The sequence below is a fragment of the Psittacula echo genome, assembly GCF_963264785.1.
Source record: "Psittacula echo genome assembly, chromosome: 1".
Lineage (NCBI taxonomy): Eukaryota > Metazoa > Chordata > Aves > Psittaciformes > Psittacidae > Psittacula > Psittacula echo.
In genome coordinates, this window is record NC_137735.1 from 118,777,151 (window position 1) to 118,849,239 (window position 72,089).

The 72,089-nt window shown below is 39.7% G+C and overlaps 1 protein-coding gene across 1 annotated transcript; it reads left to right on the top strand.

Moving 5' to 3' along the window:
- Positions 1-26,519: 26,519 nt before the first annotated feature.
- On the top strand, positions 26,520-52,742 carry KITLG (KIT ligand; the record flags this gene model as incomplete). Its single annotated transcript, XM_080610092.1, has 9 exons — positions 26,520-26,621; positions 27,651-27,764; positions 36,126-36,188; positions 40,970-41,149; positions 43,032-43,194; positions 44,080-44,175; positions 50,763-50,872; positions 51,369-51,445; positions 52,703-52,742. 9 exons carry the CDS (start codon positions 26,520-26,522, stop codon positions 52,740-52,742), a joined length of 945 nt encoding a protein of 314 aa, XP_080466218.1.
- Positions 52,743-72,089: the final 19,347 nt, after the last annotated feature.

Consider the following 72,089-nt stretch of genomic DNA (forward strand, 5'->3'; position numbering starts at 1 on the left):
GCTCTTCTTCCCACTTAATGCATGCTCGGGAATGCATGCCTGTGTTAACCTGACAGCTGTCTTATCTGAAGAGGTCTCAAGTTCTGTTGCTTCTGCTGGGATGGATTTGCCAGCAGGTCTCAACGCAGCAGAAATCAATCGTCATTTTTCCACACCCAGTACTAATATATTATTTACATAGGACGCAAATTGTAGCAGCATATTTGAAAACCTGCAGGATCACCTCTATGCAAGCATTAGGAGGCACTGCTCAACAACTTTTCTATGGCTGGAGCAGGTAAAGGGAGTTTCCAGGCTACAGGTGAAATGCTCGTACCAGCGCCCGGCTTGTATTCCGACTTTCCGATTATGGAAAGGCAGCGCTGAAATGGAAATCGCAAATCCGGAGTTGCCTCCTGGGTGTGCGCGCCGCTGCCAGAGCTACGTGCTGCGCTGAAAATACCGGGCAGAGCCTGGGAGCCCCGCCAGCGCACCGAGCCCGCTGCATCCTCGCCGCGGGACGAGGCGGCGCCCCGGCGGAGGGAGGGGCCCCCACGGGAACCCCCCCTTCTCAACGGCGTGGGTGGGGAACCCAACCCAAGGGCTTGGCTCCCCGCCGGCAGCCTAATTGTCCTCGAGTGCCGCGGCGGCTACCAGCGCCCCCCGCGGAGGAGGCTGGAGACCCCCGCCCCGCTCAGCCCCACTCGGCCGGGGTCGCCTCTCCAGGTCACTGCCGACCCCCCGGGCACCGGGCGGGAGAAGCCTTCTGCTCTCAACTCGCCTTGCCAGGGCCGGGGTGCCGAGCTCCCCCCTTCCCGCACCTCCTGCATCCCCGCCTGCCGCTCCCCCTCTAGCCCAGCGGCGGACTCGCTTCCCTCCGTGCGGGGAAAGGGCAGGCCCGGCTTGTTCCTGCCTCCAACTTCCCCTAAGTTAACTTGGGTTTCCCCCTCTCTGCGGAGTCTGCCTGGGCTCTCGCTCCTCCAGGAGGGCGGGAGGGAGGGGAAAGGCGTGTCTTGCCTGTGCTGCCGCCGCCGCTGCTGGAGGCAGATCGGAGATATAAAAGACCTGGCCAAGCGCCGGGGGTGCCTCCAGTCAGTGCGGACGCTCACGCCGCAGAGAGTGGGGCGCAGAGGCGCGCGGAGAGCGGCCGTGGAGGGCAGCAGGGCAGGCGGAGGCAGCGTGGGGCTCGCCGTGGGCAACCCCAATGCGTGGACTATCCGCTGCTGCGTTATGCTGGAGCTACAGTTCCGCTGAAGGGAATTTGCGCACGGCCGGCTGGGCTGGACTGCAGCGCTGCTGTTCCTTATGAAGAAGGCACAAGTAAGTGAGGCCGGGGGGCAAGGGGAGGCCCGGGGGGCAACGGCCGGACCGACCTGCAGGGCACGGCTGGACCGCAGGTCCCCGGCGGACGAAGGACCCCCGCGGACTGGGGCGCTGCTGGAGAGGAGAGCGGTGCGCGGGTCGGAGCAGCCGCCGGGCGAGGAGTGCGCACCCGTGTCCGTGGGGGTGTGCGCGGGGAGCCGGGAGGTGGAGTGGCGCCGGGGATCGCGATCGCTGCCCTCGGTGAGCGGTTTGGGAGAGCAGGGTGGGAGGAGAAGAAAAGATACCGCCCGTCTTGCCATCGTCGCCCGTGGAAAAGTTGCAGCAAGCGGCCTGATCGGCGGCTGAGCCGTGGGAGATCTGAGAAGGCACTTGGAAAAATTGCCTTAATACATCAGTGGCCTGTGTTACACTGACAAGCTGAGTGGGAAAACGGGCAATAATCGGAGGCGGCGGTGCCGCAGCTCCTGCCGTGCGCGAGGTTCCATCCGAGCCGCTCCGTCTTGCGGAGCCGAGCCGGTGTGGCGACCAGCTCCTCATCCCGTCCCGCGCCCTCCGCACCCGCTGCCAAGAGCCGCTCTGCACCGTGGCGGGCGTCCCTGCCGCTATTTCTCCAAGTTTGTAGAAATGCAGAACAGTGGTTGAGCTGTGCATTGTTTTCTTGGAAGGATGGATGGGGACAGACGTGAGTGGAAAAGTCACCTTGTAACAATACACAGCTCAGGGAAACTCCATGAAGTTGAAGGCTTGACTTTGCGAGGTGCCGCCACCCTCCATCCTGGCTGACCTCGGGACCTGATGCCAGACGGAGCTCTGAGAGTGAGCAGTGCAGCGGGTGCTGTGCTGGGGGTTTTGCCTTCATCTCCACTTCTTGGTTAGCAACGAGATGCTATCTGCTTTTGTCTATTTCTTGGCAGTTGCTGGGTCCCCCACATGCCTGCAGCCTGTATAGGCACTCCAGCATACAGTCATTGGAAAAATCACGAAATATATATATAATTTTTTTTTTAAATGGAGAAGACCTTACTGAAGTCTTTGGGGCAGTTAAACAGTTTTTCAAGATGTGACAGGAATTAGAAATATTTGCTTTCTGAAATATCCAAATCTCAGCTGGCCCAAGCACTGGAGAATGTACCATGGTTAAGAAGTTATAACTTGGAGACTTAATTTTTTGTGATGCTGAGGTACACTTAAACAATCAGCTCCGAATTCTAACAGCATATATCCATTGTCGTTACTTATTCCCTTTAAATGACTAAAGATGCCTTACACCGCAGAGCTGTTGTTTCAGACCTTATATACAAACTTGGTCAAATACGCTGAGTACATTATTAGATTGGAATGGTCTCTTAAAGTGTAAGAGACATATTTATGTGTGCTTAGGTATATGCGTTCATTTAATACTGGAGTGGATAGCAATAAAGTTACAGGATGTTATCCTAGCCCACGGAAGCATATACATAGGGCTCACTCCCCAGAGAAGAAAAACTGTTCAGCAAACAGATGAGGATATACGAGTGCAAGCAGTCAAGCGTTTTATTTCACATGTTCTGTAAACTTCTAAAGCCAACAGAGTACTTCTGCAAATTCAGAACAAAGCAGGAGCAATCTCTCTTTCCCTGTAAACTGGGAAAGACAGGCAGTCTTGGTGTTCAGGACCATATGGCTTGACTCAGGGGCTCAGGAGCTGTAGCCTGTGGAACAGCTTCTTGTCATGGTGGTGAAGCATCTGTCAGCCTTCAAGCAGTTATGCTTCCTGCTTTCTGAAGGCAGTGACAAGACTCCTAGCTCTTCCTATAGCTCTTCCTAGCGCTTCCTATATTTTAAGGATTAGCAAACAAATGTGATACCAGACAGTTAATCATTCCGAGGGGATCAGAGCAGGAGATACTTCAAGAAGGACTTTCCACTAAAGCCACAAAGACCCTTGTGCAAAGAGGGAGCAAGTGAAGTGGATACGTGAAGGAGGGCACTCAGCACATTAAAAGCACATTTTAACTGATATGCTCTCCTGTGGCTACTTTTGCCATTGTCTAGACTGGTAACTGGCATAGTGAAATGGATTTGGAAGCCAGGAAAGAAGTTTCAATTTGTTGTAATAAAATATTCTGCAATAGTACAGAAACTGAGAACCGCTTAGTAGTACCTGGATAGTACTTAAAATAAATCGGATTTTGATGTTTGTGGTAATGTTACATAGGGATAATATATAACTAGTGCAGCTGAAGGAGTAGCTGAGTCATACGTCAGTGCAACAAAAGTGCTGAAAGACAAGCCATGCTGAACGCCAGACTCCAGGTTGGTCAGTTTATTTAAATCAGCCTTAACCTGAGAAACCACAGTAACTGCAGAAGCATGTTTCCCAGCAGTGTCAGCCCCAGAAGGATGGTTTCTGAAACTAAACCGTTTGATAAATATATACTCCCTTGTTTTGGACGTACCAACACCTCCTGGATTTTTTATATTTTTTTAAGTAATAATGCCTTTAAAAATCTGATTAAGCATTTGGGATCCAGTCGTACAAATCCTTCTTCAATGGGACTATTTCCATGAATTAATCTTATTGAAGGATTACTTGTATGAGAGGATTTGCAGGCTTATATACTTAGTAATTAAAACTATTATCAGAAGTAAGTTTATGCTCATTTTCATGCATGCTAGTATTTTAAAAGTAAAATATCACTGATATTTTTATTTTGAATAAAACAGGATGAGTGGTGCTAGTGTGATACAATCTTGCAAAAACATGGCAGATTTATGATTTGCTTGTTCTTTGTATGATTTGAAGGCAGTCTAAATAGGATTAAGTTACTAAGAAATATGCTGCAAGGAGGAGTCACCCATGGGGCTAGCTCAGAAGGCTGCTAATGATAAGGTATCACAAATACTTAGTTCAGCAGTGGATTAGATGCACAACCTCTTAGAAACCTCAGTATTAGAAGTGTCTTAGATCTCAGCTTGGCTTTTTACCTCTGAACATATGCATTATTAATGGTAGTTAAATGACCTTCTTAGGTTGTCCTATCCGTGATATGTTTTTGTCACTGAAGTGGGAGACTGTAGAAATAATTATGGAATAGTACCTGGAAAAAGAATTAGTACACAAGTTGCCTGCTCCAGTTCTCATATCGGCAGGCTAAATCAGAAAAGCAAAGCAGGTATCTGATACCTTTGTGCGAGCTTGCAGAGTCATTGTTATAGGGGAGATAGTGAGCTCTAATCTCCCATCTTTCTTGCTCATTTCACAAAAAAAATGAAACTAGCTGCTGTAAGACATTTGGAGCTCACAGTAGGTATCGATCTGCTACTCATCAGAGAGAAAAAGAGAGCTTGCTGGAGGCAAAAGGATGTGCTGTTCACATTGAGCAGTGGACTAAGGTCTCTTTTCTTCTTTCCCCTGGTTTTGACCCTGCTTAGGGGAGGGAAGGCCAGTTTGCGAGTACAGCAGCTGGAAAGAACATCCTGGAATAAAGTGTCATATGGAGAATAAGCAGAAGGTGACCTGGAAGAATTAAGGGTGGGGGAGTGTTTTGTAAGGCTTGTTTATGATCTTTTTATTCTTATTCTGTTTTCTTGGTATGCTTGTATTGTGCTCCTGTAAGTCTTTATTTCCTGAATATGAACTATACAGCACTTGGCTTTGTAGTTTAAACTGAGGCAGCTAACCCAGTCTGCTCTGACCCAGTTCTGCCATCACACTGAAATCTAGTTTCTCCCTTTGTGCACTGCATGTCAGTTGTTCAGGTGCAGTTCTGCAGGCTGGCAGTGCCATTCTCCAAGTTTTGTGATGTGACTTAATGGTATGCTGGCTCATGTTATCGCCATATTGTACGAAAGTTAAGAGTTGGCAAGATGCAGCCCTTGGCTTCGGGTGGGCAATGCTCAGTATGCAGTATGTAAACACAACACCCATTTATTTGAAGCAAGGCAGGGAAAATCTCCCTACGCAATTCCATTTGAGCGGTGTGGGAGCTGACAGATGAAAACGAAAGCATTTGCTTGCTCCCTGGTCTTTGGTATGCCAAACCTGAGGTTAGCCAGCCTTTTGACTGGATTTGCAGTGTCCAAATCCACTTGGGTGTGTTTGTTGTTGTTCTTTTTCCCTGTGCGCTTGTGGAAAAGGGAAATGGACGAATGCAAGGTGAGTGGAGAGAGGTAGCACTCCTCTTTATTCTTGTGGGTTGGCCCATGTTTGCGTTGCGTACTGAGTCATATGTAAACCTGCAAAAAAGGTGTTTGTAAATATTACTGATGCAGAAACAACTGACAGTGGGGAGCACATAAAATAGCAGTTTTGTTGCTGGATGGTTTTAGTTATTGGCAAATGTAAATAGTATCAGACATTTATTAGCATGAGAATGAAAATGTGTTACAATTAAACATAGCAAAAATAGTGGTTTTATTTGATTAAAGGTGGTACTATGCATATATCTGAAGTCTATGAAAGTAGATACACTAATGGACACGTTATTTCTACTGTATGTCTAAATAAAAGCCAATTTAGGAGTTCAGATTAATGAACACTTGGGATCATAGTAATGTAGGCAGTAAATTATTGTGTAATTTCCTATTGTTATCTGATAGCCACTGGGTGAATGATTGGTTGGTGTTTCTTGTTTTAAATGTTTTAAATTATACAAGGTAGATGGATATGATAACCATTTTAAATCCAATTAGAAATTTTCTACTTTATACATATTTTTGTGTTTTCATGTCTGCATGGAGCACACCTAAATAAGAGTGCATGGTGAAAATAGCATCAGATCGAAGAGGTATCTGCAGGTATTGCCTCAGGGAGGCCCTTGGGGGGACTCTGCTTTGCAGCCATGCCATGCTTTGGAACACACTGTTCTGCAGAAAGTGGGTAAGTCAGTCAGTCCTGAGCTTCTAGCCATTCACCAGCACTTGAAGTGACAGTAGAAGTGAGACCAGCTGATGCAGGCTTAGGGGTTTGAGCGCAGGTTTCCACCTGGCAAGGCCATTAGCTGACCACTAGTTGACAGTGGTCAGTGCTCCCAGAAGGATTTCTCAAGCAAGTCTGCCTTTCAGATACCTTCTAGCCCCAAACCTTCACTGCTGTGAAGGAGCACTTGTAAGCATGCAGGAACTGTAGTATTTGGTTATTATTCTTTTTCTTCATTTTCGCTGCAAAATGTACTGGATAGAAAAGATCAGGTTCAGGAATGATCCTCAAGATATTATTAGCCTCAAGAGCTACCTCTTCTCCCATTTGGTGCCTGTATAGCTGCCATTCAAATGGTATTTCTTAATGTCTCAGTGAAGAGTTACTAGGAGTCAGGCTAGGTATCTCACTTGTGCACCTTCACTGGCTTCTCTCCAGTTTTGGGCAGCAGAGCTGGGAAGCCAGAGAGGGGTGTGTGCTGGTAGCCTTGGACTTGGAGCAGAGGTGGGCTGCACCCTTCCACTCAGACTGATGTTCAGCAAAGCCTTGTTTAGACTGGGCTGTCGCAAAAGGATGAGTGTATGGTCTACAAACATTACCTCTGGGTTAGTGAACAACCTTGTTTCAATCCAGAGAAAAAGGCTAACCCAAAAGAATTCACCTTAGCATACTCACTGGAGTGAGAAAGGCCCAGTTCACATCTTTTATTGGGTAGAAACTTAGGTCTCCAGGAAGGGCCTATCTGTCTTATCTGTCTTGTTGATACTGTTGAAGGTTTATTTGTTTAATCTTGAGAGTGGCTGACACATGAACTAGGAAGGGGGGTGGGGGGTGGGATTGTATTTCAGGCCACAAATCCAAACTCACAGATTGCAAATAATGCCAGCCTCTGAACCTGCATTCAGAAAGATTTAGGTATCTGCAAATCAATCTGAAAACATCGGTCTCCTGGTCCTATCTGTGTAGTTTGGCCAGCCCCACATGACTGAGCCTGGCTTCAATGCAATCATGTTAACAGTCTCAGTGACAATAAACCCTCATCCAGTGTCTTACTCAGCTGGTCTTCTGCCTTTCATTTGTTCTTCTGTCATCAGTGCCATGGACATCAGTTCAGTGACAGTTAAGGCCAAGGATAACTTTAGTCCAGTTAGCTCAACCGTTCCTTCTTTAGGTGTACCATAAGAAGTTTTTAGAAGCACCCTACATACAGCTTTGGAGAGATGTTAAGTATATGTAATCTATTTATCGTATGATAGGGCCTACATTCTACATTTGCTTTGGCTGGCATCTCTCTACTTGATATAGGCAGGATCACTTGTGCTGATAGCCTTCTGGTATCTTTCCTCCCAGGTGCATTGCATGATTTTAATTTTTACCTTGCCAACTACAGGAGTTGGGAAGGAATCCAAATGTCTCACCCCATTGAACCAGTGCCCACATACATACAGGGGAGCACACACCATGCAAAAACAGCTGTACATATGTAGTATTCTCTAAGTGGATGTGGGCATATGTTTGTGCAGAAACTTGCATGCAGTGAAGTTTCTAAGTGTGGTTTGCAAGCCATGGCACAGCTGAGTTACCAGAATGTCCAGTTTCAGCCTAGAATAACACATGCACAGAAATATGTGTCAGTGGTGTGTATTTCCTTTACAGTAGCAACATAATCTGTGTGTGAATTCACACCGTGCTTTATTGTGAAAGAAGTAAGGCAGAGGATAGCACAATAGAACCTTCTTGGAAATAAAGGCTTATCTGAGTCCTCTACAGGATAATCTTAAACCATTCTTGTCAAGTGGATCTATAGATTTTTCTTTGTGCATTTTTGTTCTTTATGTGTAACTCAGAATTCAGTGACAGGTAGAGTTAATTTCTCCTTAATAGGGCTGAATTATGTTTTTGAAATTAGTTTTATGATGCTATGTGATACATATATGCATTTTATACTAATTTGGAAGTATGAGGTAAAAATGCAAATTTTTCCTTGCTACCTTGTGCTTGCTTGGTAACAGCAAAGTAATCTATGTCTTCCATTTATGTTTGCCGTATGATACGTCATTGCTAGATGGATTTTTCGGTCTGTCTAGTAACACGTGACCTCTAATTACTTTTAGAAGAAAATTATTTGGGCAATATAAGTCAGACTAAAACTAAATTGTGCACATCCTGACAATCTGTTTCTGTTTAGAATGGAAAATGAACTTTGTGCAAATCACGCAGCTCTCTGTAAGAGTTGCTCCTGGACAGAAGAATGAACTTATGTCTGAGCACATACTGAAAATGCGGAGTAATACACTGATGCGCAAAGTTCATTATGTTAAAGTGTGATTGTTTTGAACAGTGTCTGTTAATGTGGAGATTTTGAAGTGTGTAAGAAAGTTTCTTTCTCCATTTCATGTTGATCCAAAAAAGTCCTGTTTATGCAGATTTCATAATTGTGTACAAAATGGGAGTAGGATACCAAGGTGCTGACTTTTGTGGTCTATCTGAAGTAATGGACTGAAGTAAGGCAGTAAAGAGTCAGGCATGATGCATTTAAATTAATAATATGCTGCATATATGCAAAACAATTCACTAAATGGAAAGTCAAGTGCTTAGAAATTTAGGGAAGTTGAAATTTAAACATGCTAATGGTTTATTGTAAAGATTCGTAAGTTCCAGCCCTCTTAATTTCCAGCCTCCATTTGCTCATTATTAAGCGAACTCAGCAAAATTTGTCTTTTGCATTAAATGGCAAGCAGACAACATTATGCATTATGTCTTTAAACTGATACAGATCTAAATGTCAGCTCTTCCTGAGATTTGTTTTTCTTTTACTGCTTTGAAGCATGCAGGAATAGGAACATTAGTCAGCCAAATGAATTTAGGAAGCTTGTATAACTGCTTGGCACCCTCTTTCATTCAGATTAAAAAAGATGTTCCTGAATAAACAGAGCTTTTTGGTGGTTATTTTAAAAAGGAGGAAAAAAGAAGTATCTTCAGTGTTTGTAATTGGTGTCTTTTTCAAATTACTGTGATTCTGCAGTGTGTGGACTGCATTTCCATTCTAATAACAAAACCTATCAGTACTGTATTTGACATGAGTTTAAATGGTTCTGATGGATATTGCCTTATTTTCAGGGAAATAAGAACGGTATTTATAAATTGTGAGTTTAAATGCTGTCACTGAAGCTGCTTTGATCTGTATTATAATCTCTGGCAAAGAATGTACCCTAGATTTGCCATGCAGTCTCCAAATCCACATCCTTTAAAAATTCTGTCTATAACTATAGTCTATTCCAAACTATTTAGATAAATTTATTCAGTACTTGTTCCTTTAATAGCATAATGCTGGGCAGTGAAAGCCCTTTTACTGAGGCTACTAAAATCAGTGAAAATCTTGCTATTTTTAAAAATTGAACTCCATTCTCAAGACTGGCGGTGTTCATAAACCCCCATCAGTTTTCTTCTGCCACAATTACAGACGGTCATCGTTCAAGTTTCTCCCTTCTCTCCCCTTTCAGGTACAAAATGGCCCTCATTTCTGTGTGCATCTTTCCTGGCTGTGTTTAAGTCAGCATCCTCACCTCTGATAATAAAACTTCAGCACTTTTAGCATCCTAAATGCTGAGGGTGTCTCTGTCACCATCCTGTTTCCTTCCACACAGTCTAAGCTTCATCTCCGGTAAACGTTTTCTAGATTATTTGTAGTAGTCTGTCCAGTGGGCATTTTTATTTCCCATTTTCTGTTTGAGACTCACTTCAAATATTAATCCTTTGAATAACCTGGTTTTAGTGTGCTTTATCTTATACGTAGAAACTAACCATCTCATGATTAGAATGAATCTACAGTTCTGTGGAATACGTTATTTATATGATGACACTCATTATTACAGTTTCAAAGTGCATTCTGGAGTATTTGTCTGCTCTTTCTATAGGCAAAATACCCTTTCTTCCATAGCATCATTAATTTTCTTAATATATTAGGAAAATCATTGCGCTTTTTTTCCCTTTTTTTATTTTTTAAGGGTCAGATACTTATTGAGACTAAATTAAACCCTTTTAGAATTAATTGTTATTGCTTTTTCCTGTATCTCTCAGCTTTTTTTTTAACCTAAGGTGGAAGTACCTGATTAGGTGTTTTCAATTACCCTTTAAAAACCTCTGGCCTGAAATGTTTTATAGATCAACTGGAGTGAATTTCCTGTCTTTCTTCTCTTTCTCCTCAGCACATTTAAGAAAACCTCTTCTCACACACAGGTTTTAGTGATCAAGTAGACATTTGCCATTAATAGTCAGATTGCCTACGATACTTGTGGTTATTTCCCACTGTAACAGAATGTTGTTGACACAAATGGTTTGAGACATATGTGAAGTTAATCTGATTTTAGCCTACTGGTTTATTCCTATTGAAACAAGTTCCTCTTGCTTTGCATCCAAGAACATTACTTCAGTTACTGTTGAATTTGTACCTGTTTAAAGTGCTGATTGTCAAACTGTGATGTGCTTTTTGGCTTTATTGTGATAGATTCTTCTCAACATGCACACTCCATTACTTATTTCAGAGTAAATGGCACAATTCCTACAAAACTGGGAAGAATTTCTCTCCTATACAAGTATTACTTAAGTAAACTTGCTAAGAAACTGCATCACTTATGAAAATACCAAACTAGTCTTACTGGAATTTTAGAGGGTAGGCATTGAAAAGTATACGCTCTGAGGAGATGTGCACTAATCTTCTTAATGATGGGTTATATTTTCTGTGAGATTCATTTCAGAAGCCAAACAAGTTTTATGATAGGCCAGGCAACTTAGTGTGTCTTCTTTAAGTGCAGTTCTAGAAAACTTTTGAGAACTAGGTGTAAAAATAATTGAAGAAATAAATACTATATACTAATTGAATGCATGTTTATCAGTACATCTGAAACAAGGATGCTGTTGAACATGTACCAGAATAGTTTCACTACAGACAACAGAAGTTCTTTAATTCACATGAGTACTTTTGACCAAATGTAAATCTCTACAGGATATAAACACAATTTGCAGCTGTATTTTTTATAAGTAACCCCTGTGAAAATCATCACTTTGAGGAAAAAAGGATTTGGAGACTAAAAGCAAAGTGGAGGAATGAGTCATTAATTTGTAACATGGCAAAAACCTAAGAGGTAATGTTCTCTGGTTGTCAGCAACCTCATATAGTTCAATCTGGTAAGAGGGTTCACAGACTGATGACAACATATGCAAGCTACATAAGTTACTCAGGTTAATTGAAACTAAAGGAGATTCTGAGGAACTTCGTAAAGGTTTAGAGAAGATGGGAGAACAGATGGCATGATGGCAAGTGGAGTTCGTTGTGTTGAAGAGCAAGGGGGATGCATTTTGGAAGGAATGTTTTGAACTAGTTGTATCTACATTAATAATGGAAGTTTTAATTAGTTATATAACTACTTACAAGCTGGTTTTTAATGTTCTTGTAGCAATACTTGCTCAAGAAAAATGGATGAAAAATCTCTGTATTCTACTTGCAGTAGAACAAATCAACCAATCATAGGAGCAGAAAGACAGATGTAAGAGGGGAATGCTTTTACGATGGGGATAATCAGCCATCTTGAAATAAAAGTCCTGACTACCCTATTGGAAAAAAGAATGTAAGAGAAAAAGTGGTCCTAAAATAGGCAAAAGCATTGTATGGAAACAGTGTGCATATGAAGGAGGATTGACAGCTGAGGGCAAGAATTACTGAGTGATGGGCAAGAAGTTACTGAGTGATAGGCAAGAATTAGTCTGGAGAGCAATTACTGGACATTACTGATATTTCTTGGTACAAAAGTGAAGAAATATTTAACACAATTGAAAGTCAGAAGGTGCTAAAACAGGCAGCACTACCTTCGCATACAGTTACCAGTCTGGAAAAGGTTTTTGACACTAGAAATAATATGACTTCAGTTGCAGCTTGATATATGTTAGAGTGGGTCCGAGAGGTCATTTCCATGGAAAACAGTAGTCCTAGTCTTCTTGTCCTTGCACATATCTTCTCCTCCACTCATTCCTTAGGGATTAGTTTTCTGTCTCTGAGCTGAATTAGCTAGTCACTGTGAATTTACTGACTTGCTGAGGGGTCGGGTGAATGTCAGAAGGAAGGAAACTACAGAGAAGGAGATGCTGAGAGCCCTCTCTCAGCAGCAGGGAGCTGTTAGATTGCAGACCATCTCATTAACCTTGACTGAAGGAAAAAGGATTATACACTTAAGTAGGTAAAAAGCCATCATTACTTTAGTGTACACTCTGAGCACAAAAGGTTGCCTATCTTCTACTTCATGCAATTAGGACGAAATCTTCCCCTAGACAATACATTCTGTAAGTGTGAATGAATAGGTTTCTTCACTTTTCTGTGGTCACCAGACTGATCATGTGATGATCTGACACTTCTTATTTTCCAAATCTTCATTGCCTTAATTGCACAAGTCAGATTTGGCCTAATTATAAACTTAGTTTCATATACAATCATCTGCCAAAATTACCATCTGTAACAATTCAGCTTTTACTTTTGAGAAAGGGAGAACACTTTGAAATGTATTGTAGCTGAGCTCCAATTACATGTGAAAGTAATGACAGCTGAGACATTTATGAAAGATCTTTCTTTGAAGATGTATGAATGGTTAGAACTCATAAAATTTTATGCAATGTTGACACATTACGTGGCTCTAGCCATAGAAAGACAGCATGGACCATGCCTAAAAGATATTCCTATACAGGACTTCAGTATCAACAGGAAAAGGCATTTAAAAATATGACTTCCCCTTGGAGGGGTGCATTGGAATTCAAAATATACTTGAGTTTCTGATACAGTAATGCAATCACTGGCTTTTTATGTTACAGGAAGCATTTTGATCCAGCCCATCCCATTTTTGCTGTCTTCATTATCCTGGAACAACCTTATACATTGCTTCAAATTCCCAAAATGGCCATTCTGGCAATTTGTGTTCTTTAAAAAAGAAATAATGCATACATCTCAGGAAAATAATTTCAGAAAGAGCTTTTAAAATTAACAATGGCATGAGGTGTTTTAGTAAATCTTGAGAAAGGAATTGATGTTCATTTTCTACGTTCATTGATGTGAGATTAGAATGGTAATAATCACTAAGGTATTTTTGACATATGGAAATGTGTTCATTTCAGAACAAAAACTTGAAAAAAAATATAGTTGATTTTTCCATGCTAATATACCAATTTGAGACAGGTATAATGTATTTGTAATTCCAGCTTGCAAAGGTAAATGGCTTATTGCCCGCCCAGTGCTTATGTTGTCTTGCAAGCATCCTTAAATGATTTGAAGATTAGTTGCTAATTTGATACTTCATTTACCTGGTTTGTCTGCAGTCCCACAAGCTGTAACTTCAAGGCATTTGAGATTAAACTCATCCATTAGCCTATCACTTTGGACAACTATTATTTTCACAAAAAAATATAGATCCTTTATTAATGTACTTATATTCTAATAACAGTGTGAATGTAAGACTGTGTTATTCTTTCACAGATCATTACCTTAAAGCTAAATTGTTCACTCTGGTTTTGAGCATGTATAGGAAAGCATATGATTCAAATTATGTAGGAAATAAAATAATGTCTAAGGGCTTAGAGCATTTTTGGAAGTAAAATTATTTACTGGTAGCTTTCATAAATAAATATGAGAGAACTGAGTTGAAATCAGGATCTGGAAAAAGTTGTGGGTTTTATTCCAGTCAGAAAATGGATTTAAATCTGGTTTTGCTTTACTCTGTGTTATTTGGAAACAGCTGAGATGAACTTGCATGATTTTCACACGTTTCTTTGTGCGCCACTAAAATGTACAGTTCAGCTTATCAGGTATAGTGAGAAGAAATACAAAATCAAGATCTACTGAAATCTTGAAAATTAATAGGTTTACGTAGGTTTAGGGAGAACATAAACCTAATAATATTGTTTCTGATGGGCTTATTGAAACTTCATTATATTATTGACAAATGTGCAGTCATAACCTCCAAGTGTTTAAATGGTAAGGTTTAAACTTATACATTCCCAGGGAAATATCCCAACAGACCTTTTGGTTAGCTAACTGCTGTATCAAGAAATGCTATGTAAATGAACGAAGAACAATAGGAATTTTATTGTGACAAATAAGTGCAATATGCTGAAAGTCCTTAGGGTTTTTCCTGCATCTTCTGATAAAGGAAGATGAAAACTTACCACCAAAGCCAGCAGATGCAGATTTGATTTTACACTTTTGTTGGGTTTTTTTAGTATGCTGGCTTTTAAATGTCTTGCCTGTAGGTACTTTTGATCATTTCCCCTAAAAAATTGTCTTCTAGAAACCTCCTGGAGTTTTTGTGAAAATTGACTACAGATTATTGTTAAAATGTCTGCAGTGGCTGTTATGAGACCAGAAGCTGACTTCATTGCCTAACAACACGTGTTTTGTTGGAAACAGAATGTGATGTGGAAAGAGTGATATATTTGTTTTAAAACTCAAACAGTTTCTAACAAACGAGGTGCTGTTACATTAATTTTTCCCCTGAATATTTACTTACGGCACATGCTAGGTCTTCTGTTGACTTAGTATAGTGTTTTGTATACAAGATGCTTGTGAAACACTGCATTAAATCTGTAAATCCACATTTCTAAATCATGAATACTATACAGGCACATCATTAATAGACATTATGTCCGATGTAGTAAATTTCTCAATGAAATGACAAACAGTGAGAAGGAGCAGAAACTCAAGCTTCACTATGGAAGACCATGACCTGGCTCTCTTCCTGCAGCCAAGTTGTGTAGTGGCACTTTTACATCCTACAGTAGAGCAGTGTGTGAAGAATACTTTATTACGTGACTCAAGGTAATGTAGATTTAGATTAGTGCCAGAGGCTTGGCTAAATACCTCATTGGTTTGGTTTTTTTCAATCTCTCTCCTGGTTTTGGCTGGGATAGAGTTAATTTTCTTCTTATAGCTGGTATAGTGTTTTTGATTTAGTATCAGAATAATTTTGATAACACTGACGTTTAGTTGTTGCTAAGTAGTATTTGTACCAAGTGAAGGACTTTTCAGCTCCTCATGCACTGCCAGTGGGAAGATTGGAGGGGCACAAGAATTCAATAGGGACCACAGCCAGGACAGCTGACCCCAGCTGACCAAAGGGATATTCCACACCATATGATGTCACACTCAATATATACACTTGGGGGAAAGCTGGCCAGGGGATGCTGCTGCTTGAGAACTGGCTGGGCGTCAGTTAGCAAGTGGTGAGCAATTGCATTGTGCATCACTTGTTCTGTATATTCTAATTCTTTTATTGTCATTATTATCATTATCTTCCTTTTCTGTCCCATTAAACTGTCTTTATGTGAACTCAGTAGTTCTCTCACTTTTACCTTTCTGATTCTCTTCTCCATGTCACGGAGGGCAGTGAGTGAGTGAGCAGCTGTGTGGGGCTTCCTTACTAGCTGGGGTTACACCACAAAACTTTTCAAAATGCAGAATCACATTCCTCACCAACATTTTACAAGAGAAAAGTACATTTTACATCACAATTTGAAATGTTATCAACTAAGGTTTTGGGCATCAAAGTGAAAACTTCTCAATTCTGGTGCACTGAAGTTTCTTGTTCCCAGCCTTTCAAGTTGATGCAGGTGCTACTGTCTGGAGTATATCCAGAGAAGCCAGCTTTTGTGTGAGTAAATTCGAAATACCTTTTATGTCAGCTGTTACTTATAAATGGGAGAAACTACTTTGACTAATGAAGAATGATCCCTTTTAAAAGTTGCATGACTTAGTGTTGATTTTAAGTTTTTTTGCTCCTCTTCATTTCAGAAGCAACCACCTGGCTGTATACATCATCCATTGTAATGGCTCCAACAATGCTCAATAAGAGGTAGAGTAATCCTCTGTTTGCATTTGCTGGAGAGCAGAGCCTGTGTGAAACTAAAGTACTATAGAGAGTAAATAAATAGGATTTGTACTCTCAGAGGAGGTAAGAGAAAGCGAATGCTTTGCTTATTTCCCATGAGGTTTTGGGGTTTTTGTTGCTTTTGTGTCATGAAGCACTGGAAGTCAGATGGACTTTTTAATTAGGCATAGCAAAGACTCAAATAGTAGTGTTGGTCTCCATAAATACGTGAAAAGAACGAACCACAAAGATGGGAGTACAACTACACATGCAAAGGAGCAGTGTTACCATGAGAACACATTGATATAAATTGCTGTCAGTACACTTAAACTGGACAGTACAAGGCGGCTTTTAACCATCAGAACAGGGAAGATCTGAAACAGTTTCTCAAGGTTCATCTCCAATACTGTGTTTAATTTTAGGCCGCTCACTACAAGACATGAAATGTGTGCAAAGAAGACAAACGAAGCTGATGAAAGATCTGGAGAACAAGTCTTATGAGGAGTGGCTGAGGGAACTGGGGTTGTTCAGCCTGGAGAAAAGAGGAGTCGGGATGTTCTCGTTGCTGTCTAGAACTACCCAAAAGGAGGCTGTAGTTAAGATCAGTGTAGGTCTCTTCTCCCAAGTAGTAAATGGCCTCAAATTGTGCCAGAGGAGGTTTAGATTTGATATTAGGATAAATTTGTTCACCAAAAGTGTTGTCAAGCATTGGAAGAGGCTGCCCAGGGAAGTGGTTGAGTGATCATCCCTGGAGGTATTTAAAAGACAGGTAGATGTGGCACTTACAGACATGGTTTAGCAATGGATTTGGCAGTACTAGGTTTACGGTTGGACTTGATGATCTTGAAGGCCTTTTCCAATGTAAACAATTCTATGACTGTGATATCACTCCCTCCACTCCCACTTACTCCCTCCTCTCCTGCTTTACTCCTCCACTCTTTGTTTTCATCCGGTTCCATTACAAATCTAAGTTGTTTGTGGCATCAAAGGAGTGGAATGTAAAAGAACTCTTATCTGGAGCCTACCTATCCCAGGAGTTGCCACAATGACTTTGAAAACTGATATCTGCTGTGGAATGAGGCAGATAATGTCAGTCAAGAGATTCAAGAGATTTATGCTTCAGGAAAATCATTTGTTTGGGTTTTTTTATTGCCTGTTGAGGAGGACTGGCTAAACCCATCCCTGTATGTTGGAATTCAGGTTACCAATATAATTTGCCTTATTAGTAGATGATGCCAGAGCTTTTCTGGGTGGACTGCAGATTACCACATTTGCTTGATGTTCGTTATGAGATCTTCACAATGGCAGAGGGACTGAGGAAAGCTGATGGAGCTCAATCCCATGATCTTTATCATGGTGCCCACCACATTGCTTATGCAACCTCTGTTTCTCACCTTGTCCTGAGTGCTCTTGTAGACTGATCATCAATGTAGCTGTAAAAAGTCAGGAAGTTAATAGTCTCACTAAACTCACGATATATTAGTACATACTGATGTGAATTAATACTGTCCTTCAGCATTGTCAGAGCTTGTACTGGTGCTGATGTATCCAAGAGATCCAAATAGTGTTCTTTAATCACATGTAAGCTTGTAATTGTAAGGATTACAATTAAGTTAGGTGGATGAAACACACTTAATCTTGACTATACTGGCATCTAGTTTTAGTCTGTGTTCGGCAATTATACTTCTGTAAATGAGGTGTCTCATATCAAGCCAGTCAGCAAAATTAGGTCTGAATTTATGTCTCTATGAAGATACACTGCCTATCAGGGATGTTATCAAAGACATTCAGAGTTCAGAAATGGAACAGGGTCTTTATAAGGACATGTCTTTGGTTTAAGACTAAGTTGACCAGTCTGTGATTTATATTTCAAAAATCATCCTCTGTGCTTATACAAGAAAGTATAAAAGGATTGGAAAAAAAAAAATGAAAGAAAAACAAAAAAATGCCTAAAACCTTTTAATTTTGTATCAGAATATTTTTTCCTGATGTTCTCTTTCCACAGGCTCAAGCATGAACTGAAAAATCTTCAGATTTATAATACAGTTTAATTTCTAGAAAAGTTCATGTACGTGAAAGAGTAAGAGTACACTTAATCTGTTTTACTTCATACTAAAGTGAAATACTAGAGAAGACAGAGACATTTTCATCATGTACGTGAATTTCATTGTATCCCAGGTATCAAAACAACTGATATTTTCACTGTTCGTGGTTTATTTTTTAAATTTCATCATTGTAACAGTTCTCCAAGCCCAAATTCCATGTACTTTTTAGCAGATGGTTAGAATTAAAAATCCACTACAGAATTTCTGTAGCAACTCTTATTCCATTTCCTTTACTGGTGTTTGAAGGTCTAAGATTAAAAAGGGTGACTATGCATACATTTCCATTATAATTCAAAAGAATATTCAACATAGTGGATTTTTTTTAGCACAGACTTGGCAAACAAGGAAGACACCTGAAATAGATCTTTAAAAGCAATCTTTAATTAAATATTTTATGTAAGAAAATGTCTTTTCCCTGAGGAAATCAGATCATCCACCTCCATACAGTGTGAGAATCTTGTCCTCCCTGCCAAGATAATCTTATATCTTACTTTGCCTTCCCATTTCAATTACTTAAAATTACTTTGGATTTATGCTAGAAAACTCTTCTGCAATTTCCCAGGAGGGAGGGGGAAAAAAATAAAAATGTTTGGAGTTTGTGGGAGGTTTTGTTGAGTCAACTGAAGTTTGGTGTTCTGCTTGTTTCTATTTTGATTGTGTAGGGATTCTGGATCTCAGTGCCTCTCTTAACGAAACAAGTAATATTGGTCTTCATCACTTTAAAGTGGGATAGAAAAATATCATAGAATGGCTAGGGTTAGAAAGTACCTTAAAATCATCTGGTTCCAACCCCTCTGACATGGGAAGGGTCTCCTCACACTAGACCAGGTTGCTCAAAGCCCTGTCCAGCCTATCCTTGAACACTGCCAGGGGTGAAACATTCACAACTTCTTAGGGCAACCCATTCCAGTGCCTCACCAGCTTTATAGTAAAGGACTTCCTTCTTATATCTAACCTGAGCTCCCCATGTTTAAGTTTAAAGCTATTGCCCCTTGTCCTATCACTGGAGTCCCTAATAAAGAGTCCCTCTCCAGCACCCTTGTAGGCCTCATTCAGATACTGTAAGGCTGCTATGAGGTTTCCATGCAGCCTTCACTTCTCCAGGCTGAACAGACCCAATTTTCTCAGCCTGTCTCCATATGGGAGGTGATCCACTCCCCTGATCATCCTCGTGGCCCTCCTCTGGACTTGTTCCTACAGTTCCACGTCCTTTTTATGCTGAGGACACCAGAACTGCACACAATACTCCAAGTGAGGTCTCATGAGAGCAGAGTAGAGGGGCAGGATCACCTCCTTCGACCTGCTGGTCACGCTTCTTTTGATGCAGCCCAGGATACAGTTGGCTTTCTGGACCGTGAGCACACACTGAAGCTGGCTCATGTTCATTTTCTCATCGACCAACACGCGCAAGTCCTTCTCCACAGGGCTGCTCTGAATCTGTTCTCTGCCCAACCTGTAGCTGTGCCTGGGATTGCTCCGACCCAGGGGTAGGACCTGCACTTGTCATGGTTAAACTTCATAAGGTTGGCATCAGCCCACCTCACAAGCGTGTCAAGGTCCCTCTGGATGGCATTCCTTCCCTCCGGCGTATCAACCGAACCACACAGCTTGGTGTCATCGGCAAACTTGCTGAGGGTGCACTCAATCCCACTGTCCATGTCACCGACAAAGATGTTGAACAAGACCGGTCCCAACACCAATCCCTGATGGACACCACTTGTTACCGGTCTCCAGCTGGACATTGAGCCATTGACCACAGCTCTCTCCATGCAGCCATCCAGCCAGTTCTTTATCCACCAGGTGATCATCCATCAAATTTATGCCTGTCCAGTTTAGAGACAAGGATGTTAATGGGACGGTTTCAAACGTTTTGCACAAGTCCAGGTAGAGAATGTCAGTTGCTCTGCCCCATGCATCAGTTCTGCAAATAATTAAATACTCAGTACCGTATGAATACCATATGAGTACCATAAGAAATTTTAGTACCAATCCTGGATGATCAGAATGGAACTTAAAAGGAGGGGGAAGGTGAAAATATCTTTTGCCAGTGTATATGTCCTAAAAAGACTGTGCTAAATGCAGGATCTCTGAAGGTCCTCATAATCTTTGATTATGACTTGACAGGAAGATTTCTTTCAAAATATCTGATATTTTTATTTCTTCCAATTGAAACATTTCGTCTATAAAATCCCTGGTTCTTTGCAGAACTAGAATTCCACCTGATGGATGGATGGTTATCAGTAAGTATTTATTTGGACACCATTGACACAAGCTCCATAGGCAACATCCATATATAATTACTTGTCTCTTGGCAACTTCACTTCCCGGTGTCTGGGAACTAAACAAACTGGGTGTTATCCAAGAAATTGATAAATTGCCCTGGATTCATATTTAGGATGCATGGAAACTGCCTGAATCCCTAATTGTCAAGTGAGATTAAAGAATGGTCATAATGTATTGTGGATCAAGTAACATTTTCAAAGAGCAAAGGCCAACATTACCACATTGTCATAGCAAATATTTTACTTTAGTAGTCTTAGAGGAGTGGAAAATAAATACAATGATTTACAAATTAAAACCACTGTTTTGTGCTTTACTGAATGTAATTACAACATACCTGGATTACCTTGATTTGCAAGGCAAACTCTGTATCAATTTGCACTTCTTGTTGTTTATCGTGTTCATCTTGGCTCCAGCTGAAACACAGAAACCGAACACAGCAGGAGTTTGGTTGCACCTTACTAAGTGCTATAGTAGCACATTGGTTGGAGCAGCCTGCTGCTTCTGCATCTGTCAAGGAGAGCTGGAGGGAGTAGAGGATGGTAGCAACTGGCCTGAGGTAGCATGAAATGAAATTGTCATACAGTTTAATAAGCTTTCTATTTTTCCCAGGATCTGGATGGTGGGAAAGAATAGTGTGATTCCTCATTTTCTTAGCACAGTAAGACTGTGTATCTTTAATTTGTCTGTCTCAGGGAAAAGATGTGTGTAACTTGGCAGAACCGGAGAACAGTTTCTCCTTCCAGCTGAAGAAAAAGTAGTTGTGCATTAACCTTTAACAGGTTTGTTATCCTTTTTTTTTTTAATCCATTAACCTGAACAAAGTTATTTCTGATTCACTAAGAGTGTGCCTTAGAACGGAACATGTTTTGTAAACATTTGGATACTGGGCTTTTTCTTTGCAACATACTGCTTGCGGAGTCTAGCAAGTACCACTTTACTTTAGCGTTCTGACATGAAACGAACAATTACCTGAAAAATCTTGTTCTTGTCAGTCGTCATTAGTCATTCCAGAGGTCCCCGATGGGAAAGCAAGCTGAGTGTGTAAAGGTTAGGAGGAAGAGATTCTTATGGTTGGGAACAACATGGAAAGGCAAGTACAGAACTGTCACAAAAAGATGAAGCAGCTCTGAAAGCAGGTTGCCCATTGAACTCATTTGAATGTAGGGAGCAATGGCAACTTTCCTTGCTTATGTTTGCAACAATATCTCATTAACTTTCTTTTCCCTTAGCCCAAGAATTACCTTCATGTTATGTATTTTAGATGTTAGATGCAGAACTGTGTAGAATATTCCACATTTTGTAAGTGAATATGTCAAATATTTCATGTCTAAAGTACTCCAAAACTTACTCTGAAGAAGAGTGACCAGTATTCCTGTAGTCTGTTTAAATCAGAATGCAAATAAATCACTCTTATACTCCCTGATAAATTTTGTTTACTGTTATCATCATTCTCCCTACTACACATCATTGTTAAAAAAAAAAAAAAAAAAAAAAAAAGAATAGTATCAGTCACTCGAAAGGTATGCATCTGCTTTTTGTAATCATAACAAAGCTTATAGGGTGTGATCCAGAGACTTTTAGGTGTCTCAACCTGGCAGGGTGACTCACTGAGCTGGAGTTAGGCTCCATTTTATTCAATGGACTGCCAAAAGGTTGTTCAAGAAAACTCACACGTTGACTGGGGAGCTTCACAGAAGTTAGGGTGCCCAGATGGAGGAGCATGTGTGAGATGAGGAAACACATAAACGTTCTGATGCCTGTGCGGTGAACAGGCTTTTTTTTTCTATGTAATGGCTTGCCAGTGTAAAATGCATAAATGTTCTGAAAAATAAGGGTCAGGAATACCAGTGTACCCCGGTTTTGCTCTTTCTGTCCAGGAAGCCATCGTTGGTGGGAAAGTACCTCTGGTGATAACAGAAGTGGGTGGTACAAGGTAGATAACAGAGGAATAGATCCCTGTGAGTTGGAATTAGAGTTGGAATTGGTTAGATGAAATTTAACCCACTTGTTAGTGAGCACCCTAGCTGATAGGCTATTATGTTCAGTGGGATTAGTGGCAGTCTTTTGAAGGACATTGATGAACGTACACTGGACTTACTGCTTCACCTACAAGCTATTCAAAGGTTCACACAGTGGTTCCTCCAACTATACTGAAGTTATCTCCCAGGGACCTGAGAGCATGTAGGGACCTTTCCAATTCCATATACGCTTGCAAAAATACTTTACTGGCTTCCAGAACTAAGAGGTCATGGGTGGGTGACAGTTTTTTCCACACTAAACTCTTCTGTTGGACTTGATCAATATTTAGCATTTCAGCAGTATTTAAGCTTTTAGAGTACTAAAGTTAGCGCTGTCATTTGTATAGGTGAAGATGTTGCTGAATACCATAAAAATGGGAATTAGATTACGTTCTGTATAAATGCTCTTCTTTCATTTTAAAATTTTTCCACACTGACAGTAAATTTCTTAAGTGGTAAAAGACAATTCTCACATTATTTTAATAACAAAATAAATTGATAGACATGTGAAAGAATTATTGTGCTTTTATTCTTCTTTATGGTTAAAAAAATAAAGGCAATAAATATCTTTTATTGCTATTCTCATTTTCTTTGAACCTTCTTTCAAAAGGCTTTTTAAGGCGTAAGTATGAACATTAAGTTAGCTATCCACGACTGACCAACCAGCGTCGTTTATGGCAGAAGTTCACAAGCTGCGCCTCCGCAAAGCAGCATGCAGACACTGCCTGAGGAGCCATCACTAAAAGATGTTCCTACCCCAGCATTAGCAGAAGTGAAAACTAAACTTTGGAAGCCTGGTGTAGAGTGAAATATTGTTCCACATTGTCAGCTACTGCAGCTGTGGCTTGGCTGTGGTTAACTGGATGATTTGCTCAAAAAACTGGGGTGAAAAATTCTTTGGCTGACATGATCTGAATGCAAGAAATTTTATAATGAAGAACCCATTCATCTGTGTAGTTACTACCTCCCTGTGCTTAATGGTTTTTTGTGTATTTTATTATTTGCCCCCCTCCCTTTTTTTTTCTTTTGTATTATTTCTTCCTACTTATGATTAGAACTTTTATCAGTAACTAGATATATGGAAATGCCCAGAGTTTCTAGTGTTTGGTTTATTTAGCAATGTGGTATTCCCCTGGCTGCTTTCATTTAAGGAATTAGCTGAACATTAACCAGCATGATTGAATATCTTTGATAACATACTGTGAAAAAGAAACTAAAGCACTTATTCATAAGCCTTTGCCACTACTCCAGATCATAAGTGAAGAACATAGAAAAACGCACTAGATCACTAGCTAAGCCTCTAAAATGCTGTTAACTGAAATTATAGATTGTGACTTATAAGCAATAGTAAAAATAATTTGCAGAATGATCAAAAATTGTATACTTGAAATCTTTAATTTGAATTATCCTTTCCAGTCTAATCATTATTTTTTTCTATTTCACAAAAGCAACTTTCAAATTCAGTACTTAAGAGATTTCAGAATGTAAAAACAACCGAATAATTTTTGAGCTCAAGATGGGAAGAGGCCCCTTGGTGTACAGGTCTGCCTCCTGTCTGCTATATATCTTAAGTTTACTGTGTGATTAAATCCTGTGGCCAGCTTTGAAAATCCCTTTTAGCTTAAAAGTAATTATATATGAAAATAAGTGATGAGTGCTGTGTGGGTAGCATTTATGCTTAGTAAAGTATAAAACTGGAATCTGTATTTACAAAGCTGTTGTTTAAGGTTTGCTTTTGTTCTGTCCGTGATTTAATTCAGTCCATTCAAGTTTTGCTCAAACAGCAGGTTTGGTCATTAGTAAATAACACAAAAATTGCTTAGCTCTTTGATCTATACAGTCCTGACATACAATGTGCCTGTAGGCATGTGTAATATAAATATTTTGTAAGTGCAAATAATTAAAAGATTTTGGATAATAAGCATGTTGAAAGTAGCAGTATTTTGCAGATATTCAGTTCCTGTTGGATGACATACAGAACAAATAAGCAAAAAGAACCTCAAATAATCTCAAAATTTACAAAGCATTTGTTTTTAATAGCAGTTATAAAAATTACTGTGCTTTTAAATCACCATCTACATAGAGGAAAAAAGTGTATTCTTACTGATTTGCATAATTATAAAATGGGTAGTGATTTCAAGCTTCATGATTTTAAGCTTCATGGGTTTTCTTTAGATCCAGAACTGTGAAGATTGACAAGATGTGTCTTAGTTCTGGTTTTATTTGGAGTGTGGTGCTGTGTTTATTCATATTATTCAGTTGATCTGGGAAAAAAAAAAAAAAAAATTGTTTCCAGTTCTGTTAGTTTTTTGATTATTAGACTGTTAGGTTGAATATCATTCTATGACAGTGGCACAAGTCAGTGAACAAACCCATATTCCTTTACTATTCAATATTGAGGAACCCAACAAAGAAATTGGGGATTTCTGTCATGGACTCCATCTCCAAAGAATACATCAGGGAAACATCCTGTTAGTGAGTGTAACTGCTAGTGTACTGTGTAATGGTGAAGGTAGAACTCTCTTTTTTCAGTTCTTGAAAGCATTATAGTTAGTCCATTTTGGAGCTGGTTGTCATTAACTTCTTGCCTTTTTTTTATAACAATTTCATTTAAAAAATTGCAGTGAGGAAGTAGTCTTGTTAACTTGAGGTCCCCGTTAGTTTCCTCTGTGATTCTGGAGCTTATGTGAGGCAAGGGAGATGAGTCTCTGACCACCTAAAGCTAGTTCTTTGAGCTCAAGTCTGAGCACTTATGCACTGCAAGGAGCTCTCAAAGATCCTTTCAGAGGCTAGTAGCATCTTCATTGTGTCTCTCCAGAGCTTGAATTGTTCATATAACTGCAGAGATTTGTATAGCATAAGACACAGAGGTTTTGTAAGAAAAACTAGGTACCTAACTTCAATTTAAGTATTTATTCTCAATTCTTCACAATGATTTGTACAGATATTAAAAGTATTTCTAAATGCTACTTATGTTGACACAAGAGGCATTCTAAGAAGACATCCTGCATATTAAATGTCTACCTTGCTTGGAATATTTTCAGTTTCTTTGCATGAAAGAAGTCTATCCATCTGCATGATCCTGTGGTGTCTGAGGGTACAGTTCAAGGAAAGCTGAGCACAGGCTCCTCTGAAATAAGCAGTCCTGGCTTGTCCCATCTGTAACGGAGTGTTTCTGCTGTCTTGGTTACCTGGATCAGAAAACTAGGCTGATCAAAAAGCCTGAAAAAATGGCACAAGGAAAAAAAAAAGGAAGTTGCCTGCCTGCAGCAGCTGGTTAAGCGATCTCACCAGTGCCAGTGCAAGAGGTAGCAGGGGACGCTGGATTGTTTCTTCCAGCAACAGCCCACACTGGTTCTACCTAAATCATAGAATCATAGACTGGTTTGGATTGGAAAGGACCTTAAAGATCAACCCCCCCCTACCACAGGCAGGGCCACTTTCCACTAGACCAGGTTGCTCCAAGCCCTGTCCAACCTGACCTTGAACACTGCCAGGGATGGAGCAGACACAGCTTCTCTGGGAAACCTGTGCCAGTGCCTCATGAGCCCAGTAGTGACGAATTTCTTCCTAATATCCAACCTAAATCCACCTTTTCTCAGTTTAAAGCCATTAGCCCTTGTCCTGTAACTACATGTCCTTGTAAAAAGTCCCTCTCTGTGGGTGACATGAGTCAGAAAGCCATATTTTAAGAAAGCAAATGACCAGTTTTACTTGAGATACAAGATAAATCTGGGTCTTAAAAGCTACAAGAGGTTTACTTGTCATGTAACAGCTCTAGGTAAAGTGCCTGGCATTGTTCCATCATGTTTATGTAACTCGTGAGTAATCTTTATCAGACTTCCTTAGCCCCTCTAGGTTAGTGTAATAGTAATCTTTTAAATCTGTGATTTTCTCTCTCTGCTTTCCTAGAGAGCTTTGTTTATGTTGTTTGATGTACTTTGGTGTTAAGTTGAAAGGTCGGGTAGCATTTGAAGGTAAGGCTGGAGAAAGAGCACTCTACCTGTAGATGGGGCTGAGGTGCATCTTCGTTTGTGCAAAACCAAATTCTGGTCTCAGTCCTGCCCTCATGGAGGCTCAGGAGCCTGCACAGGCAGAGTTCATACTTGCAGTAAGTGTACACCATCATCAGCTCTTCCTGACAGCTTCAGTCAGCTGGCACAAAAAGCTTCACAACCCGAGGCAACTTTTGATTATCCATAACTTAAATGCTTTAACATTCTGGAAATTAAGATCTGCAGCTTAAACTTGGCATGGGGCTCTGTGGGAAACCAGTGAAGCACAAGGAACAACAGAAGGCGAGGAAGTTCAGGCAGTGTAGCCAAGGAGACACCCAGGTGCATCATGGCTAGTTATGTGGTGCTCTTCTGGCAGAGCCTTACGAGCCTGTGTGAGTACATTGCCTTGCAGTTCCAAATAGGATTTAGGAGGGGAATGTAATGCCAAAGCTAAGCTGCCACTCCTAAGAGGCCAAGGCATGTCACTCAGAGAAAATACATTGTATTGCTGCTTGAGATGTCAGTATTTGGGCAGAGTCCAGTTGTGGTTTTGCTTGCAGTTTAAGTACCCAAATGTAATGGCTGTGATTATGAACTTTCTCTTTTTATCTTGCTATGGTCAGGTATCATTTTGTTCCTTATCAACCATTATCAGATTAGAAGCACAGGTTTATCAAATACCTTATCAGGTGGATGGCAAGTGTTTAATTAACTTTACATGGTGATGAAGAATATTGGAAAGTTGGTCTCTTTCTCTTCTTTGGTATCTGTAGATGTCACAGAAACTCACTTAAGTAGGATCCTGCACAAGTAATCTCATAGCTCAGTACCAGGTTTTCCATTATTACTCTAAGGGTAGCTGTGTCAGGTTTTCCATTATTACTCTAAAGGTACTTGCTTCCAGAAAAGATCAAGTAAGCGCATTTCTGTGGATTCCTGCCAAGAAGATTATATAATAGTGGTACGAGTACATTCTCATGAAAGATGAAGAGTATTGTTGCATCTAGAGTTCCTATATGAAAAGCATTACTGCTATCTGTTGTTACTTCACATTTGGAGATTGCTTACTTGGGGTTTCTTGTTTCTCTTTGTGTTTGTTTGTTGGTTTGATTTTGGTTTTGTTTTTTTTTTTTACTAAATAGACTTGGATTATCACTTGCTTTTGTCTTCAACTGCTCCTACTTAATCCTCTTGTCAAAGCCCAGAGTTCCTGCGGGAATCCAGTGACAGATGATGTGAATGACATTACAAAATTGGTAAGTAGCTTTTATTTAAAATTATTCTTTATGTTAAATAATAATTAGTGACTAATGGTACTTGTATTTTTAAGCAAAGTTAGAAAATCTATATTAGAACCAGGGCAATATTAAAAAAAAATCAATGTCTATCACATTATCAAAATCAAAACCTTTATTGCAGAGACTGGAGGATAGTGTCAGAGTTCATTAAAGAGGTGACCTTCTTGACCAGGGTGGAGTGTATATACATATGTGTTTTCCTCCCTCCAAGCTTCCATACAAATTGTCAAAAGTCTTGATTTCGTCAAACATTCTCTGTCATTAGATCAATTCCCATGCAGATGAAAGACTATTGTCTTTGTGTTACTGATTTGCATGGAGCAGACTGACGGCAAACACGTATGAACTGAACCAGAAGTTTTTACCTTTGGTATATAGGAAACTTGTGCCTTATATCAAAATAGAACGATACTAGACATCATAGTAGCAATCAAGGCAATAACAATTGAACAGCACTTACAGTCTTTAGGTGTGAGTGGGCTACATTCATTATGTGTTTCTTTCTGTACTTGTTGCTGTACTTAGAAGTTTAAGTCTGAAGGACTCATGGCTTCATATAGTAACTGAATTAATTTAAGTACATTTTAATTTTTACTTAATTGAACACTGCTTTAACCTGAAAAACTGTATCTCCTTGTGTGAAGTCAGTTGGTATTTACCTCCACTGAAGTGATTATGCTAACTTGCAGCAGTGAAGGATCTAACACAAAAGTTTTTAAGAAATAATATACACTGAACACTTAAAAAGTATACCTTCATCTACAAGTATATACAGGTATATTCAATATATACAAGCGTATCTGCATCTGCTTCAGCTGAGAAGTGTGGTTTCTTTATGGAAAAACAGTTGCAATACCAGCATTCATACTACCAGACACTTAATTTGAAGTTTCTTGCATTTGCTGCCAGTGCAGTGTTCTCAACTTGTTTTCTTTGGGCATTGTTATATACATTGGTATATAGTATAAATCTCTGGGGGTGCTCTATATTCCTACTCGAATACTTAGCGCTTTACATTAGTCCCTAGAGGCAGAATTCCAAACTATTGGCATGTTTATTCAAGATAATATTTAATTTCTTGAAAGAGTATTAAGCTTTGATTTAAACCTGTTGAAAGCATGACAGAACAAAAGAACTCTTGTGAGGGCTGATGGAATTATCTAATATAACACTAGCAATAACTTTTTGTCAGTTATGTGTCCTTAGAACAAATGCTTTACTTTTCCCTTTAGTACAGTTTAAACTTCAAGAATGTGTAAATACAGATGACAAAAATTTGCAGCTTGGGTAATCACACTTTGCTTTTGAGATAAATTAGGAAAGAAACCTTTCGATATTGTGTTCCTGCATCTTCCTTCAGACTGGTCCAGCAACTGCAGTTCTTGCACAGTCCTTGCAGCACTATGTTTCCGTACCCACACTCTCCTCCACGTCCCCTCTTACTTCCCTCCCATTCTCCCTAGCATGATGCCTACATACCTAACCAATGTTTTGAGCGCTTGCTGGATTTATATCCCCTTTTGCTTGGGCTGCTGGCTGGACCAGAAGGACTTTGTGTGGCAACCGCTTGGTGTATGTGCCGTTTTTCCTCATAAAAAACCTCTGCCAAGTGTCCAGGTTGTACTGTGCTTCTGCTGCCAAGCCTGAGCAGAGTGGTGTAGGGCTGAGCTCCTCCAGCCACTGCTCAGTACGGATGCTGTACTGTCCTTCTCCTGACTTGCACTCATACCTGTCAGATCTCTCTACCAAATGCAAAATTTGGATAAAGTTAACTAGCAAGTTCAAAGGTATTTTGAGCTGGAGAAATAACAGAGAGATGCAGATAATATAAAGCCCAGATACCTGGATTCTCTCTGCTTTGAGTTGTGCATCTGAGAATGTTTTTAGGGAAGTCTGTATCCCTGTCTCGCCTGTCTGTTATTATTTGCGGAAATAATTTCTATAAAGCCACTTGAGAATTAAAAAGAATACTATGGAAATAAGTTTAGTGTGTTACATTTACTGTGAGAACCCTCGGGTTATATTAAACTGACTGTATTGCAAATTGGTCTTTCTCTTTTGAAATGCTATACCATTACAAAAACTAATAATAAAAAAGGTTCAAAGTACTTTTAAAACAAAATATCATCAGCTAACTGAATACAAGGGTGAAAATCACACAGAATATTGACTGATCACATTGCTAAAAAGTATATTTTTTAATGCTATAGGGAGCAGTAGTACATATAATAGGGACTCCAGCATGATACTGCTTGAAAATATAGCTCAACTGTCATAAATTACTGTAGAAGTTTTTCTACTACTTTTGCTTTTTGAAAACAAAATACACTAATTGAATTAAGGAATGACATTCCGATGACATGCAACGTCAGAATTAGATATAACACACATAAGTGGTTGGGTTCTTTATTGATCCTACTGGCCTTCAAAAATTCTATTTCTCTGCTGATCCAAAGAGTTTATGCCAGTAGGACATAATGTCTTCAATAAATGTCCTCCCCTTTCACACTGAGAACAAATTGTAATGTTGAGGGTTTTGCAGAAGTCAGTGTTACTCATACAGTTATTGCCTATAGTTTTTGCGATGTTACCCACCAGCTCTGTTGTGCTACCTGAGAGTGCTATAACAGTTATTTCTAAAAGCTTTATTCTTGACCACACTGTCATGTTCTTTTAAACCCTTTCGTTCACAGTTATGAGTATAGTCCCTTATCCCTTATCTGTGCGCAGTAACTAGCTGTTCAGCTGTACAACACAACCCATCATTTAACTTAGGATATTGGCACCTCTTCCTCCTGTCTCATCACAAATGCTCAGACATCAGCTTAGATTCAGTATGGCCTGAATCCTCCACTGAGGCAGATTATGATCTCTTTATCTCCCCAAAATGTTAGTCTTCCCTGGGCCTTTTCTCCTCCCTATAAAGGTGTATGTCACTATCTCTCTTCAGCCATTAAGGTCTATATAACAAAGGTGTCCATTTGGTTCTTGACACTTAACAGACCCTTGTAAGCTCACTTTTAAAACTTCCATTGTTTTTCCTGTCATAACAGGAAAAATCAGTTTTGTAGCTCTCTGTCTATATGAATTCACTTTTCTTCCAAATTCTTGGTAGATAAAAATACAGTCCACTGAAAAAATCTTTTTCTGGCTTCAACTTCTATAATTTTGTCCTTCTGTCTGTTAATTTGCTGCTCTGACCCTGTATCTTCTACTTACTTCCTTCAAGCTCTTCCTTCTTTGTTTCATTATCAATGACAAGCTTCTTGGTTTTGTCTTCAAAGGCACTATTAACACTGTCTGTGATGTTTTAACACATGGTGAGTTTGCCCTCTTGTCCTAACTTCTCCTCATTATTCCCATAGTATCTGTTAATGCTGTTCATGGCTGCCGGAAGGATGCTCCTTGATGAACTCCAGGCAGATTTTAATCCTCTTCTTATCTCATGCCAGAATTCTTTGCAGCATGAATCCATGTCTCTCTTCTTTCTTTTTCCTACTCTGTTCTTCCCTACATCTGCTGAAGTGCACCTACTGCTTGCAAAAAAGTGCTAGAATTCCCTACCAAACTCTTTTGCACGTAGCTTGATACAACCTAGCCTTCATTTATTTGGCCCCGGGCTTCTTGTTCCAAGTATTATGAACTCCCTATATCACCGGCAAAAAAAAATCTGAGCATTGCTGTGGCTATGTTCTGCTGGACTGTATTGGATTCTAGGAAGATGAGAAGAAAATGCGTCAGTCAACACTTTCTGTGAATATAGATCAGAGATGTCTACTTAAGCCTAAGCTATCAGTGAATAAATAAGGCATGCTGTGCAGTGCTTGAAAATGTGGGTCATTTGCCTAATCAACTTTGTGTTGAATAGTAAATTGAGGACAGATGTACAAGCGTAACTTGTTTTCAGTGGTGTTAATCTGGATTTTCACTAGCATCATCCTAGTCTCGTACCAGAAGCCAGAATTGGAAAGAAAGAGCAGATTCAGTAACAATAAGGTTTCTGAGCCCTTGGACCAAAGCATGCTGGTCTGTTCATACAGAAAAATAACTTTTTTGTATTTTCTGTAAGATTAAATTTTTTCAAATCTTTATAATATAATTTTGTCATGTGAAGAATGTGTCCTAAGTAAAATGATTTGAAGAAGCAAAGAACAATTGAACAATCTTTTTTGAGGGGGTTGGTTTTTAATAGTGAGAACTTTAAAAGAGCATAATTCCATACCTATAGAGAATGAAAGTATTTAGAGATTATTCACCCTGCATTACTAATCACTTGAACTCCTGCTTCTTTTTTTTAATGAAGATATCTGGAGGAAAGCACATTACTTGATGAACAAATGTTCTGTATTATGAAACTGTAATTGCAGCACCTGTCAATAAAGCCTGTCCCCATTGTTCTTTTCAGCACAGTAAGTCAGCAGAAAGCTGCATTACTGTAATTATGACTACTCTGATTTTGCATAAGAATTAGGAATCTATTGTATATACATTTGTTATATATGATCAAACCTACATGTAAGTAGAATATTCACTGAACATATAAGTAGAATATTTACTGAGCTGTTCAGTATATATCTACATATTTCAGTTTCATCCATTAACAAAATCTAAGATACTCACCTCTGCTCCCATGATCTACTTCTCTAAAGCCATTTTTTTTCCTCTAAATGTTGGATGCCCAAACAATTGTCAGCATTTACCAACCAGGTTGTTCAAGACATGCGGTTTCAAACACTTTGCCTTCATGTTGCATCTTTGCTGTAAATGTGTACTTTACACTCTCTGCAACATTTTATTTTTATTTTTTAATGGATCTAACTCTCGTAACTGAAGGGGTTATAAAAAAGATCCAGTGTTGTTATCCTGCAAATGATCTGCCACTATGACTGTAAGAAGTGTGAACGGAAATTGTTAACATGTTGTCTTAAGCCAAATGATGAGGATTTTGTTAACTGCTTCATTAGCAAATGAGATAGAGTAGAGAGAACTGAGGGGTGGAAATGGTAGCCAAAATGAAAGTGTGTTTTTTCCCATCATGCGCCTAAGAGTAAATAAGATATCACTGATTTATACTTTTATTATCTTACTTTATCCTTGATCTGTGTAAAAAAAATAATGATCTCTATGCTTGTTTCCTTAAAATTTTCAGAATAATCACAATAAAGAGAATTCCCAAGAGCAGTTGCTCTCATTTCAAAGTGCTTGACTGCAGAGATAGGTCATCTCTTTTATGTTTTGCTGTTCCAATGAAAGAGTAGCCTACCGAACCCAAATAGCTTTTACAACATCCCTCTTTTCTCTCCCTATGTGACCATGAACATACTTTAAAAGTATATTTGGGTTATAAATGTTAACAGTGCTGTATTAAATATTCAGACCTCCTTATATATGCCGTATTTCCCAGTCCAAGATTTTGTTACAACTGGGAATACTAACACAATGTTAGTTTTATATGGATTTAAAAACATAAATCAAGATTCCCTATTCTTCACCTCTTCTCAGAGCCTGTTATGCTTTCTACAACCACACCTCCCCCCTCATTAAATCAGGGAAACTTTTTGTGACATTTTAATCGCAATGCAGGGTTCTTTTAGCTCTATACATTACTTTCCAAGATTACCAGCAGACATTCTCTATAATCATCAGAACTGTTAACTTTTGTCTAAACCAAGGCAAGACCTACAAATAGGTGTTTTGTTGCCCCCAAATTTGTCACTGTACTTAAGAAGTTGATTACTGGAATCAAAAAGGCCATTCTAGGACTCAGGGAGTTTCCTGGGACGGTCCCTTTCCATTTCACTTCACTCAGGCAACTCAGAACCCTTTTCTCATCTGCTTCTTGTTGGGAGCTGCAGCAGTCAGGCACTCACATCGAGTGTGAGGATGCAGTCTTTTCATTCTTTTCAGGATCATTTCAGCAGTTGAAAATCAAGTGGTTAGTTTTGGATCATAGTCTTGGGTGGTTGGAGCTAGATGATCTTAAAGTCCTTTCCAACCCTAACTATTCTGTGATTCTATGAAATTTCAAGATTAATTTTGGGAAAGCAAGAGTATAAAATGCAGATATCCTTAAGCCTTACTCTATCATGTTTTCTGTGTGTGAGTTGGGAAGTCCAACTGGGAGACAAATATAACTCCCTCTCTTTGACTGAGCTCCATCGTTTACCATCAGCAGAGCATCTGGCATGCGGAGCTTAATAAAACTTTAACAAGTTGTTTCATCTTGAGGCAGGGCATATATTTTGTGTTTGACACCCTCCCCCCCAAGTGGTCTTCATTTTTAGTAGTAAATTCAAAAATATCTTTTCTGATTCACAGTCTGTCAAGGAGAAAAATGACTGGGGCTGAGATGTATTCTCTGGCGTTGTCTGAGAAGCTCTAAGAGCTCTTGGACAGTTACGTTTTTTTAACTGCGTGAAAAGTGCTTGACAGGCTCTGATGCTGGTAAAGTAGATTGTATACATAATGCATATCAGTTCTTGTAGTGTTCATTGATTTGGAACAAATTTAATTTTCCAGTGACCTTTCTTAAAGAACAGTACTTTTGCTGACATTGCTAAGTATTGAATTCCTATAGAGTATGGGAAACTTTGCACATACAGTACCATCTTCACTATCTTTGCTGCTTGAAGTGCTGCTAATCCTACCTATCCAGGCATGCAAAGGTAGCTGGAAAAGAAAGTGGATTACTTATTAATGTGTTGTGATGTCAGGATGCTCTTTAGAAGAAGGAAAAATATATAAAAACTTGTGGATGAGAATTTAGAATGGATCAGATGCTCTAAAGAAAGAACAAATGTAATACTGCAACATTTTCCAGTATTTATAGCATCTTGAATCAACTCCCCCGAATTCCAGGTAAATGGAAATTGATACAGAGAATTTTAATGGCACCTGTGCTACTGCTGCTTTGAGAATATGTAGGTCTAAAAATAAAAAATAAATTTGATCCATGAAAAGGAATTTACCAGGATCAGTCATATAAAATTGCTTTTAAAAGCTGTAGGAAAAAGCTAGATGTCATTGAACTGAAAGATTGTGGCTCAGCCCATGGTGTAAACAAAAAAATGTTTGGAATTCACTGGTGACTGTACATAAGTATTGTCCTTGATCATTTCCAGAACCATCGCATTTTGAAATTGCTGTATTAATTTTTAATAGAAACTAATTTTCAATTAACAAATAAAGCATTCTGTTGTGACAAACAAAATACTACCTAAAAAATGCACAGGAAAAAAGAAATTCATGTGCTGGTTGCTATAGCAGCAGAATCAAAAGCAGCCATAACAGGATGATCTTTAACCTGAAGCAGTAGAAATGCTTTGCTGAACAAAGTATAGATTCTGGTTCACCAAAGGAATTATTTATGTGCTTATTGTCTTTTGACTAAATGGATTACAAACCGGGATGAAAATATCAATTTTATTTTTCACTGATACAAAAGAAAATAGATTTGCTGTATCACTGGGCATCATAGTATTGGTAAACCTTTTGAAGAAAGTACTTCAAGAGATTGCAGATCGTGGCAGCATCTCCCTCTTCATCTCTCCACTCAGCACATTCACCAGGCTAATAAACAAATCTCATGGTAGTGTCGGATTCCATTTGTAGCATATTGCATTGTATAATTCAGTGAGAGCCCTTCCACTCCTTATCCTTGCTTCAGCACACCCCGTACTCACCCACATCTGCAAAGCTGCACTCATCTTACGTGTGTAGAAGCCCTCCTTTGCCACAGCACATTGCTATGATATAATTGTATTGCTCATCATTAGTGAGAAGCACAGCTTCAAAGTTAAAGTTGTGCTCAAGTGTTTTTCTGACCTGGTACATAACTGAGCACAAAGCAGGTAAGTGTTTCTTTAGATTCAAGTGCTTGCTGAAGTTGGAAATTACTTGAAGGAAAAAGGCTTAGAGACTACCAGGTCCTTTATGGTTTGGAGTGGTTGGGGTTACGTAGAAATTGTCACGTAAACACTTCAAGATATGCCATTAAAAGATGAAAATGCAGTGGAGTTTCTGCAGTAGTGAATAACCTCAGATCACTTCTCCTCACCGCTTTACTGACTTTTATTTTGCTGGGAATTCTTAGCATTGAACATGATCAGATAGGTTTTGGGAATGTTCCAGAGGTGTGGAAAGATGCTTCACTTGTGAGCAAGTAAGTCAGTAGCATTTCAAAAGGTATGTACACTTTTGCACCTGGTAGATTCTGGAAATGTGTGTTGCATATTTGATAGATTTCATTGAATACTGTGATGAAATTAAGTCTTACTTTGTGTAGTCAGTAATAACTTTTTTATTATCCATTTATTGTAGGTCGGAAATCTCCCAAATGATTATATGATAACCCTTAAATATGTCCCGAAGATGGATAGTCTGGTATGTACAACCACTTCAAGTTAATGCCAATAAAATAGCCCACTGGAACCAGTGATGGCTGTAACATTTTTTACATAGTCCTGTGGCTTAGTAGGTTACAGTTAAATAATGGTTATTTCACTTTTCATACAGTTCACAAATACTCATTTAAAAGAAATGTAGAGAGATTCCTGCAGTCACTTAAAACATTTTTAATTACAGGTATCTTAGAAAAATGTTTCTTCATGCTAAATTTTTTAACACTTTTTTCCCCTGCAAAATTTCAAGCTATGGTGTCACTTCATCGTGTCAACTGAAAATTGCTGTTTTCTTAAAGAAGTGGTTTCTTTCTAATTGTGCTTCTGAACATACTGCAATGGAACATTCAGCCAGTGGAAGTGCCATTAAAGCATAACAGATACTGAGTAGCCATAAAGAGAACCCTAAATTCAGCAAATGTAGCATCAGTAACTAAAGACTGATAGAAACTAAGGACATTTCATTCAAACATGCTTTGTGTTATTCTTTCCATATAATCCCATATATAATACATAGTGATACTTTCAAATAAGCATTATATACTCTCTTCAAAAATTTGTAATATTTTGCATTAAAAACATTTTCATATTGTCTTGCTGCCTATTCTGCTAAAACTTTTCATGCTATATTGTACTATATTGTTTTAAGGAAAGAAAAAAAGTAAGAAAAGGACTAGTTTGTCAGTTAAACTGAACAATATCGTGCCTGTCTTAAGAATGAATCATTGTACACATGCATCAGTGATTGGAAATCATCTGGTAGATGTAAGAAGCTGGGTTTGTGTCTGCACAAAGTTTTCATTATGAAAATCCAATTTTGTATGATATGCATAAAACCACATTCTATCCTACAACATTGTAGCAAATCTAGCAAAATTCCTTATTGATACTAGAGAACAATACTAGAAGAAGCATTCTCTCAGTCCTGAATAAGAAGATAGCTGGAGGAAGAGAAGGCTGAGATTGTAAGGACCCTGAGCTATGATGTTGCGAAGTATGGCAGATCTGGCAGTGTTCTTGAATTTTATTGGAAGCATGAGGCTTTTACTAAAACTTAGAGTACTTTAGAAAACCCAGTTCAAACTTGATTACTTAGACATAAAAACTGCAGAACAAATACCATGGAAGTCAGATACTAGAGCATATATAATTAAAGCTAATGGAAAGAAAATTCAGTTCCTGAAAATAGCCAATATCCAGAGAATAGGGAAGTAAGACTGGCTGCCACCATCCCCTGGCTGTGGTGGTTTTTGAAATTCAGTGGTTTTGGTGCCTGATGTGATGAGATTTATGTCTGTGGAGGACAACTGTAACCTGAGTGCTGGTCGCTATCCTCCAGAATGAGCATGGCAGCTAAAGGGTGAGAGCTGGGCTGGGTTGGGGCTGTTCCCTCTGCTGCACTCCTGGGGAGGTTGGCACTGCAGATGAATAAAGCCAAGGAGCCTGCTTCAGCGATGAGTCCTGGTAATTCTCACTGCTTAACTCTTACCTTGCTCCACGGTTCAGTTTTGCCTGCCAGCACAGTTTCTCTTCTATAGTTTAAATGCCATGTCATCTTGCTGCATCATATCCAGGAACTTAGATCCAGTTTACATTTGCAATGAGCAGCCAAGAAATAAATAGGAAGAAGTTCAGAGCTGGGATTTCCATATTGCTTTTGTTCAAATGCCACTTGCAGTCATGGTGATGGAAGGTGTAGCTCTTGGCCACATGCCTTCACATGAGGAAGTATTCAGAGGTATTCACATCCCACTTTGCCAAATTCCTCTCTGGGGATTTCAGGTTGTTTTACACCTAACAGGGCAAAGGCTGGCTCTGGGTTGTGCAAGGTCCCTGCAAGCTGGGAAACATGGCTCTGCACAAGGTAAATGCACTTTGTTCAGCTCTGAAAGGATTCCAGTATCAGAAGGGGGCCTACAAGGATGCTGGGGATGGACTATTCATCAGGTACTGTAGTGACAGGACAAGAGGTAATGGGTTAAAACTTAAACAGGGGAAGTTTAGATTGGATATAAGGAGGAAGTTCTTTACTGAGAGGGTGGTGAGGCACTGGAATGGGTTCCCCAGGGAGGTTGTGAATGCTCCATCCTTGGCGGTGTTCAAGGCCAGGTTGGATGAGGCCTTGAGTGGCATGGTTTAGTGTGAGGTGTCCCTGCCCATGGCAGGGGAGTTGGAACTAGATGATCTTAAGGTCCTATGATTCTATGATTGAAACAGTGTTCTGCAGTTTTCTTTAATAGATCTTCAGTGCATGCATAAAGTGGAAAATATACCCAAGGTAGCAATTCTCAAATGTAGATGACTAAAGGTAGGAAGGCAGGGTGAATACAAAGCAGATGGGAAGCCAGTGTAGTGCATATAACAGGAACAGACTGACCTGATCCATTAAACAGAAGGGTTGTTACATTATGCACTAGCGCAAGGCAGCTGAGTGGCTTTAAAAGTATTTTAGCATAGAGTGAACTGTGTGGTCTAACCTGAAGGTTAAAAAGGAAAAAGATGACAGCAGCAGGGGCTGAACGCAGAAGAGGAGATAAACGTTAAACTTTTAGCTAGGTGTAGAAAGAAAAAGCTAAACGAGGTCTACCTGGGAGCACAAGGGAACTCAGGTTTGCAGTTGGCCTAAAATGTGAATCTTAGTCAAAGTTTATACAAAAAAGCAGATTTTAAACCTCCATTTCTCCTTGCAAACAACATCACATTTCTCCATTTCAGCAGTTTCATCCCTGTGTTTGGTACGTATGGAGCTAGCAAGTGATTGCGCAGCTTGATACTACTGAAAAGAAAATTTCAAGCTCTCGTTAAATGCAGCTTTGTAGGTCAGAATGGTTCAGTCAGAGGAGACTCCTACACACATGCTAAACCATGGGAGTAACAAAATAGACTCCCTGCTGAAATCACCAAATGCTCACTAAAGAAGCAGCAAGCTTTTGCTAGTCCCTGCCAGAGGAGAATGCACACCCACAGAACCTCAGAGGAAAAGGGTTTCCTATTTTGCAGCTCAGTGAAGCACAGGAACTCTGTGTCCGTGTTCCTGCACCAAAGCAGAGGAAAAAGCGTTGTCTGTCTCATGAGGGCAGTGGGACATGGTACAAGGTGTGCTGCTGGAATGGAGTGTGTTTCAAGAAGCTTTCTCTGATTTACTTACTTCTGCCTCTCCTCTCTAGTTGTTGTGCTAGAAGGGAAAAAGGGGGCCAGGATCAAGCCAAACACCATCCATTTCACAATTACAGAAGGTGATAATAACTGACTTACGACTTGTTATCTGTGTGTGAAAGAGTTGTACACAAAAGTGAAAAGTCAGGTCAAGTTGAGCAATGTATTTACATTTGGTTCTTTAGGCCTGGGAGCCTAATAGTCTGGTTAGTCTTCAAAAACATGAAGTGTGTTTCTCCTCATCAAAAACATTTACACATCCAGGCAGAGCACCACCTGTGTCACCAAGAAAGTAATTTGTTGCCGAGTGGTGATATTGGTAGTAGTAGGGACAAAAAATAATTGAATAAAGGATCTGTATGAAGGTTTATTGCAGAAAATGAGTAAAATTAGATGAAGTCTAGAAGCAGGTACATCGGCCAAACATTTCCTGTGTGTTTACACAAGGTGGAGTGAATGGATTCAGTGGATGCTGCTCATCCACTGACTGCAATTAGTAACTGGTTTAAGTGAAACTGAGAGTACTTAGGAAGTGCTTGGCCAAGATCTTTGTGTCTAGCAGGGTTTAGTGATCCTGAGACTTTTTTAACCATTGAAAAAAAATAGCTTCACATGTGGAATAAGTTCCCATAACATTTAACATTAAAAATTCAGCTTTTATTAGGGAGGGACTTCAAGGTGCATGTTGCAGTGTGACTAATGCATTACCTGTACTTCTGTTGATTGTATTAAGTTAGGGGGTTTTCTGGGCTGGGTGGCTTTTTTTTTACATGACTACTGTGTGTAAATCTAAGTAAAAGAAGTTAACAACTCCCTTTAAGGAAGCAAGATGAAGGACCAGGTTTCAATTACATGAGCAGCTGTACAAACTTTGCCTGCAAACTAATTGTATAGGTGTCAGTGAGAGGATTTGAACTCTCTTCCAGTGGCACAGACGTGGCAGATACCACCATGGGCTGTGCAGAACCCTTTTGTTGGCAAAAACTCAAGAAAAGAAAGACTTTCAGATCTGGAATCTGTTCTCAGGAATGGCATCAGGTGGAAAAGCTGAAGACTAGTTAACCAAACCGACTCTTTCAAAGGTGGATAAGAGCATAGATGGATTTCATGCAAAACATTTACAGAAACCTTCCTCAGAAGAGATTTAAATCAAGGATCTTTGAGGTTAACTGAGTCATGTAGGGTAACAATAATAAAATGAAAACTGAGATTGGTTTAAAGAAAGTCTGGCTAAAATTGTTAAAGCAGTAGTTATTTTTAAAAAATAAATAGGTTAATGAAAGCATGGACTAGAGTTAGTAGTAGTATGTCCCAAGGCTCAAATTCTCAACAGACTGATGCTTAGTATTCATTAAGAATTTAATGAAGGGATGGCGTTTAACAGGCAAGCATAAATATGTCAGTATCAGTGAGAATAGAAAATTTACCAAAAGGACTAAAGAGAAAGTTGGCCACACTAAAGAAGACAAATTTTAATTTAGACTTTCAAGATAATTTGAATTGGAAAGAACATTCTAATCTACTTTTGCACATTGAGCTGCTTAACCAGTTTTTGCAGAAGTCTGATATTTAATCTACCTCTTTGTTTCTCTTCTCATCCCCTGACAGCCTAGTCACTGTTGGTTGCATTTGATGGTGCCTGAATTTTCAAGGAGTCTACATAGTCTTCTCCAGAAATTTTCAGATATTTCAGATATGTCTGATGTTTTAAGCAACTATTTAATCATCAATAATCTCACAAGGATAATTAATGATCTTATGGCATGCCTGGCTTTTGATAAAAATAAGGTAATTGTATACAGAGTTTCTGCTTTTTTGCTGGATTTTACTTGAACATTCTGCTGCACAGTACTCAGTAATTGCTTAAAAATTTCCAAAGCTTCATCAGATTTGTTCTCATTTATGTTCCTGTACATCTGAAATCCTACTTTGTTTAGAAATGCATTGAGAACACTGTGCTTAGAGTTGGCTAGCTGTTATCTCCTGTGTCAAAGGAAAATGTCTTACAAGGAATTACAGTATATACAATGGCTTGTATACAGTCAGTCAAAAATGTAACCTTCATCTTTAAGATAATTCATTCTGGCCTGTTTGAAACTGGCAGAAATCTTCCTTGTGCATCCAGCTTAAATTACTCATTTTGCTAGTGATCCTAATGTAAAGATGATGTAGTCAAAACTATTAATATACTTTTAGTATGTATCCCACTGTGTGAAGTTCCAAAAGCTTCATCATGGTTTAATGACCATTTTTATACAAATATACAGCAAAGACTAGGGAATATCAGCCCATTTCCATGTGTTTCTGGATTCCAACAGCAGCTGGAAGGATTCCAGGAGTCTCACTCAAGAGACGTATGATTCTCTTGTGTGAAAATTATGGGGTGAAAAAAATGACTTTCTAATCCCTTATCCAGCTCTAACCAGTTCTGTTGTCAAAGGCGTTGTCCACTGAACAAAATAGGCAAAATCTGCCATGTTCTTTAGGGCAAGGATTTCATTTTCCATATACGTTGACTTCTATTAAGTAAGTCCTTAGCTGTTGTAATTGAACCTTTTTAACATCCAGAATGAATTAAATGGACCAAACCACTCGATCTCATTTAGAGTAGCATAACCTTGTAACCTTGTTGCATTAGCGGTACATTGCTGAGGGTGTTTAGACATTCCCTACCTTTCCATTTCAAACTGAATTCTGTCCAGTCTTCAATGTATATCTTTTTTATTCTTTCCTGTTCTTGTCCTGATGACTCAAAGCACTCAGCTGGGATGTGGTTGGGGAAGAGTAATTTTGTTTTGTAGAATGAAGAATTCAATATCCTCTAATTCAGAGAAACAAACAGCTATTGATTTCCTAAGAGAAGAATGATCTTAGGTCTAGTACTTTCAGCATTAAACATAAAATAATTTTGGAGCCAAGAGTGGGAAGTTTTCCTTAGTACATATTTAAACCATGTTCTTACCACTGTCCTCCTTCTTGGGAGTACAGAGTAACCCCAGGCCAAATTTGACCTGCTGGCATAGGAAACAGTGGTTATGAAAGCCAGAATCAGGTGAAAAGAGAAAAAAAAGATAACCATCAATGATCTTAATGTGGACCTCAATCTTGTTGTTTAGTCTGGCATAACAGACTTGTCTTTTAGACCTCAGAGAGTAAGTGGGCTTCCTTGTTTATAGTCCTGCTCTTATTTTTAGATACATTATCAGGAATCTCAAACTGCTTCTGTGCAGTAGTGTGTCCCAACTATTGTATTCTGTTCCTTGTACTTTCATGATAATAGCTATGATTGCGTTGTGTTCCTGTGTTCAGATTAAAAGGATCATGGGGAACATTGCAAAATAACATTAAATGGAGGTAATTTTTCTAATGATGGAAATAAAAAAAAAAGTCTCTTTATTTTCAGTGTAGGATGGGAGGCTGCCTTTCATTCCTTGGCAATTTTCCAACACTATATTAATAATTTATTTCTATTTGCAAAGCTAATTTGAAATCCTCAGATCAGAGGGCTTGTATGATTTATGAAGATTGTAGACAGAAAATTTGGTCTTCTGCAGGTTAAAAATTTAATCTATCTTGTGTTACCTTTGCATATTTTTATCATCTTGTTGAGGTTTTGAAGTGAGTGTCTCTCTTGACCTTCTTTCAAGCTGAATTCTGTATTTTACCCTAGGATTTTGTAAAAGAAAATGGTCACCTTTATGAAGAAGGTCGCTTCATTCCTGAGGATTTTTTTAGGCACTTTAATAATACCATTGAGGTCTACAAGGAGTTTGCAGATATATTGGATAAGAATGACTGCATTCTACCTTCAACAGTAGAAACACCAGAGAATGGTAAGATGGACCTTATTTTGGGGAACAGAATCTAAGTAGATATAAATGGGTGATTTTTCATTTGATTTCAGAGATGCTAATGATCTGATGCTGTACCTCCATGTCTCCTTTTTACTGCCAGTTAAAATTACTACCAACACCGAAGATTGTATTTCATTTCCAAGTTGAGTTCTATCTGGCAGTAAAACTAGTGCCATCATACCTATTGACATAATTCCTTAATAAAATTCAAATAACCTCACAATAATCTGCTCTGTTTCTTTTCATCCTGAATATATCCTGGATCGCCTCTTTACATTGTTCTTCTTATCTTCTATTAATGCTCTAAATTTTATAAGACAGTAGCAGAGCCTAAGATTGCACTACTGAAAGAATAGGAAGCTAGGACAAGTTGTAAATTCCAGCAGCCTCAAGTCACCTCCATATTTGAAAAGGCCTATGTTTACTTCATTTAAAAATTTTAAGAAGTTCAAGTCAAGCTCCTGCAGTTCATTCTTCCCCTTCCAGTAAATGGAGGTATTTTCTTTCACTCCTTCTAGTGACAGCTGCTAGATTTTTAATTAGTGCAATGTATGCAGTTGCACAGTTGTACCAGTAGTAACTAGAAGTAGAGTAGTTCCATAACCTAAGAACTTGTTCAAGGCAATTGCTTTTTCACAGTACCTATTCAGCAGCTGCTCAGTGTGTAGACACATCTGCCACTTAATAAGACTGCCTTTTTTGGCTTAATCAACTTTCTAAACAGCCCTGTACCCAGGTTTTTAAAACAGCCCCACAGCCACATCAGAGCAGCCGTACAGTCCATATAGATCCATATAGTCCATCTTATATAGGGGGAACTGTATTTTACGTTACGCAATGCTGACACACTCATTTTCTATTTAGATTCCAGAGTCGCTGTCACAAAAACATTTTTGTTTCCTCCTGTTGCTGCCAGCTCCCTTAGGAATGACAGCATTGGCAGTAACACTAGCAGTAACAGTAAGTACAAGTGATTGAATTAATATGTGTCTCCATTTTGTTCTGGTAGCTGGTTGTTATGAGAGTTCAGAGGAAAAGAATGTCATTAATTGTGCAAATTAATGGGAAGTTACTTGTGCCTGATGGTGTACCATGTGTTCTCAGCTGTCATACCGAAATGCAATGAACTTATCTAATCAAAATTTAGAGATGCTATCAAGTTACAATAATGTGACAGCTCTCTACAACTTGGAGAGAGCAGGTCTCTTCGTTTTGGCTGTCATGAGGTCTCACTAGTCATATGGCCTCAGCAAACTTGGCTGTCCCAGATGCCTCATTTTAACTCATAAAAGGAAGTTGCTCCAAATAAACAGAATAGGTGAACTAAATTGGGCCCAGGGTACTCACATGGACAAAGAGCTTGCTGGTACGTTGCATTTTGAGAGTACTGTCAATCCTAAGCTTGACACCAAACCTGAAGAAAGTCCCTTGTTTGCTTGCTCTAGTCACAGCAGGGCCAGCTCCACATGCTGTCAGCATGCTTTTGACTGAGGTCAAGGGCAAAGTCACTATGCTTTTGGCAGGCTATAATCTTCTCTGTGGCATGGCCATCTCTGTGTTTTTTATTTGGCTGGGTCAGTGTACTACATGACTGATCACTGACGGGTAAGAGAGCACAGAACTGCTGCTGTAAGAGCCTCTACATTACATTACCCCTCACGAAGTCAGAAGGGGTATAGGAATCTGAGGTGAAGAGAAGCAGCTATGTTTCAGGGGCTTTTACTGACATCATATAATGCAAAATAAATACTCTTGCAAACAAAAGAAGGGGATTTTCCGTAGAGTTTTCTGCTTAACCATGTTGTTGTTTTCCATGTTCCCATTTCCTGGACACATCAGGATGACAAATATATCTCTTTTACAATTTCCCCCTTTCAATTCACAAGCATCCATGCTAACTGAATATGTGATGAAGTCTGTGGCTAGTACTCCTTGTGTTTAAGAAAACATGGACAAGGAGGCAGCCTAATACTGGGTTTCTTCTCATGCTTCTTGGGAATGTGTAATCTAGTTATTCTCTGGGGTTTTAGCGCCATGCATGCTACCTCTTAGTTGACAAACAGTTGCTGTCAGGTTTCTAGCCCTTCCTGATTGCTTTCTAATTAAGAGAAGGTCTTGAGTCATCATTTCCCAGAATCCTCTGAGTACGTGGTTGGAACAGAAACTGCTTTCAACTGCTGGCTGCCAGCCGCCCTCTCTGGAAAAGGGAAGTCTCACTGCTATAAATTCCTCACCAAGAGGTCAAGGAGCTGATTACAAATAAGCTGATGATACTGGGGCCAATTATGAGGTACCAGGAGGGGGCTACAGAGTGCGTATCTGTCTCTCAGGTCTGAACGTGATAATTTTTGCCATCACTGCTAGAGGCAGAATAGTTAGCTGCAGCCTGAAGCAATGGGATTGGATCAAGGAGCGAAAAAACCGAAATAGATTACAGAAGCAGTTCAGATGAAAGGAGTTTTACCTGGTAAATTAAAAGGAGAGAAATCCCAGGGAGCACAGCTGAGTGTGGCACCTGTGTCTGTACTGTGGAAGGGAGTACAGAAGCAGGTCTATGAATCTTATTTTATAGCTGGAACTGATAATGAAGTAGGAAAAAAAGACTAATTAAAATAATGCAGTAAGCCAAGGCAATTGCTTGGCTGGCCATATGCTGTACAGGTGTGCTTTAACTGATTATCATTCTGTTAAGCAATTTATTGGAAAATTGGATATCAGTTAACAGCCTTATGTAGCAATGACATGACGACTGTATGTCTGAGCCTGGGGACGGTTTGAACCCCTAATTGGATTAAATTACATTAGTTTGGACATTGAATGCTGACTGGGTACTCTTTAGGTATCTGTTTGGAGTTTTTTACAGGGAGGGACCTGTGGCATCTTTATTGGCATCTCTGTTTTACTCCCTGAAAATGACCTTCAGTACTGATTTTAGTTTTGTCTTGGCTTTATTGCTGAGGAAGTTTTCTCTTTTACTTAATCCCTACCTTCTTGAAAGCAACAATAATGAATAAATCTCATTGCTCACCATGTGAAAACTTCCCGGCACAGAGGACCTCTCTGCCGGCTTCAGTACTGTTCTCAGAACAGCACCACTGTTCAGCACAGTTGCAAAAAGGAAAGCATTTGGAAAAGGGAGGAAACATGAAAAAAACATTTTCTGGAACAAACTACTGCAGTATGTTTTATTAAATGAACCTCTTTAATTTTAAACAGATTTAAATTGAGCAATTTAAAATTAATGGTTTCTAGACCATTTAGAAGCGTTCACTGTTTGCAAAAGAACCCCTCCAGATTAATAATGAATTTTTAATCTATTAATTATGTCTGTGAAGTCAGATGACTTGAACTGCTCTTAATTCTAAATTCAACTTAGACAAACCTGAAGTGCGTCATCTAAGAAAATCATTTGTGAAATAATTATAATAGAAATTGTATATAATATAAATTAGCTAAATTACATTTTTTTCATGTTGCTACATTTGTGGAAAGAGTCATATTTCCTGACTCCATTGTTATTATACAACAAAATTAAACTACTATAATACAGTAGAATGTTGACTAAATCTACAACAAAATTCTTTCCCTAGTTAAGTGTAAAATGGAACAATTATCCTGTTTGGGGTTCATTTGTTTGTTTGAATGGCAGTAGTCCTGTTTTCATCCTAGTAATATTGAATGTAGATCTGAAGCGTGTTCCCACTCCACTCCATCTTTTCCCCCACAAAATTATCAAAACACCACCACCAGCACCGCCAATTTATTAAGGCTGGTTTATTTTCTTTGCTTTATATTACATGGTTATAGTCCAACTTAAATTGCAAGTAACTGCTTAAGTACCAGTCTTATTGATATTTCTCTGAATCATTATACTGTGATTCGCCTAGAGAATTCAAATGAGATTGTTCCTATGTAAAGGACAAGTGTCAGAATAAGAAGTCTTGAGTTCTAATCTCCAACTAAACAATAAATAGTAGTCTCTTTTTTCCCCATCAGTTGAATCTCATGTTGCTGTAATTAAAGCTTGAACTTACTAGCTGTTACTAACAATTCCCAATTTAGTACTATGGAATTATTTATATTTTCATAACAAGTTCTTTGTTTTCCTTTCTTCCATTTTTGCATGATTTCATCACAATAATTTAGCTGTATTATTCAGTATTTAACAGCTTAAACTAAAACTTTCTAGGAAGAAGGTCTCCTTTTTTAATTAAGTGAAGAAAAACGTAGTTTAATTCAGTAATTGCACAATAATTTGAAAATGTTCACCCATAGCTTAATGCACAGGTGTTGCCTTTGTTCCAACTTTAGAGTGAATGGAAAACCCTAATGAACAGAAGAAAGCTGCTCTGCTTTTTTATAGATAAGATCTTGTGGTAAATGTGTTGAAGCTGAACAGAGGTAAACTGAAGAATCCTTTGAGATATACACAGCAAAAGATTGAGCCAATGCTTTGAAATATAATTGGTTGCTGGACCTACACACAGAACTCAAGGTGGAGAGCAGCTCAATAGCTTCATTGTGTAGCTGAGTGGCTTTTAATGTAAATATATTTTGTTCACAGCTTAACATCCCAATGCCCATAAAGACTATACATAAATCAACATCAGATCTGCTTGCTTCCTTGGGGAGTCTTCCACATGGTGGAGAGTGAGATCTCTGAGGGATGCTGGCCTGCTTCCACTCCCGTTTTGCACCTTGTTAGATAAGAGTCTCTTTTAAGTGAATAATGTACTAACTGCAAAGCCAGTAGTTCCTCTGGAGTTGCCCAAGAAGTTTACAAAGTTACTGATACTGGTTCCTCCTATTCCTTCTCATACTTTGCCTTTACAACTGCTGGGAATAAGAATCTTTCTGTGTAAAGCTCTAAAGTTTCTAATAGAGGAAAACATCCCTATGGAAGGAATAAAAAGCTATTGGCAGCCAGCTTGCTTTCTTTATCTCCCTTTTCTTCATTAGGACACAGGTCACTGAGAGGTTCCCCAGGCTGAAAATTCTCCAACCTGCTCTGTCATAGATGTTGTTATAAATAAAATGCACATGAAGAAACCCACCATGACTGATTTCATTCTTTCCAGATCTTTCAAGAGACTTTTTTGGGACTTGAAAGTGAAATCAAATAATTTGTTGTTGTTTGCTTTTCAAGGTAGTTACGGGTTACTTAACTTTGAGATTAATTCATACACTATCAAGCTATGGAAAAAAAAAATCTATTGTCATTTTTAAAAGATAGGCTGGGGATGGTGTAACAGTTTGACTGTATGTAGGCTCTTTCCCTGGGTTGCAGGTCCCCACATGGAAAGCTAAATATTAATTCCTAACAGTTTTCCATAGCTGCTGAGGAAAGCATCTGCATTGGAGATATTTTCTCAGAAATCAGATTTTTGCCTTTTAGATACTTCATTGTAAGGGACCACTTCTGTTGTCTAAGACTCTCTGAAGTTTGTGAAAAATAGTAGTGAAAATGAGGGTGCTAGACTATCACTGATTGCCCTGCATACAGAACATTTCTTTAGACATTTATGTAAAAATCATCATGCTTGCCATGACATGCTGCTCAGCATTGCAGAGAAGGCAGAGAATTTTTCAGGTTATACACTCCTCTGTAACATGTTGTGAAATAAATTATGCTCTGTATGACCTGAAGAATTTTTCCTTTGATTTTTATTTCACTTTTCCATTTTTTTCTGAAGTTTTCAGGGCAAAATCCAGAAAACATGACCATAATTCAATTGTCTAACTGAGCAGCCTGTCACTGGGATGAATGACTAATGGTATTAGGCAAATCAGTGTTTCATTTTCCTTGAACAATGTAGGAGTTTTTGCCTAAGAGTACAGTTCAGATAAAGTAATGTTAGGAATTTCTTTTTTTGAGCTGTTCAGGCTGGGTGTAGCCCATTTGAGGTTGTCCAGATTTTTTTGAAGGTCAGTTGTGCAAGCAAACCTCCTCCATGCGTAATCTGGGACAATCAGTTGGAGAAAATATATACCCCTCCAATTAATTTCTGCTCTTGATTTTAATATCTGAGCAGTCAGAGGCAGACCAATTGATAGCCTCTCTTCTTCAGCTCATGTTCACCTCTGTAGAACTTAGATATTTTTCCCTTCTCTGTAGACAGATTTATTTCATGGTAAGGGCATCTGTTCTGCTTGACCCGTGTTTCCTTTTGGTGTGCCAAGATGCAAGTAAAATTCAAGCCCCTTAGTCAGAACCTAGAGGTTGTATGTTTTGTATGATATAGTATATGTATATGTAGTATATAAGTATGTAAGATACAGGCTTTTTATTGTCTTACTTTTTAGCTCTGTCTGTGACTGTGACTCTAGAAAACACAGCTGAATTTCAGAGATAAAAAGAACATCTAAAGAACATTTGTGTAAAAACTTGGAAAATGTCAACCGGAAAATCTCAGAGAGTTGAAGATGAGCTACTAGTTAATTATGAGAATGCTCCTTTCTACACCAGAGTGTTTTTTCTTAGAGTCTGTTTAATAATGTACTAAATGCACATTGCTTGACCCAGTATCTCATACTGTATGTGCTTAGACATTTGCTGTTTGCATGAGTCACACATATTTCTAGTGCTTTCAGTCCATTTTCATCTGTATCTAATCACCTACATTTTTTCCAATGCTTACTGTTTGGTTCTTTTCCTATAATCTGACAATACATCCACCATTTGAGCTGTAGACACCAGATCTTGAAATGAACCAACACTGGGTAGATAGTGTCTAAATAGCGGGCTCCTGTGGCTCACTTTGCATTTTGGAAGGTGAATCCCAGGGTGACTCTGTAGGACTTTTTGAACCCTGTTCTTGATTAAATAACTGGAGGGCCACATTCTAGTCTCAGCGTACATACAGTTCCCTGTGACAGGAATGGAATTGCTTGTGGACATAAAAGACTAGGATTGGAGCTCTTCTGTGTAAAATGTAAAAAGCTATCAAGAAATGTTTACAACAAAGTAACACAGCTAGATTTCAAGCTACAAAGTCTTGATCTTACTGAAGTCAGCAAAACCTTTCCAGACAGACACTGGAAGTGAGATCAGACTTACTTTGTTAAACTAGCCGCTCTCTAGAGCCCTCGTGTTGGTAATCCATTAGCGGCAAGGCAGAATGTCTATCTGCACTCAGTGTCTTATGGAACTTAAGCAAATGCACAAAGATACGTGCTCTTCCAAAGAATTACTTTGTGTTACAGAGTAAGACCTTTAAAAATTGATAAACCCAAAAATTCGAAGTGCAGGAAAGAGAGGAAAAAAAAAACAAAAACAAAAGAAAACCAAACAAAAAACCCAGGAAGAGAATTAGTGCTGGAACTATTCAACACAGCTGTTTCAAAATGGGAGAAGCGTCTTTGTGGTCAAAAATTTCCTGTGAGACTTTGTATGAAGTGCACCTCGTGTACATAGCACCTTGAAGTATCTGTTCTGCTATTTAAGATCTTATATAGGTGATGAATAAAAGTGCTCTTGCTAATAGTGTTGCCCTGAAGATTTTCTGCTATAAATATGTCTTTCCTAATGAGAACATCTGTAATTACAGAGGAGGCACTTGGCTTCATTAGCAGTTCCAGCCTGCAAGGGATCAGCATAGCACTGACATCTTTGCTGTCTCTTCTTATGGGCTTTATTTTGGGAGCCATATACTGGAAGGTAAGAAATATTTAATTTAATTGCTTACATAGTGATACTACATTTCATAGCTATGGTCAGGCAGGAAGAACAGAACCATTCTACGTTTGAAAGCCAGAGATATCTCTTTTGATTTTCACTGAACTGTGTGATGTGCAAATGGAAATCTGTGTTGTCAGATTCTTGAATACCACCACCAAAGTACAAATCCTGTCTAATCAGCATGATAGCTGTCCAACTGGAAATGAAAACCACAGGATTTCGTTAATTTCCCAGTTCCCCTATTGCATCTTGAGAAGAAGATTCTTTTGCTTTTCCCCTTGTGCCCCTGCCTACAATACAAAGGCTTTGATGGTAAAATTATACCAGCAGCAGATGCATATTAGAGGACAAGATTTTGCCTACATTTTGCAAGATGATTGATATTGAAAATCTGAAGCAAACTGAAACACTATTTTTTTAGGGAGTTGATAACGAAAGCTTTAGAACATTTATATTTCATACATCTTCTTCCTAGAAAACACATCCCAAATCCAGACCAGAAAGTGGTGAAACTACACAGTGTCATGACTGTCAAGAGGAAAATGAGATAAGGTATGTTGTTTCACATTATATTCATATATACAAATGTAAGTTTACCTTTATTACGAAGATAAACTTTCTGAAGGTTTCTCTCCAGCTCTAAGACAAACACAAAAAGCATCAAACACAAGGTCTTGCTGTAGAAGCAAAATGTGTGCTAAGGAAGCTAAGCTTAAGGAAGCTAAGCTTAAGCTTAAAGGAGCTAAGAAAAAGCTCCTTTAAAGGAGCTTTTAGTTTAAACATAAAAATTGATATGGAGGAGATTTCTGCATACAAAATGTTACTAAAGGGACATTACCTTTACTTTATCTGTCCTTACTCCCACTGTGAGAAAGGAAGGCTGAGCCCTATATAGGAAGCAACAAAAGAAAATTAATTGTGTTATTTGCTGTGTGGTGTAAAGGTTCATGTTATGTAACTAATTAGAAAACAACATCTTCCTGGCTGTGCTCCTATAACCTTCTAAACATTTTTCACAGGAACATTTTTTGTATTATCTCACTTTTTTTACATTCCCCAGGGTATGTGTATATAAGCATCTATGTTTTCCAGGGGTTTTTTAATGTTAATGAGAACTCATTCAAAACCTGATAACTTCCCAAGATCGTACTGAAATGATTTATGGCTCTATTTGTACTTAAACACTGCGTTATCTGATTTTTAATGAGAAAAAAATCCTGTGTAACTCAGTCAGTCAAATATACCTTAGGAATAATGCTTGAAGACATCGAAGTTGCTTGGACATGACTTGGGCAAAGAAGTCAGTGAAATTCGAAAAGGACTTAGGGATATTTTAAGTTAGAATAGTTCATGCTAAAGCATTTTGAGAGCATTACTTAACCTTGTATTTCAGGGTGTTTGGTAAAATTTTAACTACAAGGGATTAAGGGACAGATCTGACACAGATGGCAGAAGGACACATCCTATCCTGTAGGCTTCTCAGGCTGTGTGAAATGCCTGGTGCTGCCCACTGTTGAAGGCAGAAATAGACAAGGTTCTGATCTAGCAGTCTGGTCACAGGAGCGGAAATCTTCTGTGTTTAAACTTTCTAGAATAATATATTCTTAAAACAAATTTGCTTCGTGTGCAGTATGTAGAATGGAAGACTACGTATTCATCAAGTGTATTAGTTGATACTAATAACTCATCCTGTACTTCATCCTCATACTAAACTTTGGGTTCCTTTTTATTGTAACTTATTGATAAACCCTTGCATTCTATTTTCTTGAAACACTAGCACTGTAGTAATGAAGTACCTTTTTCTTTCAGTGTGTTGCAGCAAAAAGAGAAGGAACATCTACAAGTGTAGTTGTTGGTTTTTCTCCCTCAACACTGTTACTGTTTTGTGTACTGGTAAGTTGTTATGGTTGAGAGTCTTACCACAGGCTTAATAACTTTTGACTGCTGAAATATAAAGTGATTCAAAGTCCATTTTGGGAAAAAAAAAGACCAAAACAAAACAACAACTTGTTATCAGTAGGCTTTGTTTATGCTTAAGATCCTTAGCAGCAAATGTAATTAATCTTATATCATCAGTTTAGGCATTTGACTTTTAACCTGAAAATGTTACAAAATGAAATATGCGAGAATTCTCAAATGAAGGACAGCCACTGCTTCTCCTTCTTGGTGCGAAAGCTGATACAGATAAGTCTTCCACTGTTGTCCTACAGCTGCTTCAAAGCAGCATAATCTCAAAACCGAAATCATTAAACTAGCAGGTGAGTGCAGGAGAACAGGCCAAGTAAAGCTGAGCATCTGTTAATTGTTGTTTACTCAGCACAGTCTGCAGACTCTGTAGCTCTATCAGATATATGATTCTTGCTTTAGTGTGTAAGAGTTAGCAGCAAAGGCAAATGAGCTTTCTCAGTCCTAGCTGGTCCTCTGCAGAATGGTGCATGTCTCTGGAAGAGGCTTCTTACCACAGGAGTTGTGCTGTACTTAATCCATCCATCTCTGGCAAGAGCCTGGAAGATTCAGACAGTGCTGAATGCTTCATTTAACATTATGAGCAGAAAGAGCAGCCTAAGAGTATAACAGGCAATCCAAGTTTTGCAGGTCATCCTGTAGCGGTCACTCTCAAATGTATTTCAGAGTGTTTGTTGTGATCAAGTTAGTTACAACTTCAGAGATTTCCAGTCTCCTTAACTGTTTTGTTCTAACATCTGCTCACTGAGCAGAGCAGTCATCACTGAACGGGACAAGTTGTCCGATTTTTCCAAAGATGTAAACTCAGTTTGGTATTGGCTTCCCCAGATGACTTCAAAGGGAAGTCTGCTGCCAGAGACTGCCAGATAACCAAAATGCACAAGCACAGTTCTGTAAAACAATGAGAGTTGTTTCATCACCATAGATGACATCAAGGAGCTTTTACAGGCAAGTGTGTTGTCGGACCAAGAAAGTATATCTTATAACAATAATTATTCCTTCAAAATAAAGGAATATCTATGGAAGAGTTGTTGAATTTGTCTATTTCCAAAATTACAAGAAAAAATGTCTATGCTGTATGTCTGTGAAAAGCTCTGCTGTTTAGCAATGCAGACAGAAAAACTAAGCAGCAAAATTATAATTTTTGTTTTTCTCTTCAGGCAGGTAACAGTTCCATGTTCGCTTCATAAATGAAGCAGCTTTAAGCACATTCATATTCCTTCTGGAGTGACAGACTGAGTCTGCATCTGTTGTTGCTGCCCATGACTCCATAGACATGCTATAGAAATGAGGACAATTTGTGTTTGTTACTGTGAAACCAACACTGAATTGACGACAAGAGTGTACACTTAGCAGGACTGTATCTATGTGAACATTTACCTTGTTTGGCATTTGGGGATTTTTAATTGCATTGAAACTTGCAGCTGACTCTGGCAAACAAAGTACATGTCCTGAACAAAAAACATCTTTCAAATGCCTCCAACTGTGTGTAATCATTGAAAGTCATAAATACCTTTGCATCCTTAATTTAATTTCTGTGTCCTCTACCTTACCTTGGTGTCTTCAGATGGGGTTTTCTGAACTGAGAGAAAACAGAAATGGATACAGATAACATACTCTTCAATGTTGTATATAAAACTTGAAAGCAAAGTCATGCCATGGACCTGTGTTCTAGCCTTTTACTTATAAGGAGTGTTTTTTGCCTGGCAAAAGTCATGTATACAGCAACATGTGGTCTCTGTTGGGTGCCAGGTGGCTAGTTGCTCACCCCAGAAAGCTTCAAGAATTCATCAGCCTTGGTGGTCTCTGTTTAGCAGAAGCAAATACTGGATGAGGACAAAGTAAACAGGAGGTGAATGTACCTAATGGAGCTTCAAAGCATTAAGAATAATTACTGGGTATGTGAACACTGGTGAAATTTCCAGCTATGCCAATGGAAGGGAAAGAGTCTGAATTGCGTTCAAACATCAGAATAAAGACAAACCTGTGAAATGCATTTTAAATGCTGAAGATGCATGCCATTTGTACCTTGTCTTTAAATGTATAGCATAGAAAATCTGAAAGATCCTGAGTGTATTTAGCTTTTACTTACATCAGCTGTAATTAATGTTTGCATTGTGTTTTAAGTGTTTAGTAAGCTTTAATATCCTGTCATTCTCCACTCTTAAAGTTAATTCTCTCAAAACAGAAGAGAAAGCCTTTATTTCCCATTTGTCTTCTGCATCTTTTGCTGTTATAGCATCCATGGAATCTGCACAAGACTGATGTACAGACATGCATTTTCAAGTAAATCCAAAAAATGCCATGCTAAATGTTACAAGTGTAGTTGTGCATCTTTTCATCTTGATTCTTTACAGATAATGGGTATGAATTATTTATCTGTATTAGGGGTTTGTACTTTAGAAGGTGAAGATGGCTGACTTGAGATGATAAACTGCTGTCTGTTGGCAAACTGACAAGGTCAGCAAGAGGTTTAGTTTAACTTGAAAATTTAAAAAACCCACTATCGTTTTTAATATTTCAAATAAAGTTGGAATCCTCTTTAAAACATAAAGTTACTTACTTTTGTTAAGATTCTTTGTGAAAATTTTAATCATCTGCTGAATTTTCTGAGAACCATGCATAAAAAGAATATGACATACATATAATATATATGTGTGTGTGCGTACATGTGTGTGTGTGTGTGTGTGTATTATTGGTAGACCTGATTTATCTTTCATACTTCCTAAAAAAGAAAAAAACTCAAAATCTCACTATGTTTGATGACAGAGCTTACGTATATGTATGTATGTATGTATGTATGTAGCCACTCTGTGTGGAATTTTGACCCTACTGAGATCAATGTCAAAACTTCTCATGAATTCACTGACAAGGATGTGATCACATGGAACTATTTTTTATTTATACGGAGGCCTTTTTGCACTTCGTATGTGTCAGAAAAGGGTCCTCAAGTCCTGCTCAGCTGGTACAAATTGGCATAGTTCTATTAATATTAACAGAGCTTTGGGGGTTGCATCATGGAAGGAACTTAGACTCAATCAAAAGAAGCTTAGCATGAGAATTAGGCCTTCATTTTTATTCAGAAGTTGCTGGAGCACTCACCACTTAATGAGAAAATAATCAGGGTTTATCATCACTTCTAAAAAGCAAGTGCATTTCAAATTTTAGCCCTGCAAAAATCAAACAGAATTCTCCATCTACAGCTGAGTCTTATTTGATGTTGTGTAGTGCTTTACTCACAAGGCCCTCAGACTTCATGTTTTAAACTTATTTAAGAATTACCCTGAAAGAAATGCCAGCATGACCTAATTTATGGGAAAATTGGACCTTATTGGTAATGTAGAGAATACTGCATATTGGTTTTTACAGAGTGGAAAAGAATCCACAATAGATGGAAGCAATTATCTTTGTGTTGCTATTGTTCTCAAAGCAAGCTTATGCATTTGAAGCTTTACAGTATTTTTCTTAGATTCAGTTAAACAAAACATTGTATTTATTTATGTTCTTTGTTCATAAGAATGTTAGTTTTCCTAAGCACATTTTTTTCCAGGAACTCAAATACATAATAAAGTTACACATTGGTATTCTCCAAATTATACTTTGATATTCAAAATACATGATGTTTTCAGCTCCTGTTCAATACCATAGAAATTATTGATTGTAAATTGAAACATACATTAAAACCAGATAGGCTGCTGCAAAATGTTCACCTTCCAAGCATAGCATCTTAAGATAGTAGCTAAGTGACTTTCAAATAATGTCAGATACTTTAATCTCTTCTGTGGAGCAAGGCAAATTTAAGGCTACATGAGAACATGTATAAACTTTACAACTTCATATTGCATATATGCGCCAAAGTAGTATGATACATGGAATAGAAGAACTGTTATTGGAGCCTATGGTTTTTCTGTTCTCTGCACATCTTTTTGAGAGATCTGAACAAAATAATGGGTATTCCCAATCATTTTGCAAAGCAGAAGGACACTTCTAGACATTTGTGGTTACAGTGGATGGCATTGCATTTGGAAACATGATAGCCCAATTTGTCTACCCACTGAGGAGGTCCTAACTTTGGACATAGTGATGTTTTGAAAGACTACTGACCTGTGAGACATCTTTGAAATCTATGGAAATACAATATGTTGCTGTTCAGTGAGAGCAGGTATGGTGGGAATAGTCCTTTATTTTCTTCATTATGCAGTAGTAAGCTATTTAACTTCTGAAGAGTGATCAGTTTTTCAGTCTTCTTCTTGGGTAGAGAGCGTCCATGCATTAACACAGTAAGAAAATTAACTCCCTTTCTCTTAAAATTGGGGAAAAGCAAGTGGTGTATTATTTATACAAAAGTCAACCTAATTTGGTTTAAAGGTATCTCTGGGTTTGTGAGAAACTAATATTTTTAGGTTTCCTTGGAGTAGTTGAATTTTGCATGCAATTAATAGTGACCTTGTGAGAATAAAAAGCTAGTGATATGCTGAGTAACTCAGTGTGCTACTTTAGATGTGTGTTTACGTGAATAAATTAATGGTACTTATTTCATCACAAGGTCATCTTATAATTAAGCTTATAAAATGTGCTATACTATGGAGTATGTGCACAACCTGCACATTTTTTAGATTCTGATCTTCACCAGCTATTTCTCTGTTGCTTTCTTTGTAATATGCTGAAACTGTCCAGTACACCTAATAGAACTATATAAATTGAAAAGCCAACTGTATATATAAAATGAAAATATTCTGAGTTAAATTTACATTTAAGAATTATCCAGCATTCTTCAATTCAGGAATCTGATTCAACTGTCATTTTAATACAGATACAGTAATGGTGGCATGTTGCTATTATCAAATTGATGGAACGCGGAAACTTCAGACTCTTTAGTGATATCGATGCAGATATTTGCTGATTGTATTGTGGGCAAAATCATTTATTTCAGTGTAAATGTCAGTACAGTTTTACATAGTTACATTCTGACTGAAGGTAATCAACAAAGTTTATAAAATGTGATGTGTATGTATATATGTGTCCTCTTAAAGATAGATGTTTTCCCAGATCCTTTTTTATACCAGTTCAAATTTGGAATTTACATTATATACATATACTTTATTGTTCTAAATAAAGATATTATGCACTGCCAAATAATTAGTGTATTGCATTGTGTCAGTCCCATTTAAGACCACTTTTTTAAGTCCTGTCATCTCCTTGAAGAATTTTCTGCGAGAACGTAAGCTACTAGATGCAGACTCCTTCATAATGATTTCATTTCTTAATCATGCATTTGAAGTCTTATGCTACCTCTTTATATGCCACCTTATATGTCCTCATTATCAACCTTCATTGCTGATCCATAGTTTATCTGTGACTATGAAAATTATTCCAACCTCAGAATTAAAAGTTTCTTGTAGCTTCTTAATGAGCTTAAATTTGTTTGTGCCCTGCTTTAAGCAGTTTTTCACATTCCATTCATGCTATTAGCCACATACTGGGATTTTAATTTACCAATAAAAAGTTTGAATGTTGTTGATGCATTTCTTTCACAGTAAATGGCATTTACCAACTCAAAAATTTATTACAAATAACAGGGGTTTTCAGCTGAGGTTAGAGCTTATCCCATGAAGATAGCATTTGGCCTTTCAGGTTTCAGCAGCTTATTGTGGCTTTTCACTAAGAAGGCCAGGCTATGGGATCAAGTTGGGAAGAAAAGCAGCTGCTCGGGAAGCTCCGGCACCTCTGCACTCCTGGAAGAGAATGAAAGGATGCCAGCCTAGGATGAAGAGATAAGCCTGCTAAGGCTTTCAACCTACCTTAGAGAGTGATAAGAAGAAAGAGAGGCAAAGATGCGGTGGGCAGATATAGGAGGAGTTACAAATAGGAGTGAGATACAGACAGGACTGATGAGAAAGAGCAGAGAGCAGTGTTACTGGGCTGGCTGGGAGTCTGTGGAACAGGATTTAAGTATGGCAGATCATAGAGCATGAATAAGATCTGTAGCTGTTGGTCTAATCACATCAAGAAACACAGAGCTGATGGGCTTGAAGAGGGTCACAGAGCAGTGGAGTTCTGCACTGATGGTGTAGGAAAAGTCGTGCCCTGGGGAGCAGCACTGATAGCTCGGGTGGGTTGGAGGTATGACAGGCACTATATTCAGCTAGGGCTAGGTAAGCCCAGTATAGCTGCAGAGGATGGAAATGAGCATTCTTCATGTGGGAAGTAGCCTTAATGTAACAAAAAGGAGGATAACTCGATCCAAAAGTTCAGGAAGGCAGAATTAACAGCAGGGTACCAGGAAACAAGATGTGAGATCTCACTGAAGTCAGTTTAGTAGAACCTGTTGCAAGGGGTAATGGTTTTAAACTAAAAGAGGGTAGGTTCCAACTAGATACAAGGAAGAAATGTTTTCCAGTGGACGGATTGCCCAGAAACGTGGTAGATGCCCACATGGAAACAAAGTCAGGTTGGACAAGGCTCTGAACAACCGGTTCTAGTTGAAGATGTCCCTGCTCATTGCAGCAGGGGGTTGCACTACAGGACCTTTAAAGGTCCCTTCCATCCCAAACTATTTTATGATTCTATGAATTGTACATAGATGGAGTGAAGGGTAAGAGTGAAAGGCTGGGAAAACAGATGTTATCTCTTCAGCCAAAGAGACGCTACCATAATATTTTTGGTCCTCTGACTTAGAATTTTTGGTGCCTTACATAATGCAGAGTAACTGTTGCCTACCACTGCCATTCAATCTGAACCCTGGAGACTTAAATGCGCCAGGGATTGAGAGAAATATTTACCTTCGGTTTTCCAGTTTTAGTGTGTTTGAAGCAATGAATATAAGCATCTCATTCAGTGGATGAAAATTAAGGCAATCTTTGTCCAAGGCATGGAGGACATTAACAATAGCACTTTCCTATTTCTGTCATGCAGAAAAACAATGATTATTTTAATACAATACTGGGCTTTTTTTTTTTAACAGCTTAACGCTTCCATGAAATGACACTGTTTGTATTAGCTGGATATATTTCCACTCCACACACACTCTGCATTACTCTCCAGTGTATTTTTATTCCATGTTAACAAATATGCATTACTAAATATACTCTTGCCTGAAGCTTCTAATTGATAATACATAAGATAATTCTGGTTTTAGCAAGATGGGTTGTTTCAGGATTCCACACTACATTAAGGAATTATAAAACCACTTCCTTTACCACTCCTCATGTAGCCATTGATAAGTTTTCTTCTGAAGTTCAAATATTTCTAAATTGGATTAAGTTTCCCAGTAACTACACTGAAGCATATGCTAGCACAATCAAGTTTTGTGTTGTTATACTTAAAAGGAATTATTATGTGCTGGTGCATAGTAGAAAATAAGGCTAATTCAGCAGACTGCTGAAATTGCGAAAAGTGAGGGAATGGAAGTTTACCCCTCTTTCTCCTCCACCATATCCCAATGAAAGTTATTTCAACACATAACAGGAATAAAACCCAAATGAGATTATAGTTTTCCTGACTTGTGGCACTTTCTGCAAGATCCCAAGATAAGGAAGCAGGAACTAAAAATACAGATTACACTTTTTCCAGGCAGACATGAGCCTTGGGCTTCTGTCCAGTCACAAAATATAGGGACAATTTTAATTCTTTTTTGGCAAAGGAGATATTTTCTTGCACTCATGGAAAAATATTCGACTGAGATCACAAAAGCCTCTTTGTTTGTCACCAGTTCTGCTGCGCAGGATAATAGCATGATAGTAAAATTGGCCCAATTAGAGTAAAGAAGCTGCAGAGCAGCATGTATAGCTTTTGTCAGTTTAAGTGACTACCCCAAGTGACAAAATGTCATCTTAGAAATTTCACCTTGTCATCTCCTGCATTGTGAATGATGATTATTAGGACCCCACAGGTTATTTAATCTGTCATGTTCTTAAAGTTAAATATTTTAGACCTTCCTTTTTCTCAGCAACGCTGTCATCATTAACAAACACAGAACAGCCTTCACCTTTAGAAATGACAAAATGGGTATGTGTCTCAAAACCAATTAATACCATCAGTGAAGGCAGAGACACAGCATCTAAATTTTTTGAATCACATTCCAAGAATAAGGCAATGAGTTCTTTGGGACAATTACTCATTTGCCCAAAGTTGAGAAGAAAGTATCCTGTTGACATGGTGGTATCACTTAGCAGTTTGTTGTTCAGTCTTGTTTCATACTGTTCCAGAGGAATCCAGTTGCCTCAGTCAGTAAGCACTCTGTGTTCTTGATTTGGTATTAAATGCTTTAACCTTTGGACCAAAGAGTTGTGCATATGGATGATGCTGTTATGTGTTATATTGAGTACTTGCTACTTTTCAAATAGAATCACTGATACACAGAGAATTTTTAAGCAGGCATACTAATGTACCTGTATGTGCATGTGTGTGGGATAGAGAGTGCTGGTATGGGTGAGGAGGTGGTGGTGTTTGGATTTAGCAAACTTTATAGTTAACACTGTGAACTTCAATCATGCACCCTGAAGGAATTCCTGCATGTTACAGGTTCTCTTCAAACATCCAACCCTTGGCAAAAGCAAGCCTCAGGACTGCCAAGTCCTATGCACTGATCAAAAGGCTCACTGGGCACCCCACCCTGCACCCTGCCATCAGCAGCACAGTACCATCACCCTTGCTGCTCTGTGGCTGCACGTGCCAGAACCACATGCACCTACTGAGTCCCTGGAGGCACCTATAATGAATCCATCTATATTTCCATATAGGCCACCAAGGTTACTTCACTGAGAGTCAAAATCTGGCTATAGGTTGAATGATTCAAACAGATCTTTATTTCAACCTGGACCATAAGTGGAAACTCCCCAAAGACCCAGGTTTCCTCTCTTGCATACATACATTTTTGTGTCCTGTTGCTATCTAGTCCCTCCTTCAGCCTTCACTCCAACTCCCCATGCTCTCCTGTTGAGTCATATTCTGCAATTAAACCCTCATATATCCCAGTTGCACTTAGCACCCTACAATTAGCAGGTTTTATGTAGGCAGTAAACATTTGAGTTAGTACTTAGAAAGAAAACACTTCAAATTATTTAGCAAAAGGCAGGACTTCTGAAATTGTCCCAGATAGCTTAATCTCAAAAATTGATGTATTTGTAACTTAGATGAAGGGTGAGGTCACCAGGACCACCAGATGCAGACATGGTACAGCTTTTACTGGAGCACTGTCAGTCTGACTGCAAAGTGTACTGCACAGCTGTATGCATGCAGGCTGCAAGCACAGAACCTCCCTGAGAGTTTTTCCTTAGAGGTAAAAAAAAAGGTTATACTGTGTAAATATATGTTTAACCTTGTTTACCCCTAAAAGTATCTGCCCATCAGATTTGAGATAGCAACAGCTGGTCAAGTTAATCAGATGCTTGTTTGTGCACTTGGTTCTCATAGAGTTCCTGCTGATAAAACTGACTGATGTCTAACCTTTCCTCCTGGTGAACGTGTTGGTGGTGGTCTTGCTCACACTGATTATAGCCTGAGCTGATTTTTCTGGGTTTCATCTTGCAACCCCACCACCTCCTGTGACCCTTGTCTCTCCAACCACAAGTCAACTCAAGCCCCATGCTCTTCCCACCCTTAACTCCATGTCTGTTACCAAAACTTGCTGTGTTGCCCAGGTTTCCTGACCTGAGGCATGAAGCACACCCACCCAAGCATCACGTGCACATTCTTATGGCCATCCAGTGGGCAGGTTTGCATGCTCTGACCAGTCAGACACCAAGGGGGAAGCATACAGCCTCTGGGAGGCAAACAGTGCCCATTGCCTCTTCACCCTGCACCACCGACACTGCTTCACAGTAAGTGGGAAGCCATGCCATACCTGTCTTAACTTCCTCCTGCCCTGGTCCTGGCGGCACTGCATTATATTTTGCACAGCAACCCAAAGTCAAAGGGAGAGAGGAGCATGACCTTACCCCCAGCCTGAGGAGCAGGTGGTTGGTTGAGAAGCCCTTTATTTAATTTTCCCTCCTTCCCAGGCAGACACTTTAACGATAAATCTGTTGAGTAACAGGAGGAATCTCCATTGTTCTCTTCATGTGCAGTGATGGGAAGGTGTGTGCCTGATCCCTGATATTAATAAAAAGAAGCAGCAACAAAAATAAAAGCAATTTTTCTTAAAAAAAAAAAAAAAGAAAAGAAAAAAGTAAAGAGAAGTGTAACAATGTAGGAAGTCAGTATGACTTACAAGAGCCTGAGATTGTTCTCAGATTTCCTGATCATTTTGTAAATACCATGTCGAAGTGCCATGATGGCAGCTTAAAAATAAATTGCAAAATTTGACTTTTCTACATTTTTAAGGTTAGAAAATTGTAATAACTCTGAGAAACTGTACAGCAGTAGAAAAGTTAAATAGCGTTCACAAAAATGATCATGTTTTAAATTATACTAAATTTGCCTACCTCTGTATATAGTGACAGCAAGCAATCCCCAAAAATAGGAAAATCAAAAAAACAAGTCATGTTGTGCAGCAGCTCTAAATTCAAGAGATCAGGTTTTAGAAGCTTGCAGGTAATAAATTTCTTAAAACAAACTTATTTCCAGGCCCTGGAATTCTATAACTCCTTTTGAAGGCCAGAATAAGCATAAAAAAAAAAAAAAAACAAAAAACAAAAAAAAACGAGAACAGCAAACTATTAACTCCCATTAACCAATTAATCTGAAAATCTTGCATATAAACCATAGAATTTCACACAGGGATTCCTAAATTTAATCTGCCAATTTATAATTTACCTTGTACACTGCAAATACCCATTTAATATTAACAGAAAGAGATATGAAAACAAATTTACTATGCAGAAAACTATTAACTATCATTATGTAAAAACATAATTTCATTTCCACTTCAAACTTTTCTCTGTGGTTCTATGAAGTGATAACAGTGTTCTAATAAGGGCAAAGTTCAACTGCAGGAGACAGAGGAAGCCATTCTAGGACTTTGGCAATTAAATAAAGCATTTGAAATATCAGAATATGCCATCTACTTAATAAGATGTTACCTTTCTTGAGATGTAAAAAACTGTTCAAGCAGGAAGCAACAAACAAGGATCATAGAATCATCTAATGGCTTGAGTTGGAAGGGACCTTAAGGATCATCCAGTTCCAATCCCCCCTGCCATGGGCAGGGACTCCTTCACTAGATCAGGTTGCTCAAAGCCCCGTCCAACCTGGCCTTGAACACTGCCAGGGATGGGCATCCACAGCTTCTCTGAGCAACCTGTGCCAGGGCCTCACCACTCTCATAATGAAGAATTTCTTCTTAATATCTAATCTAAATCTCACCTCTTTCATCTTAAAGCCATTCCCCCTTTTCCTGTCACTACATGCCCTTGTAAAAACTCCCTCTCCAGCTTTGCTGTAGGCACCCTTTAGATACTGGAAAGCAGCTATAAGGTCTCCCCTGCACATTCTCTCCTCCAGGCTGAGCAAGCACAATTCTCTCAGCCTGTCTTCATAGGAGAGGTGCTACAGCCCTCTGACCATCTTTGGACACACTCCAGCAGCTCCACATCCTTATTACATTGGGGGTCCCATAACCATACACGGTTTAGACCACTCTCCATCATCTTTACCAAGTCTTGGGAAACGGGAGAGGTGCCTGAGGACTGCAGGAAAGCAGATGTCACTCCAGTCTTCAAAAAGGGCAAGAAGGAGGGCCTGGGTAACTATAGACCGGTCAGCCTCACCTCCATCCCTGGGAAAGTGATGGAACACCTTATCCTTGATGCCATCTTAAGGCATGTCAAGGATAAGAGGGTTATGAGGGGCAGTCAACATGGCTTTACCAAGGGGAAGTCATGCTTGACCAACCTCATAGCCTTTTATGAGGAAATAACACGGTGGATGGATGATGGCAGAGTGGTGGATGTGGTCTACCTTGACTTCAGCAAAGCATTTGACACAGTCTCCCACAGCATCCTCATAGCTAAACTGAGGAAGTGTGGTCTGGATGATCAGGTAGTGAGATGGACTGCAAACTGGCTGAAGGAGAGAAGCCAGAGAGTTGTAGTCTATGGGACAGAGTCTAGTTGGAGGCCGGTATCTAGTGGAGTGCCTCAAGGGTCAGTACTGGGACCAGTATTGTTTAATAAATTCATCAATGATTTAGATGAGGGAATTGAGTGTACTATCAGCAAGTTTGCTGATGACACTAAGCTGGGAGGAGTGGCTGACACGCCAGAAGGCTGTGCTGCCAACCAGTGAGACCTGGACTGGCTGGAGAGTTGGGCAGGGAATAACTTGATGAAATATAACAAGGGAAAGTGTAGAGTCCTGCATTTGGGCAGGAACAACCCCAGGTTCCAGTATAGGTTGGGGAACGACCTGTTAGAGAGTAGTGTAGGGGAGAGGGACGTGGGGGTCCTAGTGGATGGCAGGATGACCATGAGCCAACACTGTGCCCTTGTGGCCAAGAAGGCCAATGGTATCCTGGGGTGTATTAGAAGGGGGGTGGTCAGTAGGTCAAGAGAGGTCCTCCTTCCCCTCTACTCGGCCCTGGTGAGACCGCATCTGGAATATTGTGTCCAGTTCTGGGCCTCTCAGCTCAAGAAGGACAGGGACCTGCTGGAGAGAGTCCAGCACAGGGCGACAAAGATGATTAAGGGAGTGGAGCATCTCCCTTATGAGGAAAGGCTGAGGGAGCTGGGTCTCTATAGTTTGGAGAAGAGGAGACTGAGGGGTGACCTTATTAGTGTATATAAATATATAAAGGAGGAGTGTCACGAGGATGGAGCCAGGCTCTTCTCAGTGGCAAACAATGATAGGACAAGGGGTAATGGGTACCAACTGGAACACAAGAGGTTCCACTTAAACTTGAGAAGAAACTTCTTCTCAGTGAGGGTGACGAAACACTGGAACAGGCTGCCCAGGGGGGTTGTGGAGTCTCCTTCTCTGGAGACATTCAAAACCCGCCTGGACACATTCCTGTGTAACCTTATCTAGGTGTTCCTGCTCTGGCAGGGGGATTGGACTAGATGATCTTTTGAGGTCCCTTCCAATCTCAAACATACTGTGATACTGTGATATTTCAAGTGGGGTCTCAAAAGAGCAGAGCAGAGGGGCAGGATCACCTTTAAAGGATCCCTTTACCTGCTGGTCACGCTTCTTTTGATGCAGCCCAGGATTCGGTTGGCTTTCTGGGCTGCAGGCACACACTGCTGGCTCATGTTGAGTTTCTTGTCAATCAACACCCCCAAGTCCTTCTCAGGGCTGCTCTCAATCCAATCTCTACCCAATACGTAGTTGCACTTGGGATTGCCCTGACTCAAGTGCAGGACCTTGCACTTTGTTGAACTTCATGAGGTTTGCATCAGACCACCTCACGAGAGTGTCAAGGTCCCTCTGGATGGCATTCCTTCCCTCCAGCGTGTCAACCGCAGCCACATAGCTTGGTGGTGTTGGCAAACTTGCTGAGAGTGCACTCAATCCGACTGTCCATGTTGCTAACACAGATGTTAAACAGTCTGGTCCCAGTACCAACCGCTGAGGAATGCCACTCATTGGTCTCCACTTCAACATCAAGCCATTGACCACATCTCTTTGAGTGCGACCATGCAGCCAATTCCATATCCAGTGGATTCCATTCATCAAATCCATGTCTCTCCAGTTTAGAGACAAGGATGCTATGTGGGACAATATCACATGCTTTGCACAAGTCCAGGTAGATAGCATCAGTTGTTCTTCACTTATCCACCAACATGGTAAGCCCATTATAGAAGGCTATCAGATTTGTCCTTTGTGAGGCCGTGTTGGCTGTCACCAATCACCTCATTATTTTCTATGTACAGTGGCACAGTTTCCAGTAGAATTTCCTCCATGATCTTGCTGGGCACGGAGGTGAGACTGGTTGGCCTGTAGTTTCCTGGGTCTTTCTTTTTTCCCTTTTTAGAAATGGAGGTTATTTTTTTCTCTTGTCCAGTCAGTGGGAACTTCACTAGACTGCCACAACTTCTCAAATATGATGCTTAGTGGTTTTAGATACTTCATCTTCCAGTTCCCTCAGGACCTGCAGATGCATCTTATCAGGTCCGGTGGACTTGTGCACCTTCAGTTTCCTTAGATGGACTCAGATCTGATCTTCTCCTCCAGTGGGCAGTTAATTCTCTCAGTCCCTGCCTTTGCCTTCTGTGACTTGGGTGCTGTGGCTGGAGCACTTGCTAGTGAAGACGTTGAGTTCTCCATATTCTAGATAACCAGGTCTTCTGTCTCCTTCCAAAGAGGGCCCACATTTTCTTCTATTTATCTTCCTTTCAGCAAAAAAAAAAACAACCAAACAACCCAGAAGTTGTTATTTTCTTTTGCTTTGGAAACTGTAAGATATCCTTTCCATTCACAAACATTTTTATTATATTAAATACTTTTTTGCTCTATCTGTATGATATGTAACTTGTTTTCAAAGCTGCTTAATACACTTCTAAACTGAATTTCATTCGTGACTAATTCTTCATGAATTGTTTCCAGTCTCATTACAAGTTTCTTTCTGTTTCAACATGTTTTGGATCTTAGCACTCCTGGAAATCAACCAAAGCTACAGCTCTAGTAAAAAATTATTGCAGAGAAGTCTCTAGAGGTTGTGTGTGTTACAATTTCCCACAATTTTTCACAGCTCCTCTGCCTGAGGTTACTGCTTTCAGAGCAAAGCTGGCAGAACAGCTCAGGTAAGCACTTCTTACCCATTTTCGTACTAAATCAACCAGGCCAACTTGAAACACTTCAAAAAACACTGTTACTGAACAAATGAAGCTGAGATAGGCAATATAGCATTGCAAAAGTTGAGGTCCTCTCTCATCATACATTTTGCCAGCTCTGGAGGGATAGACAATGTCATAGAATCATAGAATAGTTAGGATTGCAAAGGACCTTAAGATCATCCAGTTCCAACCCCCCTGCCATGGCCAGGGACACCCTACACTAAACCATGCCACCCAAGGCCTCATCCAACCTGGCCTTGAACACCGCCAAGGATGGAGCACTCACAACCTCCCTGGGCAACCCATTCCAGTGCCTCACCACCCTCACAGTAAAGGATTTCTTCCTTATATCCAATCTAAACTTCCCTTGTTTAAGTTTGAACCCGTTACCCCTTGTCCTGTCACTACAGGCCCCCCTTCAGATACTGGAAGGCTGCTATGAGGTCTCAAATCTACAAAACCAAATCTACAGGCTGTTGCAGATGGAAACAGTTATAAAAGGGAAAGGAATTTTTAAGTACTTTTTATAAAACATTACTTCTCTGGGTTCAAAAAAATGCTTTTGAGTCTTTGGGTTTGTTTGCTGCCAGTACTAATGTGCAGAATTTATTTCCCACTGTAACCTTGAGGAAAACATTTTAAGTTTTTGCCCTAGAAAAATAACACCAGTAACATTTTATCTGTCTATCGGGAATATTTACTTTACCATGTGCAAAATTGATTGGTGTCTATAAAAATTTTCCATTTAGAGTTCAGCCAAGCATAGTATCTTCATTGTTTATTCCAAGGACTATGGTACTTTTCCTTTTTATTTTTTCTCAACAATCTGTTGCAATCTTTTTTCTCTTAAAATTAAGCTACATCTGGTTGTTTCTCTCTTCAACACATGTTTGACCTTTTCTGCCTACTTCTAGGAATAACAAACTAGAACATTTTGTCAAATGGAATCTTCAGAAAACACTAAAGAGTTTCAGCAAAAAAACCTGCTATCCCATGTTTTGAAAAACCTAGTATTTAATCTTACATGATCCGTCTCAGGTTTAGCATGCTACAGTGGGTCTACATAAACCTCATTATATTAAGGAAGTAGCTTAACAAAGATATAAACGATGAATACGCCTCATAAGAATATGACAGGCTTTTCAGCTTGTGAGAGAACACCTGTTTTCTTCCGCCTGCTTACAACAATTTGTAGTTCTCCTCTCTCATGTATCTAGAAATACGAACTGAGTATTTTATCAGAAGTTCTTACTATGTCATAAAGCTTTAAAATGGATCAGTATCCCTTCTTTCTTTTTAGGAAAACAGGATAGAAGAATAGCCCATCCTCCTAACCAGTGCAGAGTAAGTGGTACCTTTGTCAGTCCTGAAACAAGTTGTTTTTACCTGCCAGTAATAAAGAGCCCATGGTTGCTCTGGTATATTCAAGTGAACATCAGTCTTTATTCTCAAAATAGTGTCTTTTAATGTCTCAGTTATAGCTCCTTTGCTGCACTGTTACTTACTTCCCTGAAGAATGGAGGACATACTACTTATTCCCTTTCTCTCTTCAGAAGTATGTTTGAAGTCTATTAAATTCGGACTTTTCAGCTTTTTTCAGATTAAACCATCCCACTTACTTCAGTCCTTCACAGGCCATGTTTCCAGCAAGATCCTCTGGACTTTCCAACTTAGAATCATAGAATCATAGAATGGTTAGAGTTGGAAAGGACCTTAAGATCATCTAGTTCCAACTCCCCTGCCACGGGCAGGGACACCTCACACTAAACCATGCCACTCAAAGCCTTGTCCAACCTGGCCTTGAACACTGCCAGGGATGGAGCATTCACAGCCTCCCTGGGCAATCCATTCCAGTGCCTCACCACCCTCACAGTAAAGAATTTCTTCCTTATATCCAATCTAAACTTTCCCTGTGTAAGTTTGAACCCATTACCCCTTGTCCTGTCACTACAGTCCCTGATGAATAGTCCCTCCCCAGCACCCTTGTAGGCCCCCTTCAGATACTGGAAGGCTGCTATGAGGTCTCCACGCAGCCTTCTCTTCTCCAGGCTGAACAGCCCCAACTTTCTCAGCCTGTCTCCATACGGAAGGTGCTCCAGTCCCCTGATCATCCTCGTGGCCCTCCTCTGGACTTGTTCCAACAGTTCCATGTCCTTTTTATGTTGAGGACACCAGAACTGCACACAATACTCCAAGTGAGGTCTCATGAGAGCAGAGTAGAGAGGCAGAATCACCTCCTTTGACCTGCTGGTCACGCTCCTCTTGATGCAGCCCAGGATACGGTTGGCTTTCTCGGCTGCGAGCGCACACTGCCGGCTCATGTTCATTTTCTCATCGACCAACACCCCCAAGGCCTTCTCTGCAGGGCTGCTCTGAATCTCTTCTCTGCCCAACCTGTAGCCATGCCTGGGATTGCTCCGACCCAGGTGTAGGACCTCACACTTGTCATGGTTAAACTTCATAAGGTTGGCATCAGCCCACCTCACAAGCTTGTCGAGGTCCCTCTGGATGGCATCCCTTCCCTCTGGTGTATCAACCGAACCACACAGCTTGGTGTCATCGGCAAACTTGCTGAGGGTGCACTCTATCCCACTGTCCATGTCACCGACAAAGATGTTGAACAAGACCGGTCCCAACACCGATCCCTGAGGGACACCACTCGCTACCGGTCTCCAGCCAGACATCGAGCCATTGACCACAACTCTTTGTGTGCAGCCATCCAGCCAGTTCTTTATCCACCGAGTGGTCCACCCATCAATTTGATGTCTCTCCAATTTAGAGACAAGGATGTTAATGGGACAGTGTCAAACACTTTGCACAAATCCAGGTAGATGACGTCAACTGCTCTACCTCTGTTCCATCTGTTCCGTAGCCCCATCATAGAAGGCCACCAAATTGGTCAGGCAGGATTTCCCCTTAGTGAAGCCATGCTGGCTGTCAGCAGGCTTCTTTTTGTTTTTCATGTGCCTTAGCATGCCTTCCAGGAGAATCTGCTCCAAGATTTTGCCAGGCACAGAGGTGAGACTGACTGGTCTGTAATTCCCCGGGTCATCCATTTTCCCCTTCTTGAAAATGGGGGTTATATTTCCCCTTTTACAGTCATTGGGAACTTCACTTGACTGCCATGATTTTTCAAATATGATGGACAGTAGCTTAGCAACTTCATTTACCAGCTCCTTCAGGACCCGCAGATGGATTTCATCAGGTCCCATGGACTTGTGTATGTTCAGGTTTTTAAGATGGTCTCAACCCACATCCTCTCCTACAGTGGGCCTAGGGTCTCCATTCTTACAGTCACTGCATCCACCTTCCAAGACTTGGTTGGTGTGGTCAGAGCCTTTGCCAGTGAAGACCAAGGCAAAGAAGCTATTAAGAACCTCAGCCTTCTCCAAATCCTGGGTAGCCAGTTCTCCCAATATCACAGTATCACAGTATGTTAGAGATTGGAAGGGACCTCAAAAAATCATCTAGTCCAATCCCCCTGCCAGAGCAGGAACACCTAGATAAGATTACACAGGAATGTGTCCAGGCGGGTTTTGAATGTCTCCAGAGAAGGAGACTCCACAACCCCCCTGGGCAGCCTGTTCCAGTGTTCTGTCACCCTCACTGAGAAGAAGTTTCTTCTCAAGTTTAAGTGGAACCTCTTGTGTTCCAGTTGGTACCCATTACCCCTTGTCTTATAGTTTGCCATTGAGAAGAGCCTGGCTCCATCCTCATGACACTCCCCCTTTATATATTTATATACACTAATAAGGTCACCCCTCAGTCTCCTCTTCTCCAAACTATAGAGACCCAGCTCCCTCAGCCTTTCCTCATAAGGGAGATGCTCCACTCCCTTAATCATCTTTGTCGCCCTGCGCTGGACTCTCTCCAGCAGGTCCCTGTCCTTCTTGAACTGAGGGGCCCAGAACTGGACACAATATTCCAGATGCGGTCTCACCAGGGCCGAGTAGAGGGGAAGGAGGACCTCTCTCGACCTACTGACCACCCCCCTTCTAATACACCCCAGGATGCCATTGGCCTTCTTGGCCACAAGGGCACAGTGTTGGCTCATGGTCATCCTGCCGTCCACTAGGACCCCCAGGTCCCTCTCCCCTACACTACTCTCTAACAGGTCGTTCCCCAACCTATACTGGAACCTGGGGTTGTCAATAGCTTCTAGAGAGGGCCTCCGTTGTCCCTAGTCCGTCTTTTATTCTCTACATACCTATAGAATCCCTTCCTATTATCTTTAACACCCCTAGCCAAGTTTAATTCTAACTGGGCCTTGGCTTTCTTAACCTGGTCCCTAGCTTCCCTGGCAACATCCCTGTATTCTTCTCAGACCACCTGTCCCTGCTTCCACCTTTTATAAGCCTTTTTTTTCCTTTGAATTTTCCTCAGCAGCTCCTTATCCATGCAAGGAGGTCTCCTGCCCCTTCTGCTGCACTCCCTTATAGTTGGGATGCAACACTCCTGAGCTTGCAGTAGTTGATCCTTGAATATCAACTGACGGTCTTGGGCCCCCCTGCCCTCTAGGG